The following is a 72,089-nucleotide window of genomic DNA, read 5'->3' on the forward strand; positions in this document are numbered from 1 at the left end:
CAGAAGAGCCAAAGAAAGCTAAGGTATACAGTTAATATCTTCTCCCAATTCTGGGGCTTGTAGAAGATCTGATCCCATAGCTGCAGGTCTGTGCTGACAGAGCACTCTGTCAGCAGGGCTGCCTTGGCTGCAGCATGGCCTGGGCCAGCCCCACAGGGCTCAGCTTGCCCAGGGGCCCTGCCAAGGCAGGCAGGAGGGGACTGAGGTGGTGTTCCCCAGAAACAGTGTGGTGGCTCTGGACTGGCTCTCCCACCTATGCCTCTTGCAAGCCCAGACAACCTATCAGAGCTGGAAATCTTGGTGGGATGGAGAACCCCACTCCTTGGAGGTATCCTGCAGCACTCCTTAGGTCTGGAAGTCAGAGAGTCCCGAGGTCTCTCTCCCCACAACCCTCAGGATTGTCAGGGCCAGTACCTGTCTCCTTGTGGAGTGACATTCAACAGTGTTGTGACCACCTCCTCAGGGTACTTGTCAGCCATCTTCATAAACAGGGAGTCAAAGCAGTGCTGAACTGCTTTTTCAAGTTCACCTTGTTTTAAAAAACATAAAACAATAAAACAAACAAAAACCCCATCAAAAAAAAAAAAAAAAAAAAAAAAAAAAAAACCAAAACAAAAAAAAAACACCACAAACCTTTATTATTCTATTGTTAAAAAAACCCAATGTATAGGAGTAACTTTGGGGGTTTCTTCCTAAGCTTATTCAGTCACAAAAATCCTTGAGTCTCTGAGATTTCCTTTTTTTAAACTCACAGTAGTTTAAAAAAACTTTTTGTAAACAATACACTTTTTGTAAACAATACTCAGGTCTTACTACTAATTTTCAAATAATTGCAATTTAAGTAAATGCCTAAGCCTAGTACTTCCCATTGGCACACACTCAAGCCTTGCATATTCCAGGTATCATAACTAAGATGGTAAAAAGATTTCCCTCTCTGACATGAACATATTCTTGTACTGTAAGCGATCACTTTAAGCTCCTCCTAAGGGTTGCAACTCCTCGTGCCAGAGGAGTTTTTGTAAAAGAGCAAAAGAACTAACTCCTCCCTAGGAGAAAAAAGCTTTCTGCAGAAGCTGTACAATGTAGCATTTTATTGCATGTATATATATGTATACCAAAAATACGCACCATTTTACCAAGCAAAAAATGACAAACAATATTCATTAATGAAGGTGCTAAGTCTCCTTGAAGGGTAACTGCTCTTCTCTGCAAATTATTATGTTGCCTTGGCTTCAGGTATCATCACAGGACCACTGGATCATTCTGGTTGGAGAGGTCATCTAGTCCAACTCACTCATCAAATGCAAGGTAACAGTATGAACTCAGAACTTTAAAATCCTGAAAAGTCCGCAGACACATGAGCTGAAAAAGTTTGTCTTTCTTTGATTACACGGGTCCTGATGGTCCTTGACTGTGCCAGCAGGTTGTCCCTGTGACATGGATAACAGTGGGGGCTTGGACTCTAGTCTGCCTAGCTGTGAAGCCATTCCACAGCAAAGGAGAAGAGCTGTCTGGACACAGCTCAGTTACATGATATTAAATCAATTAAATTAGTTTGACAAAAGACAAAAGTAAATAGAGTGTACCTCTATTTTTATTCTTTCCAGTTTGTTTATTGCTATTTTCAGTAGGTTTTCCAGATCTAAAATAACATTATTGAGAATTACTTTATTTTATTTTACTTGTTTACCTAGATATTTCTCCTTCCTTGAAAGTGCTACAATATATTTGAAGCCCTCTTTGATACATTTATTGCCCTTCCACTGACAGCTGTAATTCCCCATGACAGCTATCGTTAATGGAAAAAATAAATTTCAAGCGGACTTCATAATGTTGCAGTGATAACAAAGAAGAAATATTTTTTAAATTGTCCTGAAATTTGATTCTAGATTTGTTCTTCCTGAGGAATACTCCATTGTCTTTGCCTTTCAGAAGGAAAGGGAGCTCTTCTAAGATGACATGGGAGATATACAGGAAGAGTTGGGGCTGACCAGTTCATGCTACTTCTTCATGGAGAGAGCAAGGCCATTAGCATCTACAGTGCAGCTGAAGAAGGGTCTGGCAGTGAGAGATCCATCTTTGAGAACATGGGAAATGTTTTGGATGGAGTCTGGCACAAACTTGCAATGGGAAGCCTGCTCAGTGTGTGTGTACCCCATCAAGAGGGCAGATGGGGACAGTGCCCTGGCAAGGTAAGCCCAGGAAAATGTTACTCCTGGGTGATCATCAGGACCTCACTGTGGATGTAGAAATCCACTGGATCTTGGCTGCCAAGTGTTAGCCTATGCATGACTTTGGTTGTGTGCTGTAATAGCAGGAATTTATTACTTGAACACCCTTGGGATTGAAGGGATTACCTCAGTTTGGGATTACTGTGATAGTAACAAAACTCTAGTTAGTGATCTGAGAACAGTGTTTGCTTTACTTCAGGTGCAAAAGATGTGCTCACAGCAACTAGAAGTGACTGGCTCAGAAGTCTTTAAACCTTTTTTTTAACAAAAGGGACTGATTAATGTGTTCTGCCTTTTGCTTTGGTTCCTCCAAAATACAGAACAAGTCTCTGTTCCATGGTCAAAATAACTCTGGAGACTGAAACTGGCAGTCACAGCATTTGTATTCCCTGTGTGGCCCTGACTTGCTACAAAAAGCCACCACTGAAACAACACAGGGCCATCCAACCTGGCAAAAGCAACATAGGATTTTACACAAAAAAATTCTAGAAACTCACTTTCAGCTGAGATTACTTCAGATCATACCACACTCCAATCTAAATGCACAAGATATTTCCTTGATGTTTAATTTTTCCACAATTAATTCTTACAAAGAAAGCACCACTGCACCAGAAATTCTCTCTATCCCACGCAGACAAGTTCACAAACCTACTGAAGTCCTTCTCCCACAAACTGGGAATTAGTTTACTCCTACATTTGGGAGTATGGATAAGGAGACAGACTGGACCTAGAATGTTACTGTTAAGAAAGTTTAACACCTGTCTTCCTGTTCACTTATCCTGTAGGTCAATGTGCCACTGCTTGAGCTGCTTGTAGATCATAACCTGACAGCAGAGGAAACCTGCTGTGAAGTTCCTGGAGTGGTAAGCTGACTTACAGCAAGACATCTTCGTGATTGCTTTTCCATGAGGTTTTAAACTAATTAATTTGCCTAGTTTTCACTAACTAGTGTTTTATCCTTCATGTCTTCCTTACAAGAAGATGAGCAGGCAACTTTTTTATTTTATCGATTTGCAAACATGGAAATTAGACACACACACACACACACACACACATATATATATTTACAACTTTGTACACACAACAAAATCAAGTAATGCTTAAATGAACCAACTTTAGCCTATCTATTCTTTAATTGTTTGCTTTCCTTGTTGCATGTTTCTTCCCTTTACCACTAGAAAAGAACGGGAGAGAGTGTCAGTTTGGTACATATGGAAACTCCCCCAAGATTGGAGCAGCGCTTTTCAGAGTGCCAGGTCATGCCAGTTTGCCTGGTAAGAAGGGCAGACATTTACATTATAAAGCAGAGCAAGCATCTAACAATACATGAAACATTAGGGGGTTGCAAGACTGTATTACTCATTTGCTTAAAAATTTGAGTTTGTTTGAAAATATTAAAGGACTAACGTGGAAAACTGGTCCCACTGGAATCAGTAGTCTGTTCCCTGTTCCTTCTGTACAGCCAGAACTTCATCCTAGATCTCCAGGAGGCAAAGCCACTCTCTTGATAGCTGCAAATCAAAGTACTTCTAATTCCTCTTAATTTACCTAAAATTACAAAGAAGTGTGGTTACCCTGATTGGGATCTGTATTTGAATCCAAGTGTAAATTTCAGCTCTAGAGCCACTGCAAATTTAAATTTTCAGAAGATAGGCTTTTCCTAGTCTCTGAATATTTTTCCTAATTCTTCATGGGTGCATTAGTTTTAACCAAGAGTGATAATACACTGGGTTGGGAGAAGAAGTCACACAAAGACAGCAAAATGTTAGTATATTATGTACTATTCTGTATTTCTACAAATGTAGGAAGGACAACCATGTGGTCACACCTAGGAACAGCAAATAATACTTATCTGTCAGATGTTTAGAAATGAAAACTTTTTTTTCATGCTCTAAATTTATTCCAGAAACAAAAGACAGTATCTTGCATTTGAACTGCATGTAACTGAAAGTGATAGGACCCGTTAATAATGTGAAATATATGAAATACTAAGAATGGCTATAGAAAACCAGATACTACAAGAAATCAGTAATTGCAGTGAGAATGACATTTTTGACACAGCTGCCCACTTCTCCACCCCATGACCCACAGATCCTTTCAACACATTCATTGACTTTTCCTGAACAGCTTTTAATCCAAAATTCCTTCTGTGTTTAGGTAATGAGTGCTTTCTTAATCAAACTGTAATCCTTATCTTCTGTCTGCTTGCACTAAAAAGGAAAGTCTGGTGGCTTGGCTGAGCACCAAGAACATCCACAACCAATGTGTCAGGTATGTTTCTTACACAGTCTCTCTTTGAGACATTAGAAGATGATTATGGTTTAAAGACAAGGTGCTTTCTTTCTCTATTTATTTCCCTCCATAATCAACCTGCTTTTAGACCAGCCTAGCACTTGCACATACATAAAATCATAAGGCATATCTGGTGTGTATGAGTTATTGCAAAGCGTACTTCCACTGGGCAATGACTGCTATAGAACTACCTTTTACAGAAGCACTTTTTATCTTTTTCCCTTCTTTCAGGCACCGGAATATCAGCTTGAAAGTTACTTCATCTCATCAGTGATGCCCCTGCTCCAGAGTTACCAATCAATACTTGCTTTATAGTTTGCAGGTTGTCTCAGACCCAGCAGACTTTGAAAGATCCTCTGGCTACTCAGACATGTGGCAAATAATCAGAATCCTTGAACAACACACATAATTACAAAGCATATACCAGTTGTCATGTTCTTTTGTTGCCTTCATTAAATACAATCCTTTTTCTTTATCAGATACCAAGGATTAGGGAGACCAGTGAATTAGCCTTCAACAGTTTTGGGTTTGTGGGTTCCAAAAGCAATAGAGACCTTTTACCATATTCCACAGGTATGGAAATTCTTACTCATGTTAAAAAGTCAAGTTAAAAATTCAAGTTAAAAATTCTTACTCATGTTAAAAATATGACTAACTGTTTGCCGGAAGAAAAAGGTAAAGCTGGTCCTCAAGCTGGAAAAGCCAATACTTTGCATTGCTTTATATCTCAACTTTAATACTAAATATCAGCTACTTAATCAGTACATAACCATCACACCCTTGTTCAAGTGTCTTGTTCACTTGCAAATGAGTATTCTCAATAGTAACATTTCAATAAGAGCAGACATTTAATTATTATACCTTTTGAAAATGCTATCTTCAGTATACATTTCAGTCCAAACAGCAGCATAACTTCGCCTCTATGCAACTGACAGTCTCTTTTACCACCTTCCACTGATTTAATGCATTGAGATGCATTACTGTTCATCAGGTACCTGTAACAGCCACTGGGACCCACTACAGCTCCTACATATTCTCTTCAGGTGTGGATTACAATCAGCAGCAGCCAGTCCTAAATCCACACCTTTCCTGAGCAAATACACCTTTTCTATGCCTCTTTTTTTTGTGTGTGTGTTTTTGTTACAGCTGTCATTGGAGTTTTTTGAGGGGGGACAGGATTTAATTCATCGGTTCCAGTAGCATCTCTTCTTCATTCAGGGTGTATAAGGAAAGTCAGCTGAAGCTGGATGAATGCAAGATTTATCCCAGTGCTGGTGCTCTCAAGAGGTGCCAACCAGCCCAACACATTCTAGACCTCACCACTGTAGGAAAAATGTCTTTAAAAATTCCTATTCCTGCTCACTCATGGAAATATCTTTCCCAAAAATGAGTCCTCCTGGTTCCAGCAGGACTGATCATTCAAGCACTGAGAAGACCACAAAAACCAGGCTTAAGGAATGTTCAGTGATTTTCAGCAGGCTTACCTGAATGACTAGGACTACCAAAAGCTGCCTACTCCAAAGGTTTCTGGTTTTGCAGATTACTTAGGAAGGACACAGAGTGCTTGGACAATCTCACTTTATCAGCCAAAGGACAGGATTCAAATATACACCTACATGATAGGCAGAAACACTGCAGGCTTGAGGTTATTTTGCTCATTGCTCTAAAAATTAAGGAAATTATTACTATGCAGGCTGGTTAGTCCTGACTGTGGTCTTTGCAAAACATTTTTTAATGCTTGTTATTCAAAGGATCACAATCTTTCTGATGTCATATACCCTGTACCACATGACGTTTCAGGCAACTAATTTACAGCACCAACCCTCTAATTTTGCTTTAGTCAAGATTATATAGGAGGTATGGAGAGACTGAGAAGGTGAGCATATAATATTAAACAAGGTCATTTTGAGTTTGGGCCTACATGACTGATATCAATGGTGCCAGCAATTTCTGTAAAACAAATAAATTTTTTTACAGTGATTTTTAGGGATTCACAATAAAAACATTTTACCCTATTTTTTTCCTTTCTGGAAAAAGCCAACATCCTTGCTGTGAAATAGCACCTTATTCTTACTCCTGGAACTGTAATATTGGACTCCACTGCATCATGGCATGCAGAAAATGCCTTTCCCTGAAAGGGTCTTTTCTTGGGTTACCATGAACTGGAGAAGCAACAAACTGTTTGATACATTGTTCAGGTGCTCTGAAATCAAAGTTATACTCTTGTTCCTGAAGATGTCTAACAAAAAGTATGCGAGTGGAACACTTTGGGCAAACCTCCAGCTTTGAAGCAGTTCCTGATTTGTGTTGGAAATAACTATCTAGTGCTATGAAACAAGACTATTGGAGCGGATTAAATTAACTTATATATACAAATGATAACAAAAATATCTTCTGAAACACCAAGAAATATTGAGGAAGATGAGGAGCTTTATTTGGAGTGCTTTGTCATTTTCACAGTGACAAAGGATATGTGGGATCTCAGGAGTGAATGGCAGTTCAGGGAAGTGAGTTAAGGTTTGCTTCAAAATGCTAAACAAACCAGTTTTCAGGTAAAAAGGCTTATCCTGGCAAAGACTTCATTGTTTGCTCAGGGTCCCCCAAGGATCACAGCACTAAGAGGTAAGAAAGGATTTCTGGGCCCCAAAGACCAGTGTGGCTGCTGCATTAAATCAGTTTTAGTACTCAAAATAACTGGGATGAAGAACAAAAAGAAATAAAATGATAGCAGAAAGTAACATCTTCCAAAACTTTACCTTCCAACACGACACAACTGACTTTACTGCAAAAATCCTTGCCAGAAATCTGATAGAGGCTAAAGAACTCCAGATGATTTCACAGCCTAATTTTTAACTGTGATTACACCACGAAGGCTTGCCATGCAATCCAGTAATATGCTTGGCTGCTGTTTTCTAAGCTTTTCCCTTCCCGCTACTCAGGGTTGCTGTAAAAATGAACTAGAAGTAGATAGTTTATGGTTCCTCCAAAACTAAAAAATAAACAGAAGTTTCAAAATTCATGATAATTCTGGCTTTAAAATTCTCTTAAGATTCACCTTAACAGCACAGTGAGCTTGTATCAAAGTCTATTGCCGTTAACTGCCCTTTTCTAGAAGTGAATGATCCCAGATGTTTTCAGCTGCCTTGGCAGGAGGTAAGAGTGAGCAGGGCCAAGGAGGCTCCCCAGGAAGACTGGGCTTTATTGTATTACAAAGTGCACACAGCCTGCATCTTCAGTAGTGCAACTTGGGTACCAGTTTGAGGTCCCAGTGTGGTACCAATATGTGTGACAGTGCATCTGTCGTGTGCCAACATAGTAGGAAGCAGCATTTTTAATTATTTTTTACTTCTTCAAATACCATCTCCAGTTTGCTGCAAAGCCCAGCAGGAAATCCATGTCTGGAGGAAAGCTGGCAGAAGGCAGGAAGATGCCCTGGTGCTAAGGCCTAACAGCACCTTCTCAAGGAAACAATAACTACAATCTTCCTGCGAATTATGTGGATATCTGGGATGTGGCTGGGACAAACGGAAGCATCATGTCCCTGCTACAAGCAGAGTCCTACTTACCCCTGGAGTAGATGCACATGGCACTGCGCCACACTCAGAGCATAATCAGGTGTGATGACAATTGCTAACAGAAGGTGTTTCCAAGGTTTCCAGCAGAAGTGGAAAGCCGTGTTTTCAAGACCCACTTTTGTTTCCAGAAGCAGGGTGGAGGAAAGAAAGATCTTAATAAAAATTTTTGGAGACTGCTCACCGAAACTTAGAGAGAGCTCAAGATCCAAGTCTCAATTTGACTTTAAGATAAAGATATTTCAAATACTAAAATTAAAGAACTGTAAAGCAGGCAAATCTCAGAAAATCTGCTCAAAAAATGACCTTTAGAAGAAGAATACGCCAAAATGTCATGTGGAGGGGAGTAGGGGGTAGATGTGGAAGGCAAAATTACAAACCTCTCACTAAGTATATATAAAAATAACTAAAGAAAATTAATTCATTATTAATGTCAAGTAAAATCAAGCAAATGTGTAAGTGACCTTTTACGCAGCCTCTGTGCATATTAGTGGAGAACTCAAGACACTGCCTGCTATTATATATGTGAATTTACCTGTGAAACAGGTCTAATTTCTGGTTAGCAGAGAACTGAAAATAGTTCTTGCTTGACTTGTGAATATAAGTAAAATGTCCACAGATGTAAATAGAGCCCAATTCAAACAGCAGTGGGAAATCTTTGCTTGCTGGGAACTCAAGAGTACTAATTCAGCTAGCAGCCTGTAATTGCCCTCATGGCAATTCCCACATGTACCTATAAGAAATGAAAAGAGTTTTATATTATTGACATTTGCCACCTCCTGAACTTGCTCCTCCAGATGTAGAATTCTTACCCATTCATCGCTGCATCAGCAAGTGGTGATGGTTTACTCTTATATCCAGCAGTTACATCCACCAGAAAGCCTGATCTGCCTTGGCAGGTTATGTTTATATAATTAATTTTTGTGGTGTTTTAAAAGTGACTCCTGAAATATTAGCTATTCTTTAGCTTTCTCTGCCAATAGTGCACATAACTGGTTGTGCCTCTTCACCCTTTCATCTTGAACTGAAGGGCAAAGACCCACTAATATGTGAGCAAGTCTCACCCTCTGCTTGAGAACACCAACAGCTCTTGAGTGTCCTCCCTACCCCTTGCCAGAAACATGGGGTAGCTTACTTGCAACAGAGTGATGAGCTTTCTGAGAGTAATGTCCCAACGATGCTCAATCCAGTTGTCACTAATTTTATCCTTTCCAAAGCTCACAATCACACAGCCGCACATGTGTGCAACACAAGCACCTTGGTCCCTTTCAAAAATTCCTACATTTGTCAGTCTCAAGGCCTTGAAAAGCTGAGCTTTGGCAAAGATATCCCCCATGTCTCAAGATAAACTCCTCACCACCCACAAATTCCAAGATCACCGTGATTGCTCTAGGGTCCTAAATAGAAAGAATTTTCTCTTAATTGCCACCTGCCACAGGTCATAGCTGTTCAAACTCCTCCCTATACCCATCACATGACCAATCCTGTGAAGTCATCTGACAACTGAGCAATTTGGTGCAGACTATGGACCTGAACACCAGGAACCACTCCAGAAGGTGTGGCAATACCCAGATGTCTATCCCAAGGGCTGGAATACAGGATGGCATCACAGGTAGATAAGGGTAACCAACCCCTGATCCCTCGAATTGCTAAATCAAGTGTTTGTAGGTACATGGCTTTCCCATTAACTTGGCCTGCTAAGTACATCAGTCACAGGATAGTACATCACTTCAAGATGCCCACTTTGTCAAATGGCTTCAGTGGAGCCTGCTCACCCTGCTTTTATGACCTGTTCAGTTTTTCTAGTAGAGGCAGCTTAGATGTTGCAGCCTATGGGTCCATATATAGGCATACCAAGGTATTTTTCTGGAGCTATCTGGATCAGTCATATTGAGGGATGTGCCATTTATTGCTCACACCAGATAGTCACTGTTCACATCGGAAAGTTTTGCAGGTTGGACATAAAGCTGTGGCACTTCTCCCCCTGTGTTTTGAGGTCTGTCACATCACAAGAGGCCTATAAATATTGAGGGAAAAAAATCTGCATTCCATCCCAAGACTGACTTAATAGAATGAAGTTATCTGCAAAGGCCAACATTGTCAAATGCTGGGACTCATCCCCTTCCTCCTCCAACTTGCACAGCAGACGGTCCACAGACAAGCTGAATACATTTGGCAACATTAGCTTGTAATCTCTAACAGTCACCTGATAGAAATGGAAGCTCTAAAGTTTCCAGGCTATAGATAAGTGCTCCTCCTACTCCCCTCCATACACACCCCTCAAATGATTTTCCAAAAAACCTGACAATGCTAGATCAATTACAACTATTTTGATACATGCTAAAAGCTGTGAACAGATTTACAGGTGAAAAAAGTGTTAGAGGGTTTTAAAGATTTTCCTGCTATTTCCTAATTGTAAATATTTATAGCAACATTTTAAAATTGAACTGAATTTAATAATAAAATTTTAAAAATAAAACCATATGAAAAAGAAATGTTGGATTATGTTTTTTAACTCCTTAGCTCAGCCAAGAAACCAAGCACTATCCCACTAGTCTACCCTTGGCTGCTTGTAAAAAACTTTCCAGTACTTTGCTTTCATAGGAGAAAAGAAAGAACAACCACACTACTTTTGGCCCAATTAAAAAATAAAATAAAAAAAATTGCAATCTTTTAAAAAAGAGAAACCTAATCTGCCTAGACTTAATATTGAACCTGGCTCCAGAGGACCTAAGGAATTTTTTGGAGTGAAAGAAACAGCTGGGAAAGCAGGTAGGAAACCAAAAGCCCCCAGGGTCAGTTCACAAAGAAGAGTTGTGGACAGATATGCTTCTCCTCTTATTTTGTGTCCTGCAAGAGACAAATGCTGTAAGAGGTAAAAGGGCAATTTAGGTAGAGGTCTTTCTGGCTTGGACAGATGCCATAGTCTTGGAGGTAATGTTCACACTGGATGACAGCCACCTCTTACGGAATACTTTCATCCTCTATTTACCATCAATTCAACTATTAAATGAAATGTTTTAGGAGTGGAAAGCCTTGTATACAGTATGGGGCTTATTTGTAATCAAGTAACAGCACTCAGCAGCAGCAGCTTCCATGTATTTACTGTTGTAGCTGTGCTGCAATGTCAGTACTTATTTAAGCTGTGTAAGAAACTGAGTTTATCCAACAGTTCCCACCACCAGGCAGGTAATGGGATGTGTGCCTAGGCCTTGGTGAGACAAATAGCATAAAAATGCCTGTTGAAAGAAAGGGAGAGAAAGATGCTTTGTCTGCCAGCAGCCTTTTCAGTGCCAGGGAACCCAGCCACTTTCCCTTAAGCATCTGCCCTAAGGTGGTTAAGTGAATAATGACCCCAAAGTCCTAAATGTGGCACTTAGGGACATGGTTTGGTGGTGGGATTGACAGTATTAGGTTAACAGTTGGACTCAAAGATCTTAGAGGTCTTTACTGTCCTCAGTGCTGCACATACTTAGAGAATCTAAGAGAAGGCATGCCCTTACCCAGTGCTTTGCTGTTTAATTTCCACTGACCTCCTAATCCTCACTGGTATTTCTCATGTGCATTTGCTAAACCTCCTCAAATTTAACACCAGTACAGTTTCATCCTGTCTCACAGAGTCACTCCTGGTCACAGCAGCAAGAATTAGTTTTGTATTTTTGGCCATGTAAAAACAGTACTTTTGAGTGTAGCATTATTCTGAAAGCATTACACAGCATATAAATTCTGCTCATCTCAGAACATCTGAGGATCACAGAAATACCAGCAAAGTAAACAAGTCTTACAGATTTATATTATAAAAATGTATAAAAATTGGAACAAACTCCACCCAAAAACTGACCAAAACCCATCTTCTGCCTAAATACTTACAATTTGTTAGTAATTTAAACACTGTTATACTAAGTCATATTGCTGCTATTCTGTAAATCTCCCCACCCCTCTTCCATATTCATAAGGCAGGACTATTAATTAACCATGGCAGTGCACATTTCCAAACAGCCTAAGACAGACAAAACTATGTCTTGAGCACTGCTGTGCAAACCTCATGATGCATTGCACACTTTGGGCCCTAACCACAGTCATGTCCCAGCCTCAAAACGAAGGACAGCAAATTCACAACATCAAGGTCATTAAATCAGTCAGTAAAACTGAATTGCTATCCTGCTCAGAGCATAGAGCAATTCTCTTAAGAGTTAAGCCTGCTAATAAGAACCCTCCCCAGCCACCGCGGTCGAGTCAGCACACTGGGCACACATTTGCCATTGAACAGGGTGAGAATCACCTACCCTGAGGCACAAGGAGGAAGCAAGAGGCAGCAAATTCAGAGGTGTGGCTGGAAAGTATGAGGCTGCCAATAAATACACCCAGCTCAGCACTCCTCCTGAACAGGGAAGTGCTCACAGCTACAGGCTGAACCAACAGGTACACTCAGGCTTTTCAATATCAAGGAGTTACTGTCTCAGCAGCAGAGATCATCCAGAGTCGCCACTTTCTTTTTAAAATGCATGAATGGTGCTCATTCCACCTTTGGTGCAAAAGAACTAGAGATCTTATGAACATCCTGCTCCAAATACACAGCAGCAGCGCCCAACTCATGCCCGTGCTCCTGCTATACCCCACTACACCACAGCCTTCCTTCTCTACAACCCCCAGGCAAGGCTCTCCTAGCCCAGAAATGCTGAGCACTGCTACAAAGAGTCTCCACACTGCCCCACTGGGTGTGCTTACCTGTCATACTTCTCTCTGCCAGCTGACCTCCCCATAGTGTAGCAAATGGAAAAAAGGGATTCTTCCAAACTTCCTTCCTCAGCACCTTTTGATGGTGGAGGAAAACTCTCCACTTATCTCTTCAGCATCCCACATTAGCAGAGTCCTGCCCCACCTGCTGCCTACTCTGGCTCAGCTGCTATTCAGACCCCTCTACATGAAGCCACCACTAATACCACACTAGCAGCTGCTGCTGGGATGTGTGCAAGGAGAAAGCACTGTCACCATAATTTCTGTGATATCATCTCCTATTTCAGTCACTATGAGAGGACAAAAGGTTGACTGAGCAGTAAAAAATGTAGTATGCAAAGATGGAGCTTTGAACAATGTAACAGAGATGCCAAGAATGCCTTGAATAAATAATGTAAGCCCAGTCTGCTGTGGAGTGTGCAGGATTTCTCAGTCCATGCAAACTGCAAGGAGGGTGTGCACCCAAGAGTGCAATTTCCTTTAGTAATGACCAACTTTACTCTTACTGTAGACCCTAGGAACTCCACAGTCATTTAAAGCTGCAGAATCAGTCTGGGATTCAATTAAGCAGTGATTTTTAGGGGGTTTTTTTACAGGGTTGTTTCTCCCTAGCAATCAGAAAGCCTTTCAGACACTGACTCTTCCTCTGTGGTACAACTAAAAGACTCAGCTGTAGAGAGAAATCTCCAAAAGCTGTGAAGATTCCCTAGAAGACAGGATGCACTTTCTCACCTACTTTCTGTGGAGGTCTCCAACACTGACCTGTAAGAGTCCAAATAATTTCTCAGTCCAGTAACTGAAGATACTTTACATATGGCAGAGATTTTATACACAGCCCTGGAAATGCTTCTCAGACAAGAGGGTAAACTTTATCCAGAGACAGCAGGATCAGAACATGTGCTATTCCTTACTGCAGAAAAGAAACATTCTACAAAAAAATCAGTCAGCATAATTAACAGTGACTAACATTTATGTTCAACATCTTCTTTCTATCTACAGCAACTAAAATTCATAGAGCAGCAGGGTTCCTACACGGTTCATGGCTAAAAGGAGGTATGTGCTTTGAACAATTTAAAGGAAGAAATTATTTCTCCTTTAAAAGAAGAAATTAGTGGCAAACTATACTAACAGTTTTGTCCCTAAAGCACTGTATAAAATAAAATATAAATAAATTCTTGTAACTGATCAATCACTCTGCTGAGAACATTGTGCCCACCCAGAGGTATCTGCACTGCGTGCCACAGGGGAGAGGACAGAACAGCCTCCATGTATACAAGTAATTTTCTGCACTGGTGGAAGTGGTTTCAAAATACTCTTGTGTCCTCTAATACCTTGGTCATTTAGTCCTGCTCTGGTTTCTCCGCTCAGATAAAAGGAATCAGCAGGATGCCAGAGCCTACAGAAAAATGATGACAGCAAGATATCATGTAAGCACTGAAACACTACTGTGGTTTTCTCAACCTAGGCTTTCAGGAGCAAACAGAAGAGGCAGAAGGATGTTACAAGAGGCAATTGTTCAGGTTTTGAAAGATGTTCCTGTGCCACAGTTGGCCAGCTAAGCCAGCTGGTTTTTTGTTCCGCTCACTATCTGAAGTTGCATGGATGTGTAAGGGAGAATCTGACTCAGTCCCTTGTAACTGCAGAGACAATGAGCTGGATCACAAGCAGAAGAAATACGCTTTCTAGTATCATCATCAACTCTATAGAAAAATGTGCAAACAGGCATTCTGCTGCTGTGGCACAGCTTCCATTATTGGTGCTATCTTAATTTTCCTATGGAAAAATCAGAATCAGAAGTCCTTATTCATAAAAGTGATGGCTCAGCATCATGAAAGGTGATGTGCCTGCACATTTTTTACAATAAAGCTAGTGTCTGCTTCTTTTAAAAATGCTTCTTTCTCTAACTTGCACTTCCAAGAATGTCCACAGACAAAATTATTAAGTACACACCAAATACTTTAAAATTTCAGAAGTTTATTGTCCAGAATACCTCACATGGTACAGTTAGACTTTTTTTCTTTGTTACAGGGAAATCAAGCAAAACAGTAGAAATGTATATAGTAAAACAAAAGCCCAGCCTAATAATAGCCCTTTACATCCACCAAGTTATACTTCAGAAAATGGCTAGCCAAACATGAAGAAGTAGAGCATCTGAAAGACAGTTTCATGTTTATGGTATAGATTCTAAACCAGTATTAAGAGCATTTCTGTCTGTTTTGTTAATATCTTTTTTTTTTCATAATAGCAAATTGAAAAAGGTCTACGTGGATAAAAAGTTAACTACTGCAAGACTTTCAAACCTCAGTTATCACCTTATAGGTTGATAGTTACGGATAACAGAAGGCACATGACATAGTATTTAAAATATACAGAGACCTATTAAAATCCAAAGACTAAAAGGAAATGGGAACCAAAACTCAAAATTCACAAATATTATTTTTGCATTTCCTAACCTATATTCTATAAGTTTGCATTCAAGCATTTTACAGCTTTTTCAGAAGAAAAGTGTAACACACCCAGAAAAGACTTCAAGGCTTTGCTTTGAGTTACTTTGTTGCTGGTTTTTTTTTTTTTCTTTTAGTAAATGGAATATAGGATAATCTAAACGATAATAAAATGCAGATGCATTCTCTCACTTGTTACTAGCGCCCAATAGACCCACTGCTGAAGGCTGAGTATGAGTAAGAATATGAAGAGCTTGCTGAGGCATCAAAGCTTCCTCTCCTAGACCCACTGCGTGAGCCTGAACGTGAGCCAGAGCGAGAGCCAGAGCGAGAGCCAGGTGCCGAGGAGACATTGTAGGGACTGGATATGCCTTTGGAGGAAACAGAGGCTGCTTCCAACAGTTTAAGCCCAGTGATGTCTTCCACCATTGAGCGGTTCATTGCATCTTTGTAAGATATTTTCAGCTTGGTCTTGGGGCAGGTCAAAATTTTGGGATAGCTGTTGGTGTCTTGTAATTTCTGGGCAGCACGGCCGTCAATCAATCCATTCCTAATGGCTTCTTCAGTGGTTATTCTTCCACGCACTTCCGGGTCCACGAGACCTCCAGTGAGGTACTGGAATTCAAGGAACCGCTGCCCAGCCTCATAAGGCAGCCATTTTTCCTTCACTGCCTCAGCTGCTGACATCCTCTTGCGTCCGCCCTTTATGCCTTCGAACCCTAAGAAGGCCTTCTGGGCTGGTTTGAGACGTGTGGCCATATCCTGATCGATGATGCCTTGGCCAGTGGCTTCCTGGAGCGAAAGCCTCTGGCCAGTGGTAGGGCAAATAATGCCACCAGTGCAGGCCTGGGCTTCAAGTAACCGCTGCCCGGTGATGCTATCCACAATGCCCCGCTGTATAGCTTCTGAAATGGAGATCTTCTCCAAGTTTTCCGTGTCAAATATGGCTGCAATAGGGCTGCACTCATCTGGGGTCTCTGAGAAAGAACCGCTCCTGATCACGGAAGAAGAACTCCTGACACTCAGCACGGTGGGAGACCGAGTCACAGACTCATGCCGGAACACCTCGTCAGTGCCATTACGGCAGGAAATCATGTCTGCAAACTGGGTCAGGCTCAAGCTGCCAGAACGGTACTGGTCAAAAAACTTCCTCTCCACCAGGCCTTTATCAATGGCGTCTTGGATGTCGTACTGGCTACCTGTTTTTCTGTCGACAAGAACTACTCTGCTGCTGCCATCTGATCCCGTGATAGTTATTTCTTCCCACTCGCACTCCTGTTCAGCTAGTTCTGTGTAGGTGTCATAATCAATGAGGCCTTTGCTGTATGCCTCCTGAACGGACATCTCCCGGTTTGTTTCTGGATCTACAATGACCACCCTGCGCTTCCTAAGGGTGTTTTTCTGCGAGGTGTGCATCACCTTCTTCTTCTCTCTCAGGGGCAGAAGGCAGAGCCCCGTTGCATCATCCTTTATGCATCTTTCTTTCAGCTGCAAGTAGGTCAAATTTTCCTCTGTGTTGGGATCAAAGAACCCTTTGGTGTCATCACTGGGATCACTGAGGATCTGGTTGAGCTCCTCATTGAAGTAGCCACGCTTGTAGGCTGTCTCTACTGGCAAGCGGTAGCTCTCTTTGGGGTCGATGATCCCGCCAGTAGCGATCTGGGCCTCCAGCAGACGAATGCCATGGCCTCTCTCTATGAGCTCTTTGTTCATTGCTTGGAACAGAGAAATGATGTTTCCAGTTTCTGGGTCTTTGTACCCAGTGACAGCTCTTTCAGCAGAGAGAAGTTTCTCTTTAAATTCAATTCCAACAAGGCCTCTTTTGTAAGCTTCCTCAACAGGCAGCCTCACGTTGCTGACAGGATCCACTATGAACCCTGTGGCTGCCTGGGCTTCTAGGAGTTCAAGGGCTGTCCCCGGCCTAACCAAACCTATTTTCATAGCCTGGTAAATGCCAAGTTTCTCTTTAGTAGCCTCATTGTAGATACCAGCAATACAGCTAGAGCCTTGAAGGAAATCAATAATTCTCTCACTCACTTCTTCCACTGTAATTGCACCTCTTTCCAAGTCATTCCTTGTTGATTCCTTAATGATTCCAGCCTCAAGCAGTGCATCTGCTGAGACAGGCTGCCTGATCCCTTGGAAAGACATACTCCTCTTCTGCACTGGAAGGAGGAGCAGACCAGTGTGTGGTTCAATCCTGCATTTTTCCTTCAGCTGCATGTAAGTGACTGCCTTTTTGGTGGTGGGATCAATGAAGTTCTTTGTATTGCCTTGGCAGTTGTTTAGCATCCTGTATAGGTCTTTGTCAATCAACCCACGGGATAAAGCTATCTCTTTGGGTAGGAAAACACTGTTGACAGGATCAACAATCCCTCCTACAGCCAGCTGGGCTTCAAGCAGACGAATTCCGGTTTCTCTGTCAACCAAGTTTTTCTTGATGGCTTCAGATACCGGCACAGTTTTGCCTGAGAAAGGATCCTTAAATCCTGTAATAGCCTTTTCTGCTGTATAGATCTGCTCTCTATCATCGAAGTCAATCAGATCTCTGGCGATAGCACTGTCCACTGTCAGTATCTCATTCCGATGTGGGTCTATCACACCTCCTGTTGCTGCCTGGGCTTCTAGGAGCAGGACTGCGTTTTCTGCTGTTAGCAGCTGATTCCGTTTGGCCTCAACAAAAGAGTACTTCTGTCTGGGTGAAAGGGACACCCCTGCAATAGCACCTGCCCCTTTGAGGTAGGGTTCAATGTCAGCTGCGACCTCTTCCACTGACCTCTGCCCCTTCAGCAGTTTATCCAGTGTGAGTTTGTCGATGAGCTGACACTCATACAGCTGCATGGCTGTGATCTTCTTCCGCAGCCCGCTGAACACCAGCTTGGAGGCATCAATACAGAAGTCTTCCTCGGTCTGCGTAGATCTGTGAGCCCCATATGGGCGCTGCTTGAGTTTCTCAATCTCTCTTTGCAGCCTGAGACGCTCTGACTCCAGCTCTGACTGGTTTTTGACAGCGGTTTCTTCCAGTCTGCACCGGTATCTCTCCTCAATCCGTTTGATTTCCATCTGCAGCCTTTCAATCTCACTCCTCAGGCTGTTCTTCTCCCTCTCACTCTTCTCCTTCTCACACTGGATCTTCCTTATGGATTCCTCTGTTCGGGAGTGCTGGCTCTTCCACTGATTGAGGTCATTCAGAATTTGTTGCTTCTCACTTTCCAGGCGTTGCTTCAAACGTGATTCTGACTCCAGGGTAACTTTCAAACGGTTCAGCTCCTCTTCCAATCTCTGCAGTCTGGCTTTGTCTTGCTCCAAAGCACTCATTTTTATCAGCAGGGTTTCTCTTTCTTGCATAATGTGACTATACTGATTTTTGGATTCTTGAATCCTACTGGATGCCTACAATTGTGGAGGAGAAATAAACCAAGAAAGGATGGTTAGAGTTTGTGCTGGTTAGAGTTATGCCCTCTGCCCACAATGCTCTCCAGCCTGTCATTTAACCTGCAGCAAGCTCCCACTGGAAAATATTCTAGTCACAGCAGTGCCTTATCCATGATTATGGACACACATAAACCAGAGAAGGCACATTATCCCTTCACTTACACTGTCTCCAGTACTGCCAGAGACTCAAGAGACTTCATTCCATTACCCACAGCCTAGATCTCAGCTGACTCAGTTCTCTAACTTTTTGATACTTCTCACAGTACACTGACAAATACACAGAGCATTTAAGACTCATAAATAGCCTGATGCTCAGCAGATGTCCTGGCAGTCCTATTAATCCAGGGGAATTTGCATCAGCTAAGGGCTGGTCATATACGGATAAAAAGGAAACATATGACTCAATTTTTGCTTTCCTGTTAGTTTCACATGTCATTCCAAACAATTTTACCTGTGTTGCCTTCCATTTTAATTCATGCAGTGTCTTCATATATGCACATGCACAAACGCCTGCAAGCATGCATGTTTGTATGCAGTCCATATTAAACTGAATACAAATTTATCTACTTGTAACACATGCATATATATTTATTTATATATATACACACATATATATATGTATGCACAGGTGTTATATAATCCCAAATGTTAGTATTTTTTTAATATCAGTATTAGGATTTTTAGAATAAAGGATATGAGAAAAGAAATGTAAGGGACAAGTCGAGGAGAAAAAAACATTTTCACAAGTGCTCACTCATATACATTTAAAGAGTAGCTCTTTGTAGAAGAAACTAGGCAGAAGAACAAAATATTAAAAAAATGATTTCTTCAACTTGTTTATGTTGTCACCTAAAGTTTAAGAAATAAGGGCCAATAGTACAATTTGCAAATGGCCTTAGTGACTTAAGAACATAAGAACAGTCCATGAAAGATAGGCTTTTAGTACCTGAGGTACAGCTGACAACATGACTTCTAATCCTCACTTGGAGTCAACACCTTACCCAGCTAATCAGCACCTTGACAGCTTGTTGGTCTTGGGGTTTTTAGCCAGTTTTGTTTGTGACAGCACTCAGGTCAGCCTCAAATGATGGCTTTAACCCATCCTGGCTGAAACAGCCTGGGAAGCACACAGCCAGCAGGGAACTGTTAAAGCACAGTGGTACTCCACGTGCTCCCATTTTTTCCTAGGATGGTTTGCTGGACACTGGCACAGAACACAGATTTCTTCTGGGGCAAGGCCTGAGAACAAGGCTCTCCTAGGTGATGAGCACTTATGGCTCCCTAGAACAGGGAGTAAAGAAGTGGCCAAATCCTGCCATTTTTATTTAAAACTTAACCAAGAGGAAGGGTCATAAAGGGGATATTAGTCACAAGTACAGTGACTTCAAACAGCAAAGGGTGAATTAATTTGCTCAAATCAACACTGCAATTAATTATGTATTTGAGAAACAGTAAAGCTGGGATCAAAATACGTGTGAATACCTCTAGAGCTTGCTTTTGGAATTTTTCAATTTCCTGTCTCAATTTTTCCCTTTCTTTCTGTAAATCATTAAGCAAGCCCTGAAGTTCCAGGGTTTGCTTGCTGCTCATCTGAAGCTGATTCTTTAGTTCAGCAATGGTGGTATTTTTCTCATCAACTTCATTCCTGACCATTCTGAGGTCATCGTACTCCAATCTAACATTTCGCAGCTCCTCCTCCAGTAACAAGTGTTCCTTGGTAAGGTTCTCGGTGAGAGACTGAAGCCTTTCGATCTCTATTTTGCACTCATTCAAGGCTTTGCTCTTTTCCTCAGAGGTTTTCTGTAAGTGCTCATATCGTAGGTGAGCCTGCTTTAATTGCTCCTGTTCTTGGACCAACTGACGACGTAAAGCCTCAATATCAGATGTGTATTTTCTCAACTCCTCCATGTATCTTTGCTTCTCTCTCACATGACCATCTAATACTTCTCTTTGGTGTCTAAGGTCATCTTCATTCCTCTTCTTTACAATAGATACTTCCTCTATCTGCTGTGTGAGATTAGTTATTTTAACCGACTGGTCTCTCAGAGATCTCCTCATGCCTTCAATTTCCTCCTCCAGCTTTTTCCTCCTGGATGTTTCCTCCATTAAATTTTTGTTCTGTCTGCAAAGTTCCTCCTCCAGCTTATGTTTCTGGATCTGCAAGTCTTTTACAGTGCTCTGGAACTTTGCACTTTCTTGATCCCTGCCTTTTTTCTCTTGTGAAACTCTTTCATAGTCAATTTTCAGTCTGGCCAGTTCCTGCTCTTGGATCCTCAGCTTGTTAATTGTCTCAGTTGCACTTGTGTTTGCTTTCTGCAGGTCAAACTGGACTCTTTTCAACTGACTGTTCTCATCCTCCACTTCTTTCCTCTGACTTGTTTCTACATCCAACAACTTTCTCAGCCTTTCAATCTCTTTGTTTCTTTCCTTAATGGTTTTAGAAGCATCATCAAGTGACTGTTTGTATCGCATGCTTTCATCAGAATGTCTCTGAATAACTTGTTTTAGCTCAATCTCCAGCTGCTGTTTCTTCTGAGAAAGCTCTGAGCCAGCTGCCTTCTGCTGCTGAGCATTCTCTTCTATTTTCCGTAGATTATCCGTTGTCTGACTTATTGTATTCTTCAGTCTCCTAATCTCCTCACACAAATTCCTATTTTCTCTCATGGCATTATCAAGCTGCGTTCTATAATTATTTGCCTCCTCTTCCTTTTGCAAGGTGACCTGGTGAATTGTGTTCTTTGTGATATTAATCTCAGTTTCATATTTGTTCTTTAAACTAATAATTTCCTCATCATAACTGTTTCTTACCTTAGCCAATTCATTTTCAAGTTCCCATCGGCTTTTAGCCTCTTCCTGAAGCTGAAGCTTTAGCCTTTCCAGCTCCTTAGTTTTATCCTGAATAGTTGAGGCAGCCTCCTCAAGAGCCTGCTTGTATCTCGAGTTGTCTTCCCCACGAAGCTGAATGATCTGTTTCAGCTCCAGCTCTAACTGATGCTTCTGCTGCGACACCTCAGAACTGCAAGCCTTCTGCTGGAGAGCATCTTCTTCTGCCCTCCGCCGCTGGTCTGTTGTTTGCAGAATGGCATCGTTCAGCCTCACGATCTCATCCTTAAGGTCTCTGTTCTCTCTTGTCAGTCTGTCCACCTGGGCTCTGAGGCCTTTTGCATCGTCATCTTTTTGTGCAGCTATCTGCTGGATTGTTGTCTTCTTAATATTAATTTCTGTTTCATACTTGTTCTTTAAATTACTCATCTCCTCGCTAAACTGGTTTCTTACCTTAGCCAGCTCATTTTCATACTCCCTCTTCCGTGTGCCTTCGTCCTGAAGAAGAACCCTTAATCTTTCTATCTCGTACTCCTTCTCCTTGATGACCTTCTCAGACTCTAACTTTTGCCAACCAAGGCTGTCTTTCTCATTTTGCCTTGTTTTTTGCAGTTGGTCATAGTCATTCTTCTGCTGCTCATATCTATCCTCCAGCAACTTCCTTTTCCTTTTCTCATCTTCAGTCTCATAAGTCAACCTGGTTATTCTGTCATTTAGATCCTTTATTTGGGCATAGCATTTGTCTAGATTTTGCTTAGCAGAATTTCCATCCATTTCAGCTTGTCTTTTCATTTCTTCCAAACTCATCAGTTTTGCCTTGAGCTGAGAAATGTCCATCTGGTACTTCTGCAGATTTTGCTCCAGGAATTTATGTTTGTTGTTTGTCTCTGAATTTGAATCCCTAGCAAGCCTGAGTTCTTCTTCCAGGAGCTCAATTTTGGTGTTTTTCATCTGCAACATGATAGCAGAAAAACAAACAAACAGAAAAACACCCATAAATATTTGTGACAACTGTTTCAGAATCATCACATGCAATAAAATATACATTTGTAACACTGACAACTTTTTTTTTTTTTTTTTTTTTTTTTTTTTTTTTTTTTTTTGCTGCTTCAATGAGAGCTAAAGCCAAGCCTTTTTATTTAATTGTCATCAAGACAAATTCTGGAATCCTTATTAATTCAGAGTCAAACCTTATTCTGAAATCAGCATATAATGATTTTCAGAGGGGAAAAGATACTTGATGTGGGGGGGAGAGATGCATCACTGATAGTAAAATGTGGTGTAGCAGAAGTTTACCAGCAAAGTATGAAATGGTCACCTTTAGAATCTCCCCAGTTTTCAAACAGGTGAAAATCACATTCCATATATGCAATTTCTTTATTGGACCTCTCTGTTTCATTGAGCTGTATCAAATCATAGGTGCTTCTTTCCAAATACTTTGGAATGCAGTCTAAAACGAGGTGCCCTCAACCACGAGGAGCAAGTTTTCAGCACTGAGGTAGCTGTTCTGTCATTGAGGTCAAGGCTGGGATAGGCAGGGAAGGATTGCTCGTGTGCCTGGATGAGCACCTCTTTATCTACCAAGAGGACCAGTTCCCTACCTTACTTCAAACACCACCTCAGAGGTCACTTTGTAAAACACTGTACTCTTTCACAAAAGATGCACATCACTGCTAATATGCCTCCTTTGTAGGACACCTCTGAGTTCTGGATATAGTTTTGTGAGCTATTTTACACTGTACTTTCTGCCTCTGATCAGTGATAGTTTTTTAATCTGTAATAAAAATGAAAGCTACAGAAAATAAGAGTTACAATACCTTCAAATCCTCCATGCTCTTTAACATTTCACTCAGGAATCTGTAATAATCTCCTGATCTTGTAAGAAGCTCTATATAGCGGGACTGAGCCTCATTAGCCTTGAAAAGAAACAAAATTGTTAGCAGCTTGTACTAGAGTTAGACATGAACATACCTATGTTCAGACCATTTAAAGGATTCCAATCTACTTGAGCAAACACACCACTTGACAAAGTAAAAAGCAGATTCATCACCTCACAAATTCACACGACTTTCTGAGGACCTCAAAAGTGTAAATTCTTCTTGTGAAAAATCCACACCTTTTTTGGCTTTTCAGGATTGTTTGCCCCTCACTGCTGATGTGATATTAAATTCAAGCCTTCATCCCCTGGTTCATCACGCTCTTCCTGTCTGACAGTCACAAGTAACCCAAGTCAAATTTCTAATAGCAGTTAATTCCTAGGCTGAAAGTGACTAAACCACTCGGGGCACAAATCTACCTTTCTCACACTATGCATGCAGCGGACACTGCATAGGGATGAGATAAATTCCTGAGGGCTAATCTAATGTCTAAACAAGCCCAGGTCTGATTTTACAGCACAGTGACTATTCTGCACTAATTCGTTGTGCTTTCGTGCTTGGCGCACATTACCAGTGACAGTGCTGAGTGTTAGAATACAGCTGGGAATGACTCACAGGGGCTCACACAGACAAATGTATTCAGAAGATTGAAGGGGAGGAAAGAAAGGTACCTCTTGTAGAATCAGCACTGCAGGAGACTGAACCACACTCTTCTTGATAGGTATGTTGAGCAGTGTTTCTAATCCCGAACTGTAGGAAGCAACCTGTAGTTCATAATCCTGAAAAACAAGACAAAAAACAAGACCCACTTAGAAACTGACAAAGAATTCTCTGTGAATCTATTTCAGAATATGCAGGTTTTGGGGTTTTTTTTTTGGTTTTGTTTTCTTAATGAAAAGCTGTATTTTTCCCTTGTTTGTACTTCTGACCATGTGCAGATGATTCTCTATCATAAACAGAACCCCTATGGAGATTCATGGAGGAGAATAACAAGGGAAAAAGAGGAAAAATGTTTTACAAAAGCAAGAAGATAACAGTTTCTGTAAGTTGAGGGCTACACAGAGATGAAAAAGATTCAGAGGAGTAATAAGTCTAGGTACTGCTATCCACCAAAATTTCATCAGAAATAACAGTCTCTGCATCTCTTTTGTATCACATATGCCATGTCACACATAGAGCAAAATCTTTGTCACAGAGAGTAAGTAATTAAGCTGGAAGAAAGCAAAGATATAAAGGTGACATAAAAATGCAAAGACCACAAAACCATTCCCTCTGTATGTTACTGGTTTTCATGGCTATTGCACACCATTCCTCCTGCTAATCTGCATTTGTCTTGCCTCCTACATCAGATCCTAATCAGACCTTTGTTAAGTACCAATCTGCTCTTGACTTCCTTATGTTTTTTTTACATGTGAACTGGAAAGTTTGGTCTGGCTAGAAGGAGGCTTTGATTCACCTGAAGAGAAGCTCTCACTGATATCTGCTGCATGATCCCATAGTCTTCAGGTGGCAAGTACATAAATTCCTTTCATTGTGTTTTGTACTCAGAAGTACTTCACCCCAGCAATTTCTGGACACACACATCAGGGAGCTGACTTTTCACCCGTCAGCAGAGCAGAGACAATGGGATGTACCTGACCATGAGAAACCACACCCCACAAAAATGCTGAGATCCAAGTACCTTAATTGCAGCTGAGCACTGATCTGCATGCTTGAGAAGCTCCTCAACTTTGTCTCGCTTCCCACAGATTTCACTGTGCAAGTTCTGTCAAGAAAAAAGTGAGCCATGAAACACTCCTGTAAGATTTACCAGTATTTCCTCCTGTACATGCTGCCTGCATCAGAAAGCACCTGCAGCAGCAGACTACTGCAGCTCCTGAAGCTGAGACCTGAAATTACCTGTAGCCGGGCAGTTTTTATAACACCAAGCTCTTTGGGCATGAGAAGGTTTTTCTCAGAGAGAACACCCAGCAACTGAAAAACCCCCAGGTCTGGGAAGGCAGAGTTCCTTGACGTTAGCTTAGATGTATTTACTTGATTTTTATTTTTGTGCTGTAATTTGTCCCGTAAGTTGCACCATCTTACAGTTCCTTTAATTCAAGGCTGATGTGTAGAAGTGTCAGTGAATTTGTAGGAGCCAAACACAGTCCTGTTCATAATTTGTTGCAGTGCTGACAGAAAGTAATGAGGACAATAATATTTCCTCCCTCCTGCCTTCTACATATGTGCTGGTTTTTGGTAGCTTGCATACTTTATAATTCAAAACAGGCCACTGTATTGCAGACTGCGTTGATACTGATATTTTCTGTATAGCAAAACAATTCAAAATCCAGATAACTGAAGACAACTCATTTAGATGCTGCATACCTTCTGATCATGTAGGTATCTCATGATAGTGTTGGAATCACACAGCTTTGTGGACTCAATAGAATCCTGCCGGCGCTTGGCATCACAGATCCACTTGGACAGAGCCTGGTAGAGATCTCGGTAGGTTTTCAGCTGTTTGATCTGCCTTTCTAAATCCCATGATCTAGGAAAAAAAAAAAAAAAAAAAAAAAAAAACAAGGGAAAAACATGTCAAAATGGAAAGTCCATTCTCTTTCTATCTCTTTACACAGTTTTCAGAAATAAGACACAGAAATAAACTTACACAAAACTATAGGAAGCTCTGAAAAGGAGATTCTGAACAAAATTTTTAAATAAATGGGAATTGTACTGGTTGTTAGTCACCCAGTATGGGGTTTCAATACCTCCCTTTTGAGCAACTCTGTAATAGACAGAGGTTGGGCCTTCCTGTCAAAAGTGAGGGATGAATAAAACTTGTAGTAATAAAAATCAAGTTCACTGACTTCAGTACTCTTGTTCTCAATTTTCACTGAAGAGCCAGCAACTAGTTAAGACCACATTTTGTCCTCAGATAAAAACAAAATAAAACAAACTAAAACAAGCCATACCCCAACCTCCACCTGTCCCCCTCAAATGTTTAGAATATGCTTTCAGTTCACAATTCAGGTTCAAGATTCAATTTTGTTACTTAATTCTTAGCATTATTTTTATCCCTCACATATAGGGTGTTGAGGAATAAGCAGGGTTGCTTTTTTGAGGGGAAAAATGCTAACTGGAAGCACTTAATCCAAGAACATTAGCAAGAATTAAAAAAAAAAATGGAACAACTCTTTAGCACATAGGTTAGACACTTGCATGGCTAACTACATTTTTCTGCTGGGTCTTACACAATTCCTTTTGAAGCATAGTTCAACCTATTCACAATTGCTCCAGTCTCATTTCCCTGAAGTCACCATTTGTCCTTTGGAAGTAAAGATTAGTGCACATCAGTTCTTTTAGACTTCACTGCTAAGATGATCTTGGTGGCAACAGCAATAAGGAAAAGGCCATGAAAACATGAACAAACCTGTTATCAATCTGCTTATCAGCCCTCTGCCAGCGGTCTATTAGCTGGGTAACTTTGTCACAGTACTTTCCAATGTCCAAGTCATACAGAGTGTATGACTGGCAAGACTGTGAGTGAATTTGAAGTGTCCTCTGCAGCTCATTTTCCAAGGTATTCAGTAATGACTTCTTCATATTTAGGTCTGCTTTCATTTTCTGGAGAAAAAACCAAAATGTTGTCATTTAATTTGTTTTTGAGAAGATACTGATATTTAACCAATTTAACAGCATGCACAGCATGTTGGGAACTAAAGATGTTTTTAACTCAGTAAGGTATGTCAGCTGGACTTAACCTATTTAAAGTGATACACCTATTTTGGTAAACAGTTTGGCTTAAAAATGTGTTTAAAGCTAGACTAAATAATTTGCTAAACCAAAGCCCTCTGCTATTATATTCTGACGCCAACCTTTCAGTTTCTCAGAACTCTGCAGAGCAGTTACCATTGCAGAATAAGTGCCTTGCTTGTTCCTAGAAACAACTGACTAGAAAATTTCACTGAAGTATAAAAGATTCCTGCACTTGCAACAGCTGTGGAATCAAGCCTCAGGAGTGCCATATCCAGTTTTTAAACATGTAAAAATCTGCACAGATTTTTTTTTCCTATTTACATTTTTATAAACACCTTCCATAGAGATGTTTCTTCACATACACACACTTGTTTAGGGTACACATACTTGCATACTGTGGGTATCACCAAATGGAATATACAGCACAGGCAGTGGTCTGCCATCCAGTCACAGGGATGGCTACAGCCTTCAGTGATATGCTCAAGCTTTTTTTTTTTTTTTTTTTTGTGTAGTTCAAATTTACAGCAGCTAAGAACAACTCCCAGCAACTGAACTGCAGCTGTCATTTGACATGACAAAAAGGTAACTGGGTTGTGCTCCATTTGCACCACCTACACACTTTCTCCCTACTAAAGGTAAGAACAGAAAATAATGAAAGAGTTCTTGCTCTCCCACATGCATTCAGTGCACAAAGGGATCAGCAGATAAAGGTGGATGAAAGACTGGATCTGCAAAACAACTTTGTGCTCGGCAAAGCAGATATTTCCCTTTTCCTCTTGTACAGGCTAGATAGTTTTCACTCTTAAGATTTGACCTAGACTCTGTAGCAGAATCAGAACACTCAATAACACTCAGATTTACTTGTTACACCTAGAGGACAACAAGGGCAATTAACAAGGCTGTATGCAAAAAAGGAGATACTGCCCTCAAAACTACATTCACTAGTAATATAAATAAACACAGATAGTAGTGTACAGAAATGGGTTACAGAAACTGTCCATGCAGCTGCCCTTGCTGTGGGGGCAGCAACAACGAGGGGGTGGAAGAAGTAATAACCTGTATATTACTTTCAGGTTAATTAAAATAAAAAATATTCTATTATTTCATAGAATCACAGTTTCCTGAGCTGGAAATGATCCAATGGATCATTGAGTCCAACTCCTGGCCTTGCACAGGACACCCCAAAAGTCACACTACATGCCTGAGAGCACTGTCCAAATGCTTCTTGAACTCTATCAGGCTTGGTGAAGTGACCACTTCCCCGGGGAGCCTGTTCCAGTGCCCAGCCCACTTCTGGATGAAGAATCTTTTCCTGTTATCTAACCTAAACTTCCCATGCCACAGCTCCTTCCTGTTCACTTGGGTCCTGTCACTGGTCACCACAGAGAAGAGATCAGTGTCTGTCCCTCCTCCTCCCCTTGTGAAGGAGCTGTAGACTGCAGTGAGGTCTCCCCTCAGTCTTCTCTTTTCCAGGCTGAACAGACCAAGTGACTGTAGCCACTCCTCATACAGCTTTGCCTCAAAGCCCTTCACCATGCTCACAGCCCTCCTTTGGACACTATCTAATAACTTTATTTTTTTTTAATCTTGTGGCACCCAAAACTGCACACAGGACTCAAGGGGAGGCTGCACCAGAACAGAGCAGGACAATTCTCTCCCTTGACCAACCTGCAGCACTATACCTGACTTACAAAACATTGTATGCCTATACAAAAAATACAAGATCAGCATTTCTATCTCCTATGTTTTTGGAAGGGTTTCCCCCACCTCAATAGATCAGTGCTGGCAGCTACCAATTTTGTTTTGCTATGTCCTTGGGTTTTGGCCCCTCACCTTCAGACAAGCCCGATAAGCCTCCACTTTATCAAGATCCAAAGGAACAGTCTCTTCTTCAGACAGTCTGATTTCAAAAACTCTGATCACATCTTCTGTTTGCAGAATAACCTGGAGCAGACACCTCAGAGCATTCAAGCTAAAATAAATGATAAAAGGCAAATCCATTATGGACTAACGAAGGAACAGTGATATTTTTAATTAATTGCAGATGATTGTCTAGAGAGAATAGGTAACAAGGACTTTCTGTGATACCCACACTTCTTACTTTCTTTTTTTAAAGTGTTACAGAAACAAGAAGAAATTCACCCAAGTGTCTATTTCTATCAACATGCACACAATTTGCAAAGAAGAAGGTGTAATTTTACACTACTGGTAACAAAAGGCAGCTTTCTGGACTAAGAAAGTGAATATTTATTGCTATAGCCTCAATTTACTTACCTGTCTAAGTAGCCAGCAGAAACACCATTAATGTTTTCCAGCTTTTGGAAGAGGGCATTTATCTCTGATTGCAAGTACACATACTTCTCACAGCCTCTGAAGTTAGGCAGCAAGTCCTTATGCTTATTGAGGGTTTCAGCCATTATTTGAGAGTCGTTCTGCACACCCTAAGGAAAAAGAGAATGCCCGGTTTACACATTTTTGGTTGACTGAATGATCATTCTATTCTATATTCATATGGAATTGGTCTCCTTATCCAAGTCTACTCTAAATATAACCAGCTTGAGTGAGGACTGAAGAGGTGGCTGAGCGTGCTTTCCTCAAGGAAAGCAGTTTCTTTTTTGTCTACAATAGGTCATATGTCTTTTTGAGCATCTGCACTCCAAAACTCAGCTCTGACATGCCAAGGTCCTTCTGCTCGACCTCATTACCCCATGGGAATTTCTCATATGCTCAACAACTTGTACCAATCTTCTCTCCATGGTCTACCACAAATCTAAATAGCTAGGAGAGGGATAGTAAGTCTTGTGTATCCAGCCTGTATCTCACAGACAGGTGGTTAAGTGAAGTCCTTGGAAAAGGAATGTAATGGCACTTAACGCTGGATGAGTCTTAACATGAACTCACAGCCACCTCACAACAGTCTTTCTGTATTCCTTGCCTGGCAGAATTTGATTTTTAAAATTTAAGAGTCAACTTTTTCTACTTAGAAGGTAAATTCTAAACCAAATCATTATGGTTAGCTTTCAACTGAGAATTTTCTGCAAAGGATGTGTGTCTTTCCCAGCTGATCATAAACAGAACTGCAGAGCACAAAATCATACTGAGCTTGAGATCCTCAAAGACAAACATCCACAGTTACCTCTAAGTCCTTTATTCTGGCTGAAAAGTCGTGCATAGCCCCTTGATCCACTCCAAGAGGAGCTCTTTGAACCATCTGAATCTCGGAAGCCTCAATTTGACGCCGAAGTTTCTGAAGCTCCATCAGCAGCCAGGCCTCCTGCTTCTCATACTCTCGGTTTCTCTCATTAACAATAACGGTGTTTGAGGAACCCAAGGGACAGGTCTCAGTTGGGACCACTGCAAAATCAATTAGGTAAGCATCAACTGCCAGAGAACGGAGCAGTAATATGTAGGAGGCCAAGGCAGTGCCCGAGTGATCCAAGCACTGAGTCAATCTTAGAACTAAGGACAGGTGGGAGATCTGGGCCCTTAGGCAACTGTTTCAGGCAATGAAATCTCTCCTCCACAAAAATATAAACTTGGTTCCTAAAATGCAGCAGTAAGATTATGCTTCCTAATAACAGAAAATGTATCACATGGACTAAATTCGTAACATTCTCCCAACAAGTTCCATGAATTTTGGAGCATTATTCCCAGATTCCCACCAAAGGAAGAACAAAACCTTCCCCCGTGCATGGCCAGTTTTGTTATGTTGGGAGACTGCAGAACAGTTCTTCAACATATTCCCATTCATATGCTGAAGAGAACATTTTCACATAAAAAGAATGCACCACCCACCACCTCTGGTACAAAGAAACCCCAGCAATCCAAACTCCACAAAAGCCAGGACAACAACAAACCTGTTTGTGGCTGTCGTGGTTGATTAGGCAGTTGAATGATCAGGGTTTGGTAGTGCTTCTGAGCATCAGTGAACTGAGTCTGCATCTTTCGTTTGTCTTCATCACCAAACATCTCTGAGCCTTGGCTGTTCCTGAGGAATTCTTGATAATGGATCTCCAGGTCAGTTATTATTTTTTGGTAATCTTCCTTACGCATTGTTTTCAGCTGAAATAAGGAAAAAGGGAATTTTGAAATAAAAGAAAAAAGAAAAGCAATTGGGGAAGCTTTATGACTAGTTAATCATTAAGGAACGAACTAATAAACCTATAAAAAACACAAAATAATCACACTTTAATAAATCCTAACTAGGCTGCCTCTAAAACTATGGTGCTAAGAGTGTCATCTGAGTTAATTTATCCTTGTTACCATCATTTCATACCTTAAGAGCAGTTTGAAATTCTACCTCTTACTCTGTTTATCCATGTGGGAACAAGTACAGCAAGTATGTAATCAATTCCCTTAGCAAATCTTCCTGCTTATCTGTATTGTGTTTGAGTAGGAAAGCATTCTGTTTCTCCTTTAATAAAATTTCACCTTCCATATGTGCAAGTGTTTGTGCAACCTAGCAAAAGTGAGGCCCATGGTTTTGTAGAACATACATCTGCACAGAGTCTGCTTGGGACAGCAGACATCAGGCCATGGATGGCTCTGAACTGCAGGCAAGGCCAGCTGGTGTCTTACCTTGGCAATAGTCATGGCTCTGATTTTCTCAATGTCAATCATGCAGTAATGCCAGGACACCAGGCTCTTCATGTTGATATACAGCTGGTTCCACAAAGCTAAAATAGCTTCATAGTATTGCTCAATTCTGGCATGAGAAAAAAAAAAAAAAAGAGCACGATCAAAATCCATTTGTCCTCGTAGCACAGCTACAAAACATCCCAAGCAACATCCACCAGATGTGGAATGTGTTAAGGCTCATTCTCTACTTGAAAAAATCTTGGAAATTAATTTACACATGACTTTCATTAGTACAGATGAGAAAAAACCTTGTAGACATTAATGTTTAAACATTTCTAGGCCCCAACCTAGACCCAAGCAAGTTTCACTGAAGTGAGTTTCCTCAAGTCAAGGGTCTAGTCCTTAATCCCCCACCTTTAGGGGCAGGGGGAGTGCACTCTGATCAAGGCACAGAACATGTTTTGTGACTGGTTGCTGTTTTGAGTGAACTCTAATCCCAGTGGCAAGTGTCCAAACTCAGGCAGCAACTCACTTGGTAGCAAGATCCACCGCCAGTGGGTTGGGGGGTGGGATGATAAGACTGACAGATGGCACCAGCATATCCACTCCTCCGGGGCCGGTCACCAGCCACTTGCTGCGCTCGTTGTTGTCCTTCAGGATACACTCATCCCCTTTGCGCACCGTTTTCTGGAAGGGATGATGCAGAACAATGTTTTTCCTTAGTTAAGCAAGGCCGGGCTTCCAGGAGAGACAGACAAGGAAGATGCACCTAGATGACAGAAGCAGGAGTACTCCCCACCTGCCAGGTCTGGGTGTGCATCTCAGCTTCCTACTGGGGCAATAGAGCAGTACAGATCAACCCTGTCTCTCTGAATGAATTCTTTCCACATGAAGAAAACCCAAAAAAGCCCAAGAGTGAGGCAAGGAACACTCTGAGCAGTTGCCAGTCTGGTAGATCATCAGACCTGGGGCTTGCCCCTATAAGGACTGAATGTGGACACATGGTCTGGTAAGCTGTGCAATCATGCATGGCTTTAAGCCAGTGAGCTGAAGGCATGAGGATATTTAGTGCTGCATCCATATTTGCAAAGGGACTGAGACTGAGTGTGGCAGAGCCAGATTCACCAGCTCCAACTGCCAGAAATCCTGATACCAGGCAGCCATAGGTGTGGCCATGGTGCAGGAAAAAGGACATAAGCAGAAAGCACATCTAAGTTTACTGCTAAGGAAAAAATACAGAAATAAACCCTAGCAGCCTCAGTACTGAGGAGGAAGAAAAAACATCATCATTCATTTCACAGCCCATCCAGAAAATAATACCAATGAATAACTGTATACTCCTCACTTTTGTTAGATGAGTTGTTCACCTAAAGATCCAGAGAGGCACTGGAAAGGTAAGAAATCACCAAAAAAAAAGCTGTGGACCTTGAGAGGCATCTGTACAACAATTCTAGTCTTATTACCAACAAGACTCTTAAGTTCTAATTTGAAATATGAGTATTACTAATAGTACTTTTGACTTAATTTATTAACCAATAAGAACCTATTTGTTTATTCATAATGGCAAGAAAGGCAGAGCTTCTTCTGTCAAAGAAATTCAAGCTGACCAAAAGCAGATAAAGGGGTTACACCTATCAGCTCAATGGTTTGCTGACTAAGTAATCTGCAATTTTCTAGTCTACACAATGTTCATTCAGAGCCAAAAAGGGATACAATACCAGATCCTGCTTGTAGTCACACAGAGCCTTGAGGATAATGGGCTTGTTACTTCGATAGTCTGGGTTACGTGGCTTCAGCTGCACAATCTTCCTGGATTTATTCACCAAACTCTGCACTTGCCTCTTGTATTCAAGAATTCTCTCTCGTTCATTCTGCAAAGATTATTTGTATGTTATAAATTTATTGTAAAAAGAAAAGGCATCTAGTTCCTACTGTTTTATGAAGAGAGGGATACATTTGGAGCTTATAGTAGGCAAAGCTTACTTTAGCTCCAATGGGATGAATCTTTGGCCTACAATGTAAAACTGCAGTTTTAAAAAGAGCAGAGAAACATCTAACAAAGCATCTTTGCAGCTCTGGAAAAATGCAAAGTTTGCAAAATTTACATGGCAGGTTTTTCATACAGATCTTCAACGTGGTTAAAGTGGTGCTTAAGAAACACAGGCACAAATTGAAAGAATCTAACAAAATGAATGCTAACAAAAAAAGGGAGCAATTACACTTTCAAACCTGACTTCATCAATTGGCCTTTTACACCATTGACCATTTTTTCTCCAATTTGGGACTGTAGTGCTCAATTAATGATAAGAAAACAGCTAAGAAAGCTGACTTCTATCCTTTCAAAGAGACTATGGTGATAGTGATATGATGAATCATTTAACACATGCATTTATCCTTTGAAGAAAAATCTATTCTATCACCTAAGAATAAAAGTATTCCTTTTTTTTCATTTGTTAGCTTGTCAGGAACTTGGGAATTTGTTGGACTTGTTCCAGACTTAAAAATATAATAGTCTGAAGTTCATACAGTAATGTATTTAAGCACTGCAGTGCACTTGGGTTTACATTTGGTATCTAAAGAGGGCAGCTGATTTCCCAGAAAAGCAGAACATAACCTGTCAGGCAAGTGTGACAGTACCTCCAGCTCTTTGATCTGCTCCAGCAAAGTCTGCAGTGACATGCTCTTATCACAGATGAACTTCTTTCTGATAGAGTCTTGTAAGTTTTTCAGGTAGCACTCTGTAGCTTGAGCCTCTTCAAAGAACTATGGGAGAAAAGTTGTGAATTTGGCTGTGTATAGCTCTTCAAAATATCTGCTAAAAATTGATGGACTCCTTTAATGAGAAATCCCACCTCTGGCACAACTTATAACATAGCAACAGTGTGCTATGCACAATAAATCTATCTTTGATGGGATTCATGTTTTTTTTAAAGTAGTGTGAATTTTCCATGTCACTACTCACCTGAAAGTAAGCTGCGTTCTCCTTCAGATGAACATCAATACATTTGGTGATTTGAAGAATCCAGCTCCACTGAGTTTGCAATGTATCCATGTAGGCCTAAGAAAAACATTCACATATGTAATATACACAATTCAGGCCACCACACTGATCCCTCTCCCACATCTAGACTCAACCAAATTACCTACACTACACACAAATGCAAATAAAATATCTGCTAAAACAAATTCACACACATCAGAACAATGTAATTCATGCAAACAGCTTCACAACTTCTAAGCATCCACCTAACTGAAATGAATTAAATACCTGCTTGTGAGACACAAAGAGAAACCTGTTCATGACCTGAATTTGTTTGATCAAAATAAAGCCCCAGGAGCATTAACAAAAAGGGGTGAAGCATGCAAATGGTAGTGGAAATAAAGTATTTCAGCTGCAAATGGCCATGTTCTCCTTCTTTCAGGGAACACCTCCAAACATGGCATTTTATTCTGCTTGTTTTGAGATTCAAAATACTCACAAAACCATAATGTATATTCTTTAAAAAACTTCACACAACTTTCATTTCACTGCTGGAGCTTAAAAGAATCTTTCCTTTAAGAGAGAAACTGACTACAGGAGAAATAGGATTTTACACAATATGATAACAGTTAATCAAGTAAACACACTGAAAGGCAGAAAGGATTTTTTTTTCCTTTTAGCTTCTTCAGTTGCAAAGTTCTTACACACTCTTGAAACTGCAACAACTACAGCATTTCCTAATAAAATGAAGTCTTACAAATTGTTGCAGCCTTTTTAATTAAAAAGTAAGTGTACACCAAGCTGTGAAAGCAAGAGTCTTGGCTAAGCTGTAGAAAGGCACTATGAATTTCAGCTGCCAAAAGTATTTGCACCTGGATGAAACATAAACCCTCAACAAAGGGTGTGGCTTTTTTTCAAAACATGCCTACTAAGACAGCAGAACAGCAATGACATGCCTTCCTACTGTAACTTCTGCACTGTAGTCAGCTTAAACAAGATTCAGCAATTTCAACGCACTCAGATAACTCCCTAAAATTAGAACTAATTTTTGCTTGCATCTGTCACCATGCAGTTGTTAACAGCAAGGTTTGTAGAGAAAGGTAGTAACATTTATTAGAGCAGCTCATACAGCTGGGTAAAATGGACATGATTTTGGTCAGGCAAACCCTTCTTGAGCCCAAATGCAGCACGCTGTATGTGAACTTTCACTGAGAACTTTTCCCATATGGCAACTAAAGGAGCAAGTGAAATCACACAAAGTCTAACTCACCTCGATTTTGTCTGAAGCAGGATGCTGATTGAGCACTAGCTGGTCACTTTCTTGCTTTAGCTTGTTGAGTTCTTTTTCCTTAACCTCCAGTTCACTCATACGTTTCTAAATAACCAAAACACAGCATTAAACAAACTCCAAAGGTACACTGCACAAGATGATTTGCCTAAAATTTCCCAGATAGTTGTGATAATGTAAAATTATCCCCTCTAACACTATAAAATGTTTCCATTAGGTGTACTGAAGTTAATTATGAAGTCAGTAGAATCAAAGAAGGTGCAATCATCTCAATTCTAGTCTCTAGGCTTGCAGTTTCAGAGAACAAAGCACACAAAGTTCTGCCTTTCTGAAGAATGATGGAAGCAAAAATGACTGCATCTTGCAATATCCAGAACAACTGAACAAAAAAAGGCACCTCCATAATAGCGTGAACTTTAATTCCTTTTTCAATCTGGTGATAAGCACCAATACTGGTTAAACAAACACATATGCTCAATTTCCCTACACACCCACAGATGACAAGGAGCAGGGCAAACTACAGCTGACTGTGCACGCAGTGTGCTGCTGGCAGAACTATCTGAGGAAGAGATGCTCTGCTTCCTGGTTACAGATAATCAGGGCCAAATACAGAGACCTCTGATCCCTGTGTAGTCCCAACAGGGAGAATTAAAACTGCTTGATTCAAGTGTCTTAGTTTGGCATGCCAGCACAATGACTGTGAGCTCAATCTGAAGGTGATCACTGGTCTGTACCAAGAAGGCCACATTCCAAGGTCAAAATAAACTATGACAACTCACAGAATGGGAGCAAAATCCTCCAAAAAATGTCCTGTCCTGACTCAAAAGGTTATTGCATAGTATTATAATGAAAACTGTTGATAAAAACCCCCAGGAACTTCAAGAGAGTGAAGAGATGCCCTGTGATGAGTCTCTCCCAAGAGAGGCTTTTCCTCCCTGACTATTTCAAGAGAGAGGTGATGGAAAGCACGGGGAGGTTGAGCTCTCTTACAGAGAAGGACTCCTGCTTCCTGGCAATATCAGTGTTCCTGTCACTCCAGTCATAGAGGAGCTCCTCTTCCTCACAGTCATTGATCCACATGATCTCTCTGCTGGTGGCCTGGATGAGGTTCTGGAATTGCCGAAGCTGATCCATTCTCTCAAAGGAATATTTCTGCAAGGAAGTACAGCAATGAGAAGCCATAAACACATAAATTCCTGAGCTGGGTGGAGAAAGAGAAGCCAAGAGCACAGCACGGCTTTTTTTTTTTTTTTCTTTTGCCTTTTTCTTTTTTTTTTTTTTTTTAATAACAGTAAAACACACACATCTGTAAAGCCTGTTGGCAATGAGCAGCAGATGTGCCTGGGTTTATTGAACCATGAAACCTGTTGGCAATGGACACTGGACAACATGTCAGGATTTATAGAACAATGGAACTTGATGTCAGGAGCTTCTCAAAGTTATGTCAAACACACGTGCAGCAGACATGTAGGCAGGCAAGCAAAAAGGCATGGAGGGAAGTACAAGAAACGTCTGAACATTTAACATCCTTTTTACTTGCATTTGCAGCTCATAGCTCACCCTTGATGTTATAGCAGCATCTTTTGCACCATTGACACTTCAAGAAAAAATTCTTTATCTTCACATCATAATACACATCCTGTTACTTGAAATTAGGTTGTCAGGAATCAGATTCTGATTCCAAGTGTTAAATAAATCATTTGCACAAGATTCTCACTGCATTTTACCTGAAGATCCACAGCAAGGAAGATGCACAGCCCTACACAGAATTTGGTTCTAGCCCCACCTCTGAGAAACTTTTTAAGCTCCACATACAGCCTGATTTCATCACTACATTTACCCCCAATAAGGAGGTAGAGTTGTACTCTTCACCTGCTTAGTGACCAACTCCCTTCACCAGGTGCAAACTAAAAACTTCCTTGCGAGAATAAGTCAATTATAGAGCAGACAATGAATTAATCTCAAGTCCATGACTCAAAATGAATCTTTCAGAAACTACAAAGCACTTTCAGTTTACTGCTGAATAGAATTATTTAAATATGCATCTGTCACTCTGTCAAAATCTGAAAAGCCCCTTGGCAATCACATAGGTGTTAATAAAGCAAACAAGGTGTCAGAAATGACCACATCCCATGCTTACCAGCAGACCTTCATATTCTTCCTCCAGCTGATGAACCGCAGCCTTCTCCCGCTGTAACAGAGACAGCAAATACTTAGTGAGCCTTTTACAAGTTGTCTATTTGCTGGTATTTCCTTTACAGTGTCAATATCATAATAACTGCAGGTGGTAATCTGCAAATGCCTGCAAGAGACATCTGTCAATAGCAGATTTACTCCACTGGATGACTCAGGAAATACAAAACCAAGGCTTGGACAAATTTACTACTCTCAGGGATGCTTGGAATATAACCAAGTCTGCACATAATCTGTAATACCAAAACAACACTCAGAACTGGATTTCTTCCTGCACCAAACTCCTACACCAGCTAGTCCTAGAGCAAGCTTTGAAGATTGGACCTGTCTGCTCATATTGTATTTTATACTCGTCCACAGTCTTTATCCCCATTTCTATGGCTGGGAACCTGCCCAGCCTTGGAACTGGTATTCCACAGGGCAGACTATCACCTTTCCTATGTGAAGCAGAAGGGAAAAGGGAGCAAAATCCTTTTCACTCTTCAGCTTGGTTGAGAGATCAGGGCTCCGGAACAGACTACCTTTTCTTTAGATTGAACTCTCTCCTGCCAAATAAGAGAAAAGATGAATGGAAATTAAATAAGCCTCCTCTCTCCTATGCCTAACTGCTGGGCTAATAGCAGAGTGCTGAGGACCGCATTTTCAGTCACTTCTTTATTTCAATCACAAAATTCAGAGGGCAACAGAAGTCTCAGAGGAGAAAAAAAAAAAAAAAAAAAAAATAATACCAACACTTAAGAAAAGCTTTAATCTTAGCCCAGAATTTGGGCATTTTTCACAGAAAAAAACCTGATGACTCAAGGCTGCATCTGAGCACCCATCTTATTCTTTCACTTTCTTGTTTAATATACTGAGACAGCAAGTGAGAAAAATCATTCTTTGTCATTTGTCTCACAAATAATATGGCAATATTTATTTGCCAGCCTTGGCACACAACAACAAAAAGCTAAATAGCTACTATTTTTTTTTTTTAATTCTGAGGAAAGAAGTGAAACACAAAATCATTGAGGAATTAAGAGTTGAAAGCGGTTGCTATCATGACACCAGTGCTCCCTGAAAAGAGGATGAACTTTTCAACATTCCTTTTAGACCAAGCAATGTGTAAGGGAGGACAGTAATTACCAGATCTGTTTTGACTTTGTCCAGGTGCCAACGATAGTCTCCGATGGCATTGTGAGTTCTCCTGTGCTCACCAATTTGTTGCTCAATGGATGCTGCATCAAACCCCCATTTCACTTGCTCCATTTCAACCTGGGAACAAGAAACGGGATTGGTCTTTCATTTCCAATATTACTGCCTAAGTTGGAGCATAAGGGAATTCAACTGAAGGAAACAGACTGTAGGGTAGAGAGTAAAACTGGAAGAAAGGGAAGTCCAGGATAGGGAGTTACAGTTTCTTTAAATTGCCATCAATTAAACTGTGTGACAGTCTCCCAAAGCAGAAGAAACAAAATAGGAAAAATACTTCAATTATTTATAGTTACACTGGATGAAGCACATTCAGTAGTATATTTTCATCTGGTTTTCTTTGGACCAAACTGTTTTTATGTTCAACAGTAAAATTACTTTCTTATCACTCTGAAAACAAACCATGACTTTATCAAACAATGCTATTCATGCAATTCATGTGAAAATGCCCAGTTAAGTTCTATAGCCCAGTACACCACATCTCCATTTTAATTTTGCTCATGTAAACTTCGACAACCTCAGTTAAATGCAGTCATACTAAAAAATCTCCACGGAAGATAAACTGAAATGATTAGAAAATGTGTTGTTTGTCTTGCATTTTGGCAATATTTATTGTAGGATGCCAAGTGAAAATGCCTAGAAACAGCCATGAAAAACAGTAATACACCTGCTAATTACTAACCCAAAAACTGACTGCAGTTTCTTGTTTCATTTTTTCCAAATATGAAAAGCCACCTAACTTTAAATTCAGCTCCTCAAACTCCAAATCTCCTTTTACGCTGCAAAGACACACTACAACTCTGTCTGAATGCCTGTCTGTGCACATGCCCAGTAAAGAAAGAGGAATCCTAATCTTGGGTTGGGACTGAATTTGATAATTACCAGCCTGGAGTCAAACCTCTATGAGTCAACAGATGACAAAGCCAGAACTCAAGTAGGGGTTCAAAGGCAGTGCTGAAAACGATCCAAGAAATGAAACCATTTTTCATTCACCCATTTACAAGTTAGAGGACTTTGACCCTTCTCATTATATTTAAACAGTCTAAAGAGACTGTAGCAACAGTGGCAGTCATGGCTGGCTGCCATATGTGAACAAAGGCTGTCTGGATTTCACTGTACATTCTCCAGTTCTGCACTGGAAATTTGACCAACCCTCCCTACCACCTGATTCTCCTACCAGCAAACCAACAGGACAAAAACCAGAAAAACAGCAAAAGACTGCAACTGCTCAGAATTTTTTCCCACATCTCACCACATTACTAGGGGAAACATTATCCCAGTCTCAATGTGAGCAAGTAATGGGACACAGCAACAGAAAGAAGCAGCATCACCAATGTGAGCAAGTAATGGGACACAGCAACGGAAAGAAGCAGCATCAGAGCAAGTCCAAAATAAATCTTCCCAGAGAGGTAAGTGCTTACTGGCCCCACCTCAGCTCTGCTGTAGAGATGAAGGAGAAAAGAGAGAGAGTGCCTTTTACTTTCACAGGAGGTTTAGTGTGGGAACACAGCTAAAAAGCACTTGCTTATGCTCCCTGTGTTTAGCGAGGGGTGTCTGAGCAGGGCGTCACATGGTGTCTTTGGGAGGTGCAGCCTGTTCACCATCTTTCATCGCTGGAAGCGTGCCCAGAGTCTGCCCAACATCACTCCTCAAGCCACGGCAGGTCTGACAATCAGCCTCCTCTCCCACAGAATGTTTAGAGCAATAATGTCAGCTGTTGCTGTCCAGGCACAATGCTTATACACATTACCACTCAAGGAGTACATCTCCACTTCCCCTTCCTCCTCTGAAACATGCCACACTGAAAGACTAGACTATAACTAGCACCCACTTAAAAATACTGCTGTTCTACAGAGCTCTACCCTCCTCATTTGGTTTGTGTAAGAGCCACCTGGCAAATGCCATATGCAGATAATAATGACAGAATCACAAAGCAACAACCTAATAAAGAGAGATAAAAATAATGCAATTTCAATTTACAAGGAGTCTGCAAAGTGTGACTTCAGCCACCTTGTTCCATCCTCCCTACCTGTCTCTCAGAAAGGGCTGTCCAACCACAAACTTACAACTTTCACTTCAACACACAACTTTCACCTCAGCAGCACAAAAACTGTGTTTTCCACTCTACGTTACAACAGTAACAGCTGTGAATTGGCAAATTTGTTCTCAGATTGCAACAAACAGTAGCTTCAGCACTTCTGTGTGCATTTCAGCACTGACTTCTGAAAACCTAGTCCCATGGCAATCAGCTCTACCTCCCCGTGACAAAGACAGACTAGAGGGGGAGAACAACTCTAAAATACTGGACAATGTTTAAATCTGTGAAAATGGTCCTCTCTGTGTAAAAGGATTAAAATAAATATGAATCAAAGGAAATCTGTGCAAGGAAGGAAGGAGGAAAATATTGAGCACAATAATCTCTTACACAAATATGCCAATGCCTTTTGTTATGTTAACACCTGTGTTTCATTTAGCTTTCAAATTTAACTTCCACACCTCCTCCTCTGCAAAAGAACCCCAATCCATGTCTGGATTTCAATGAGAATTCACTATATGTACAATACTGGGAGGGAAAAAAGAGAACTTGAAATAACATGTGAGCATTCATGTGTATCCTTCACTTTTCTGCTGGCACCCAAAACAATACTACATATGAAGTGACATTCATAAACAACACCAAGTTTTAGCATTGTCCCTGGGTTTTGCACAGATTTACCTTCTGCTGCCTCATCCAGTTTAAACATTCACTTGTAACACGTTTCGTGTACTCATCCCAGCCCGAGCCACTCTGGGAGGAGAAGCAGCCACCTTTGGAGCTGGCCCTCCTGGCACGGGGAACGCTGATGGCTTTGTACAGGGCACGCATCTGCTCCTGGAGCTGGAGCAGCCTGAAAAGGAAGGAATCACTTAAGTGTCTGCAAGCAAAACACACAGAAAACACACAAACAATGCTGTTTATCTCTCCTACTGGACCACCAACTATTCAAAACAAAGTGTTGAAAGCAAAGACCATGGAAAAAATATACCGACTAAGACTTCATGGAGACAACTAAGGCGTGAATTTCTTTCACAAATATATTACTGCAAGACCCTTCTCCATGTTAGGTGACCAAACAGATTTAGTTCCACCTTATTGATTTATATTACATCCTGCAACACAGGGGAAGGTGAGCATTTGAGGTGCCACAAACTTTTATCAGTCACACTCCCGACCCCAACCCTTCCCGGACAATACCTTTTCTGATACATGTCACAGGGCTGGCCCATCTGCCTCATCTCTCTGATCAGCCCATCCAGGATGTCCATTTGGTCATTTGCCTGGGCAAAACAGTCTTCCAGATCCCTGTTCCCACGAAGTGGGACACCATCCCCATATTTCAATTCCTAATGAGAAAAAAACATGGAAGATTAAATTAAATATTCATCATCCAAGCTTCCTTTGATTGTCTTAAAAGAGATGTTGTGAGGACAGGTTTTTTTAGGAAGCACGGTAAGTTTCAACTGCCAAGTTTAACTGGCAGAAGGCTGACTAGCAAAGGATCCACAGCCACTGGAAAGTCCTTTATAAAATAAAATATGGAAGAAAATGATTAAAATGTAATATCAAACAAAACCTTCCATGAAGAGCAGCACATCTTGATGTTTATTTCAGCAGAGCCAAGGCTTCACAAGGTGTGCTTCTTAAGTCATTGTGCTTTTGTGTTCAGAAGATGAGAAGGAAACACTGTCCTAGTAGGAGATGGTAGATATTGCTCCTGACTTTCCACAAGGTTCCCTGAGGTTCTAAGACTTCCCTCTCCAACAAACACACAAGCAGTATCGTCTGCCTGGGTCCAGCTCCATGCCCCATCACATTTGCATCCCACCTTATCACCTAAAGTCTAGGAAAATTTCTCCCTGCACCTTCTCAGTGCAGTTGGACCAGGATGGTCATGGTGTTTCAGCCAGGAAGACATGGCTCTTTGACCTTATCCCACATTGACACAGCCATGCTGAACAAAACATAATGCAGCTGTAACCTGATTTTGCAAATAAAATATTATGGACCTCATTGCTCTGACCCTTAGAAAGAAAAGAAAGAAACAAAGCAAGTAATGCATGTTGTGGCACCAAGCTGGAACTAAACATCTCTTTCTTTCAACTTCACTGGAATAATATTAATCCTGAACAAAAGGCAGTATTTACTCTGGCATTGATTTTTATATAAACATGCTCACACGTCCTGTATCTCTAAAAAGGAAATGAACTCCTAACCACAGAGTTCAGTTCTGAAAGAATTTTCTGTCCAGAGAGGGTCCAAAAGTGCACATTAAATCACATTTACTGCCAGAACTGTGAAAGCATTTCACATCTCAGTGGCCTCAACAGCAGGATGCACTCACCACCCTGCACCTCCTCTAACTTCAGCAGGAACAGAGGACACCCCATGTTTGCCAGGAGTGAACTTAGTTTAGCATCAGTGAGTTACCCACCCCCAGGCACTCTGGGTTTGTACCAGATACTGCAGAGATTATCTGTATGTATTTGAGCTGAAACAGCCAGGAAGACTTTAATCTAGTTTCATTTACTTCTTTAGGAATCATCTGGAAAAATAAAATAAAGGTAATGAAGGTATTTCCTAAGGTGGCTCAGGTTCATTATGACCCTGAAAATGATGACAATATCCTACAGAACACACTAAGAGACTGCAAGTAGTTATTAGTAACAGGTGTTAATACTGACAGTGGTCCTGATCTAAAACTGAAAAATAAAATGCAGTAGAATCTGCTTGAGGGTGGGTTTGTTTAAAAAAAAAAAAAATCAACTCTATTTATTAACTAGATGCATTTCAATCAGTTTTACTGAACAGAGTACAGAGGGAAGAAGACCTAAGAAGGAGGTATGTCATTCCACTCCAAGTTACCTCAACTAAACAGCTGAAAAGAGAAAGGAGATGAACAAGCAGAGCCAGTGAGCCCAGATAACAACACCGAGTATGTATGTAATATTCATAATCACTTTGGGTAAGAAGAACAAGAAGCACTCACAGGCTGTACTATGAGCTCAGCTCGCGTCAGGCAATCCGAACAGTTTTGCAAAAGCTCCTGGATGGTGTTCTGGCGTCTGGACATGGTACAGGTCCCATTCTGGCTGTTGTAGGGGAGAAGAAGATGAAGTAAATACAGAGCAATTGCATGCTTTGAAGAAATACAAGAAACACAAATACAGAACAGTTAAGAGAAGCTACATGGAATAAGCCAGCTCACATATGTTCACAGAGGCACACACACATTAACTGCACTGTGAAATTTTAATGACAATTCCACAATGGCAGAGCCACTTTATAGTCCTACAGGATAGAGTAGAACATGGAAACTGGCATGCCATAAAGGAGAATTTTTTTCTTCCAGCACAGGTATTTGTAGCTTTGATACGACAAAACTTTGGCAGCATTACAGCGAGAATGAATTATTCACAGTCTTTGTTAAAGTCAATACATCAGAGCATAGCCTTTGTGTGATGTAATTGTTCATGTTATCACACCAGCCATCAAATGTCAGGGCACACAAGGAAAGCAAGATCCTCAGCTAGGCAAACACAGGAGCACACAAGTCCCCACAAGTGTAAAAAGGGCCCTTTTATCAGCAGAAACGCACAAAGCACTGTCTTAGGAATGAACTGCAAGATACACAAGCTACTACAAAAATAGATGCAGGGCCTGGAGTCAGAGGACATGCATACATCTTACAAATACATAAAGTGTAAGTTTGGAGTCTCCAAGTAAAACTCCAGAACTAAAAACACTAGTGGGGGAAAAAACCAAGGTGGGTAATGGGGTCGTTATTGTTGTCTTGCACATAATCTATTTCATCCATAATGCCAGAATGTTGCTTTTCCAGCATTTAGGATTCAGCCATCAAAGTGAGTCACTGTAGCTGAATGGGGGCGAGGTGCTTCAAGTGAGGAACCATTGTTTGGTGATGGGATCAGACCTCTCAAGCAAGTCCAGGCGGCTCCTAAACCCAAGCACTTGCCAGTGAAACTAAAATAAAATACTATCAGACAGTAAGAGCTAAGGTGCTTCCAAGCCTTGCCTAGTTTTCTAACTCCTGTGCTCACAGTAGGTAACCTTTTCCATTACAAATCACTGAAGAGACAAACATTCCTTACAACACTAATGCCAACAAGAGTACCAGTGTGAACCTGTCCAACTCAGAGCCAGCAGGCAATCTGGATTCAATGGAAATCTTTCCACTGACTTGAACAGACTCTGACCATCCTTCACAAAAGGAATTGTGACAATGAAAAAGCAGAACTGTCCTTGGCAAAATCACTGGAGTGATGAGAAACATTCAATATTTTTAAGAGCTCTTCTGCAGCATGTGCTTCTGATGCACCAGCAGCCTGCTGTTCTCCTATCAGCTCATCTAGAACAACTACAAAAGGTTTGAGCAACTTTTCATTCCAGGGGACAGACCCTCAGAGGTGTAGAGACAAGACTGCAGAGTCACTGGGTGACATAAAACAATCTGCACACATGCAGCCCCCAGCTTGTACTGTGACCCTCTGGCTGCACAAACACTGCGCCCCACTGCCAACGCACCCCTGTGTATCTTGGAAACGGCCTAAAGAAAACAATTATGAAAAATAACATATGGGTCTGATTTTGTGCCAGCTTCCTTTTCTAAATCATTCCTTCTCCTTAGGCATCACTGCTGTGTTTAGATATAGAAATATCTGACTGCATCTGAAATTTACATTTAATTACACCCACAATTATACTCATGAATGAAACATAATAAAGAAGAGAGAGGAACCTTCCAAGCAATTTTCTCTTTTTAGATCACTGGAAGAGTATTTTTTCTTGAATCACTTTTTTCCATCATGTTCTGCCAGCTACAAATGCTGGATATCCATTAAAGCTAAATGAAGTATAGATGGTGACCAGATTTATACTGTAACCAGTCAGCCCATCTCCTCTGGCTTCTGGGTAACTTCACTGAGCTCAAAGACATTACTCCACCATGACAAGAGGTCTAAATGGTATCTATTATAGTTAACATGGTAATAAATTGTGAAAAAAAGCTATTTTCAAATAAATCAAACTATTAAATTATAATATAAAGGTAGAAATAGATGCATTTTGTGTCCATTCTAATGATGTTTGAATGCGACATCCATAATTATTGTCCAAATAATTAAAAAAATTGAAAACCTGAAGATGGCTGAACATAGATGCACAAACTGTTTCAAAAGCAGGAGCAGAGGCCTTGAAATGAGAGGCTTAAGTACACCCTATCTAGGTCTTCAAATAGAGTAACAACAAATTACTTGTTTACAGTTCACAGGGACCTTCATAAGAAGAAAGCAGAACATTCTTAAGGCTCTCCAATCCAGCAGATAGAGATATAACCAAAATAATGGCAGAAGCTGGAGCTATATAAATTGAAAACAGAAAAGAGCACACTATTTTATTAATGCTTTCTTTGTTGTTAAAAATGTAACCAGTTTTGCCAGTAAAAATACAGAGACCAATCCTATGATAATGATGAAAAGGTCATGTTAGAGGCACTGGCTTTCAAATCTGTCAGAAGACCAAACAGAGCTGCACAGGGTTATTGGGGCACAATCAGAAACAGCAGATGCCAGCATAGGAGCTGATGTTTGATGGTATAGCTCCACCAAGCCAATCGGAATCAAGAACTTCAAATCTGAAGGGGATTTAGCTGTACAAATATGCCCAAGGGCATAAATCAATCTCTGAACTTAAAAAAATAAAAATACTTAATAAGACAATACCTCAACAGACACCTACTGATGTTGATACATCGGATGGCACTAGCACAATCTCACAGGGACACATCTTCAATACTTTTCACCCATGTGATAGGAAGGTACTTCATCAGCAGTTTCAAAGTCCCTCAGTACTATCTACCTCTTAATGAAGCAAACAGGCCTTTAATGGAGATGAGCAGATCAAAGCAGAAACTTCAGAGTAATAAAACAGCCAACCATGAGGCAGTAGGAGACAGACAGCCCAAGTAAAATCATACCCGACACAGAAAATACTGGACCAAAGAAACTGAGACAAACCCTGAACATACTGGAGAGCATCATAGCATGGAGGCAAGAACAAAGCTGGATTTTTAAAGCAAAAATATGTAACCTACATGCTACATAAAAATATATTTATGTCACTTGGACAAATGTAGGATACCCACAGTCCTCAGAGAACACAGATTAAGTGTGTTACTTTACATGGTATTTTGTCAGCGTCTCTCTTGTTTTGTCTGACTTTGTTTACATGAAACTGATCAAGTTTAGAGTAATGCTTGGTCATTGTAACACCTACTGCTGCTATGACAATTTGATTTAACTCTGGCAGGATCTAAACCTCAAACCTATGAATAGGATCCTGTTGCATCCAACACTGGAGGCACACCATGCAGTGAAAATATGGGCAGATTTTTCACTTGTTTTACTGCACCCCTGCAAATGCCAGATATGTTATCAACCATTCCAGCAGATATGGAAAGAACTGGAGCCTGGTCTTTTAGCAGGACTCATAACAAAAGAGGGCAGCGTCTACTACTAATAAATATACATATATTTGCAATAACCTGACTATTTGCCGTGCTGCTTTGGTTTTGTAAAGCCTGCAGAACAGTGCTGAGTGAACAGACTGGACTGCTTCTGACCTTAACTATGTATTTGTCCCTACGACTCATTTTAGACGATGGCACTTATTTGGAAGGCAACTCATTAATTTCAAAAAGGTCCTATTACACCAGAGTTCTTTATTAAAATAACTTCATTTTAACAGTCATTAGCTATTAAAGGAACAAAGGAAAACAAAAGGGGGTAGCGTCTTTGTTTTAAAATTACAAAAACACTTCAAAACACAGATGAATTGCTTTTACTTGGGATGTTGAAATGTAGGCCTGTTGCTCTCCACTGTCAGGAGAGCCCTAGGAAAGGCATAGCATCTCCCTGTCGTCATTCTGTACAGGAGCCACCCTTTTCAGTGCATGTCAAGGCAGAACACATTGCTCCCTTGTTATAATACCCTCCTGCTCTCCCTGAGAAATGAGAGGACAGCCCAACCCCTGCTGCTACTGAGATTTGGCCAGGATAGCAGCTGAGGCAACAACTCCCTGCTGGAATACACTCCAACTGAGCTAAATCCAGCCATTACTTTACTGTTGAATCCTCAGTGTCCGAACTGGGATTTGTGTTTAACTGATGAACAGTACCCATGATCCTTACAAGACCCCCAGCTCTACTGAAACAAGACAGAACTAATCCTGTTTTTTTCCTAAAAGGGGCTGAGAAACATGCTATATGATGAGTTATGAGAGTAGAGACAGACATGTCAGCAGTGCCCATGTCCCCAGAACACAGCAGGGCTGAGTAGTGCTGACACTCACTTGTTCAAGCAGTCAAAAAATTATCTCAAGTGATATGTTTGGATTAAACCAAATACCTTCTCTAAAAACACAGCTTGCACCCTCACAGGCCCACTGGGTGAGCTGATGTCATCACTGTAGAACCCAAGGGGCAAGGAAGCCAGCTACCTTCTGCTTTCCCATTTGCCTCCTGCTGCTACAAGAGCTGCACACCCTCAGCACAAACACCTGGACCGTGGGGGCTGCACTGGTGTCTGCCTTTGCCACTGCACATCTACAGGCTGCTGGGTTAAGGGTTATCCAGGGTGTGATCAGTGCCCACAGAAGCAGGGCAAAGGAGACACAGAAACACATCCAGCAATTCTGAGGAGCCTTCCAACAGCTTCACAGTTCCCTAAAGCTTTGGGAGCAGAAGGAGGTTGCTCTTGTCCCAAAGATACTGTTTATAACAAATTAGAATTATCCTTGTTAAATTTTCCAAGCCCTCCACAAAACTTCTAGCCTGTTAACAATTCAAAGCTTTTTGATTTTTTTTATTCATTCAAAAAATGGAGGAAGCTTTAAAAGAAAGTCTCTTAGCAGATCCAGAATATTGAATGATTCCTGTAACTCAGCAAGAGCGAAAAAACAGCGCTTCTTTTTCTTCACACTTCCCACCCCCCTCCACAAAAACTTGTTTGAACAAGCAAAAGATTCATAAAGGGATTACCTGGTATGCCCAGGGTAGGTAAGTCAGAAGAAAAACCTGACCTGGAATCTGCATTCCCAGCACAGAGGCTGCACATACCACCGCCCATCCGCCACCACCTGCCAGCTGGGTGTGCGTATGCTGGAAAATGCAACGGCATGAAGGTGGTGAATCATGAGATCCCCAAGACTATAACCAGGAGTTTAAATGCTGTAGTCCAGCTTTCCCCCTCCTGCCTCAAAGGAGGAGAATACAAATTGTCAAATCATCAGAAGTTCTCTCTATATGTCTCTGCTCTAACTAGGACCAGTTTGGGCACACCACAGGCTCACCAAACTAGTCCCATCTGCCAAGTATGCACATAGACTAGGGCTTCCATGACGGGGGGAAACCTCAAAAGACCTCTGCATCTGGCACAACCAGGCTCTAAATACCATTAAAAATGTGCAAAAATCCAGTAGTCACTACTGAATTACTGAATTATTAGGACCCCCGAGGCTTAGTGCCTTTGCAGCGTGCAGGGTTTCACAAGGGATAGTACCACACCTGTTCACAGGAATCCTCATGCTTTTTCCCCACTGGTATGAATCACCAGGAGCAACAGGACCGTTCCCAAAGGCTGTACCTGTTCCCAAAGGCCGTACCTGCCCCATGCAGCAGGCTGCTCACACGCTGCCTCTCCCACCTCCGCCTCTGGGAGATGGAGGTGCCAAACACTGTCCCCAGCCTGGACCATGGAAACACACCTCTGCTGGAGCACGGCCGCACGAAACACAGCAACCCCCCTGCTCCTGACAGAGGCTTTCACACCTGCACGTCTCTACAGAACAGAGAGCTGGGAAAGGCACAGCCTGAGTCCCTTCTCACGGCGTGGCAGCGTCCCCATTTCCCTGCCAGGCAGGACAGGTATTCCGCAGCCATTCACATTCCTCCCTCGCTGTCTGAGCAGCTCAAAGTTACAGGCCAGCTCTACCACCACTCAGCTTAGCCAGGACTCTACAGATCCTTGCGAGACTGATGGGAAAGGCAAAAGTGTGGCTTTGAGTTGGTTTTCTCCACGTTTATTTTGTTTCTTGGTTCCTCAAAGAACTATCAGGGCAGGGGAGGTAGTTTTCTAATTCCTTTTCTAACTTGAAGCACAGAAGTTGTATAAATCTTTAAGCAGAACTGTGTAAATTAATTAATGTTCATGTCACTCAGTGACCATGAATTCTAGGCTATTTTTTCCCCTAATCTCGGCAATGACAAATAAAACTGCACAACTTTTTTTTTTTCTTTTCTCTCATGGTTTATCAGATTTTCTATCTCCATAGCAAAGACATTGATAAATATTTGACTGATGAATTGGCAGTTTAGCAGCGTGTGAGTCACTGTCAAGCTGAGTATCTGTACTCCGGGCCAAGCTCATCCTGAGTTCCCAAGCTAGAAGAAACCGGGAATGTTGTAAAAGCACCTTGCTGAGCCCTAAGGGTAGGGAGCGTCTCATATTGCTCTGTGAGTAATGTAATACTCAGCACAGACTTGTTTGGCAGAATACGCCCCAAACCTTACAAGACTAGACCCTAACTTGAATCCTGCTGCATTTAAAAATTAGGGTAGAGCGACCTTCCCCATGGAAAAAAGAAGCCTCCATTTCCGGAGTTCAGTAGATGCCACTAAACTTTGGCACTGAATATGTCAGGCTAAATGCAATTAATAAAACCAGTTCCATAGATGATGGCCCTGGTTCCAACAGCACAAAATGCAGAGCATTTAGTGGATTTTCTGCACACAAACACACGTGCAAAACCAGGTAAAACTGCTTGTTCCATTACCTGACAATAAACCAACCACTTGCTTTGAGACACATTTTAACTCGTATCAGCACTGCTTAAAAATAAACCTATGCAACTCAGTAAGCTGGCAAATACACATACTCTGTAGCAAAAAAAAAAAGTATTTAAAGTATTTGGTATGGTCAGATTTTTTCACATAAAACAATATGTAAATGTTTATATATTTTTTTTTATTTATTTTAATCTCGATAATAATAGTCTTTAGTTCCACTCGGAAGTCTCACAATAAAGTGAACAGGAACTTTCATTGCAACCTCCTTGCCAGACATTTTCCTTCCCAGAAAGGAGATATGTATATTACCTTATAAAAAGAAAATGAAAGAATGTTGATATAAGGTTGTTAACCTCTTGATCAAGTCTGTCCTTTCCACTCTTGCTACACCACTACTGAATGCTACAGAAAGAAGAGCCTAACAAACCACAGACTGGCTTAAAATACGTAACTACAGCCAAAGAATGCTAAATTAAAGGAAAGCATTTCTCCTCTAGTGAAAGTCAGGAGTGATATGGAAATCACTCTAGTGGATCCAGATAGAGTTGCACCAGTGTAAATAGAGGAAAAAGAGAAAGGCCAGGAAGTAACACGCTCTGCCATTCATTTTTCACGGCTGTCTCTTGTAAACAGTAAAGGTATTTGCAATGAAGCGCCACTAGCAAGACAAATCCTCACACAGGCAGTGCAGCAACAGCATTTTGGAGTCCTAATGTGTGCGCTCCCCAATGCTACAGTACTGAATTGTTGTTATTATATAACAATAAATAGATTTTCTCATACTATTATATTGGTAACTGGATGTGTTCTAGCTGCAATTCGTTGTAACTAACTTACCTATGCACACAACAAACCAAAAGTCAAACAAAGAACTAAGAACTGGGAAAAGTAACAAAAAATCCATAGAAAGCAAGTTTTGTCATTCATTCAGTGGTCCTCTAGCAACTGGTCTGACATACCTAAGCAGAGCACACTGAGCCTTCTAGGATAACCCTAATTCTCTGTGGGCACTCATAGATCTGCTTGATATAAAAAAGCCTGCCTTTTCTCATCTGCTGTTTATTTACTATGTATGTTTAATTCTCACCCTTTTGCAATCCAATTATCTACTATCCATAAAAAATTAGGGCTTAAATTCTAACACAAAATACATGACAGGGCTTCTGCATCAATTCCTGAGTCAGTGGCATCCTTAATTAGACCAATAGATTTAATACAGCCATTCCACACACACAAACCAGTCAGCTGTGCTTTGTGATGGTGTAGCACACACACCACACACCAGCACTGCTTCCTTCAATGACTATAACTGCTTTTCAGTCCTGTGAACTCCCAGGCAAGGAGATAAATGGAGAAGTCTTCATGATTACTGCACTCTGCGGAAGGTCCTTGTCAGACACGATGTGCACAGATTGCTGGTACAGCTGCATCCATGAGGACAGGCACTCCCCAAGCCAGGATTCATACTCTGTCTACAAGATCTTGACTGTGCTCACAGCACCGGGGCAAGCAGAAAGGTAAAAAGAGAAGAGGCGAGGAGAGCAGACTGATGTTGCTTGTCATGTATCTCTGCCCCTGCCACCAAATGTCAGGGATCGCTCTATAAAAGATCATGACTTAAACTCCCAGGCCTCACACAAGCTAGAAACAAACTCAAAAGTTAACAAGAGAACACTTCCCACTAGTTAAAGTGGTTTTACAGCCCTAGGTATGCAACTAGTCGGGGTGTATGGGGTATAAAGCAATTCACTTGAGCTCAGCTTGTTTTGCGTCACTGAGCAAAGCCGGGGGTTATCAGCACAGAGCTGTTGGGTCAACACAGCCGGCACAGACCCATTTACAGCCCCCAGCGCAAACGGGAGACACAATGTTTTCATTCCTGCTACTCTCTTCAAGGAGAGTCACCACCAAAAGCGGCTGTTTGGAAATAAGTTCTTCTCTTGCATTTAGAAGCCTTTTAGAAGTTAAGACGCCTCAGGGAAGAGCAGGATAAAGAAAGTTGCCAGCTCGCACCTGGGGAATCTCCCCGCCAGGGAGCGGGGCCGGCTGGACCCGCACCTACCCGTATCCGTCGGAGGCGTAATCCCCACCGTAGGTCTTCTGGTAGTAGTAGGTCTTGTGGGTGTGTGTGGTGCCGCCGCCGCCGCCGCCGCCGCCGCCCACGACGTGGGAGCTCATCTCGTAGCGGAGGTCGGTGCCGGACTCGGCCCGCGCCATGCGGCCCAGGGTGTTGATGCGCGGGTGGGACCCGCCGTTGATGCTCATGGCAGCGGGGGGCGCCGGGGCCGCGCGGGGCCAGGGGCAAAGCGACCGGGACACGCAGCCGGGCCCGACAGGGGCAGGAAAGGCATTCACGGCCGGCAGCGCCCGCCGCGGTGCCGCCGCTCCCTCGAGGGAAAGGCCGGGAGCCGGGGAAAGGCCGGGGAAAGGTGAGCGCAGGGCAGAGCGCGGAGCGGAGCCGGGCGGGCGGCGAGCGCTGCTGGCGGCGGCGGCAAGAGCGGAGGTCCCGTCCCGTCCCCTCCCCGCCGGCAGAGGAAAGGCGAGGCCACACCTTTCCGCGGTGGTTTTAAGCGGCGCTCCTGGGCGTGGAGCCGCGCCTCGCCTGCGTCCTCCGCGCCTCCCCGGCCCCGGGTCCCTCCTGCCCCAGCCCAGCCCCGCCCGCCGGCCGCGGTGTCGCTCCCCGGTGGCCGCCCGGGCACCGCACAGCCTCTGCCACACCGGTGTTCGCACCACCTTTCCCGGTGTGTGTGCTGCCCTGAGGAGCCGCCGTCGGGGGTTGGAGTCCATCTGAAACTTCCTGGGAGCTGGCGCTTGCCCGGAGTTGCGGCCGAAGCCCGAGGGCTGGAAGGATGGACGGGGCCAGGGTGCCCTCGAGGCCAAACGCCTTCGCGCCTTTTTGGAAAGAACCCGGCACCCGGACAAGGCAGCGCTGGGTAAATCGACACCGCTCCGTCGAGGATGGGTCCGGTCCGCTGGCAGCTGCCCTGAGCGTCACAGGGTGTTGAGACACGTCGGGAAAACGACCTGCGTGTTTCATCAATTCCAAAATACACAGGGTCCCGCATTCAGGAGAGCTTTGGGCACTCCAAGCCCAGCGCATTACTGAAACAGGGCTGAAACTTGTGCCCCAGTGCACAAAATGTTGGAGTAGTGCCGTGCACTGACTGCCTTTGTGCCTGGGAAAGAAGATGGTCAGAAACAGGCATTAAAACTCGTCTTTTCTCCTCAGATTTTCTTGATTCCCGCCTTCTGGTGCTCCGAAAGTTGTGTTTAACTTTGAAATAGGCCGTATCTTAGGAGACAAAGTCATTTTAACACAGTCATGCGTGTACAGGGTGTCGGCAAAGGCAGTTCGGTGCAGGATGCCCAGAGGGGCCTTTGCTGCCAGTCAGTGACCATCGGATTAGTCTCAGGTGTCAACTGAGCACCATTTCTTAGCTGGTCTCAGTGGCACTGCCTCGGCTGGTCGGCCACTTGTCCATGGTGTTGGAAAACAAAGATGGCCAGATATTAAGAAGCAGGAGTCACTCATGAATAACTGTGCCAGGATTTTCTGAAATAATCCTGAGGCTTTGATCCCAATGGGTAGTACATGAGCTACATGAGCCAGCTCTATCAGCCACCTGATGCTCTGTGACAACACACCTGCTGGAAGGTTTTTAAACATATGCAAGATTAGCAGCAGCCCACACCATGCATAAATTCTTGGGCCTGTTTCTGTCTTTTCTGCACTCCTCATTTTTCTGGTATTTTAAATCCAAGTGATAGGTCATGAGACAGTAACTAACAACTAGATAAACATATCAAAACTTCCTAAACTATTCAAGAGAAAACAGAAGGAGTGCAGTTCTCCCCATTGTCACTGAAACTGCTGGGACTCCATGGGAGCACCATGGCACAGGCTACATGAGAACCTGCCCTGCTGCTGGAGGTGATGGAGCAAAGTGTGGCATAAGAGCTCCTCCAAGCAAACATGGGTCTACTTGGTCCTGAAGGGCATCCTGGTGGCACTGCCCGGAGCTGTAAAGAGCGCTACGAAGAGGCAGAATGCAAGGTGGCTTATTATATGTGAAGTCATGCAGTGACTTTTATACTGTAAAATAGATGCTGTATTATGTGTGATATGAATCATTATATATGAGTGCATATATATATATATGTATACAGGCATACATATATATTTGTGTATATATGTGGATTTGGGATGCTGCTTTGAATACAGATTACATCTGCACGATTGGATGGTTTGACATTACATTTCAAAGCCATAAGGGAGCAGAATACAAAACAAGGATGAGTAAGAAAAGCAAATATAGAGGCTTAATGCTGTAAAGAAGGAAGGAAAAAAGTAGAAAACAGATGTAGAATAGGCAGGAAATGCAGAATGAGGGAAAGTTGAACTTTGTGCTTTGATACTCGAGTCCAAACTTTTTGAAAGATAAACACAGATCTCTGAATTAGTACCACCAATATACATAAAAGTCAAGTTTTCGCATGGTGGTGTATCAAGCCAGGCATTTGTATTTAGACATACAAACATAAAGCTTCTTTTTTTTCCCAACAAGTCCCTTTGAAAGCTGTCCATTTATATTTATGCATATTTAGAGATGCAAAAGTATTGCACTGTCTTGAGGTTCTTGCTGAGTTTTAGCACCACCTCCAATCAGCCCCACCTTTCAGCTTGGACTGGTGTGCCAGCTCAGTGAGACACACCATTATCTGTGGAGACAGTGCGTGTGTGATACACCCAGAGGCCTGGATGAGTCACTGCTACCTGGACACCTAGAAAAATCCTTAAGTACTTAAATAATGACTGGATTCTGGTGGTCCTGCTTGCACAATTAGCCCCACTTAAATGAGGATGAGAGGATAAGACTGAGATGATACTGTGAGCAGCACAGTTCTCCTATCTTAGATATCTTAATAGATAGAGAAATGAAAGAAATAAATACAAATAATTAAATTTGCTGAAATACTCAGTGTTTCATGGGTACTTACCCTAGCTGGACTTAGTTATCTTGAAGCAGGATCAAGTCACATAGATACTGCTTGAAACTCATATAAATGCATGAAGATATCAGTGTCATAGCTGGATGATCTCACTTAAACCTTGCTCCACTATTCCTGGAAAGGCCCAGTCCTGACATACCTAAGGCCACATCCTAAGTTCCTTGACTTTCTTTGGCATCAAAGAGTTCTTGAGTGCAAATGTCCAGTAAACTGCAAACTGCAGATCTCATAATGTCCCTCCCTCAGGGTGTCCCTCTCCATGGCAGTGGGGTTGGAAGTAGCTAATCTTTAGGGTTCCTTCCCACTCAAACCGAACCATGATTGTATGATTTTCCTCCCAAGGAAAACTATGTGCAGGAGAGAATAAAACGCGGTAATTTGGAGTTCATAGTTCATCTTCTTTAGCAGAGTTCTGTCTCCTAAAGTAAGGATCTATTAAAATTGCATAGATCTTAGGAACCCCTCTTTAAGCAAGTTAGTCTAAGGGAGGTATAATATTCCCTACAGGGACCTGAACCCAAGCTGGAGCTAGGGTCCATGCTGCAGCCCTGTTTCCTAATGTGCCTCCTTTAGAATTGCACACACCATGAGGATATTAGGAAACTGCAGTTCCAGAGAGGCAAAATGTCAGAAGCCGATAACTGCTACAGTAAGCAGAGGAAATCTCCTTTATACATAATATTAGTGCTAGGCATATCTCTTTAGTTTTAATAAAAGGCTCCTTTCCAACCCCAAATGGTGGACCCAAAAGCCCTATTTTAGGCTTAGACTGCTGGATAGTGGGTCTTTACTGAGGACACTACCTGAACTGAACTTAACATGCTGTGTTGGTCCCTGTCTAGACCAGGAAAATCTCTGTATTTTATCTTAAGAACTGAATCCCCAGGGGCACACTGAAATTCCCCTCAATGCCTTGTTAATTCATTGCTTTTGGCAGTAGTTGCCAGCCCCTCCTATTTCACGTGGCCTCTTCTGAGCTTATTTAATGGCATTCTCTCTTTAATGCCCTCCTTGCCTGGATAGGAACCAAATAAATTTCAAGTAGCTGAAACACATTGATAATCAGTGACATCTGACATTCAAAGTACAAATCTGAATATGACTTGGTAATTGATTTCCATTATTGTAACTTGCAAAAAACCAACTCTGGCCTTCCAAACAGATCAAATCATCCAGGTAAACCAGTATGTGTTCCTAACTCCTACAGTTTTGGGCAGTAAGGACAAGTTTGCACGTGCAAGGCACTAATCTGTCTATGTGTCTTTGTAAGGAGCTTGATATGCCTGGGAAGAGGCAGCTTGGGCTGAGTGGCAGCATTTACAAAGTCCATGGTTTTTGATAATGTGAAAGTCAGTCCTGGGAATTTGCACTTTCTCCCTTTGCTCAAGCAGAGTTCTTCCCAGAAAACTGACAGTTCACACTCCAGAGTCTGAGCTGCTCTATGCATGTGAAGAGAGGCTGGTGCCAGCAGGAAGACCTCTGAGCAACAGCAGACATGGTCCAAAATATCATTAATAACAAACTGAGAGAGCTCAGACAACTTATTCAGCTGTATCCCTGTCATGGGGAAGATATATCTTAAATACACTCAATACTTATGGTGTCTAATTATGGGCAGATTTACAGGGCTCTGCAGCAAAGTGCACTTTCAAATGTAGATATGCCCCAGTGAATGCTTGGAGAGTTTTTGAAGGGCAGGGTACGATTGATACAAGGTGCTCACTGTGAGCCTGTGTCCAGTCAAGTCCAGGACTGCCTGCCAAGAGCTGTCATTTCCAGGTTCCTGAATAGCTGCTGTGCTCCTTTCAGACAATCCCTGGAATATTACCATCTCAGACTCTGGCAGGGTTAAAAAAAAACAACAAACCCTTTGAATTCATCAAGAGGAATGAAGCTTAGGACTGCACAATTCCTTCTATACCATGCAAAAGTAGAGGGTGTGGTAAGGGATGTGTCAGCCTTGTCAAACCTGACTGACTACTCAGACAAAAAGTTTCAGGATGCCTCACTCTTCAGCTTCAGGTGGAGGAGACCAGCACGGGACACTGTTTTCCCAGCACGGTCCTACCATGACCCACAGAGCATGCACACAGTATTTTTACACAGCTCTTGATTTCATGTTGCTGCGAGTAGAGAATTTGAACGGTGGCTGTACAAGGTCAAATATTTAATGTTACTCTAATTAATTATTATGGTTCCTTTATAGTTTCACTTAACCATTCTGTTTCTTTCACCAACACCTGGTGATGTTTGCTAGAGCTTGAGAAGTAACATATCTCAAGATACTTAATAGTGCTGGAAGCAATACAAGGCTATTTCTGACTAACTATTCTTTAGTAGTTGAACAAAAATCTTTTTAGTCACATGCCATGCATGCAAAATGCATTCATTTATGAAGATGAATTATTTTAGTAAAATATGAACTTTTGGCAAGGTGTATCTGCCCGTCATTATTCAGACAGTTTGATAATTGGTGTTAAATACCACAGAGATGTTCAACCACACACAGCACAAGGTGAGAAGTAGGATAGTATAAGCTCTCAAGGGATCTTTACACTTGCTTCACACTGAAGCTGCTCTAATTTACACCCAGATGTCTTCAAGCCCAAGGGGATAAGGAGCGCCATGGTTTTATTGACACCCATCCCTTTCTTCTGCTTCTGCCCTCATTCTTTGAAATGAAAGTGAAGGATCAAATGGGAGACTGCAGTTGCCCTGTAGACACACAGGGTTCCCCCTCATTAGAGTAAATCTTCCATCAGCAAGGCTGCACATCGTAACAGATGTTTGTCATCCCAACATCTCAAATAACTGGGTTATGGCACTGGCCTCAGGCACTGATAGCCTTATTAAAATGTTACCACCATAATTTAAAATACCTTGTAAAAGGGAATACCAGATCAGAGCAGTTATAAAGGTTCCAAGCATCTTTACCAACTTAATGGAGGAGGGAAGGGTAGAACTTTATAAAAAGATTTTCATGCACATCTCCCCTATGCTGGGCTTTTATGGTATATACAAGAGTGTGGAGGATAATGGAGAACCAGATCTAATAGATATAAAGGAATGCCAATTTACTCACTTTGTGCTAGTTTTTGCAAGCAGACCTGTCATTTCATGTTCAATTTGTGGGTCATACCACAACTATTTTGATAACAACCAGGGAAAGTAAAGATTCAGTTCTTTGCTGTGCCAGAAGCTCTGCTTCTCACAGCTGAGGATTGGAGGTGTCATCCTTAAAGGAATATTTTGTTCTCCAAAACCCTGAGGCTACGGAGGGCAATTTATCTTTTGGTAGGATTGGAAACCTCCTTAACAGGATACCTTCTGTACAAATTCCAGATGTTATCACAGTGTTGTGTGCTCCAGCTGTGCATGCCTGTACACCCAGCCAGCAAGAGCTCACCACACCAAAGGGACTTAGCGCTACTTGGCAAAGGCAGCTTTAAGAATTGATGGGTGCGGAAAAGGCTTTTCCAAATAAATAAAACTTGACTTCAGAAAGTTTCCTAAGAGTCTTTTTTATTCTCATCATTCAACAGGGGATTTTGTTACAGTCAAGTTTTCAGTACAAGCGAGAAAGGAAAGGAAAAAGAGACAGTCTTGTCTCTCACACACTCCCCTTAACTCTCCAATGACAAATTCAGAAGTGAGAAGTTGGAGTCAGCCTCTGTCCTCCCTCCAGCTGGGTCATGTTGATAAGGAATAGGACCTCTTTTATTCCAGCAGTATTTCCTCCATTACAAAAGCACAACCACTGCTAGAACTCATTTAAACCTCAAGCGGGTGTCATCAGAGGGACTAGAAGACTACAAGGCAGCCACTGAAGATCATGAAACATCTGTGACTTCTGCAGCTCTCAAGATGTGGCAATGTAAATGTGGAAGTGTTTTCCAGTCTAGACCAAATTCCAGGGCTGCCTAAGTTTCTCTCAGACTTGCAATATCCTCCTCCTTCTCTTCCTCCTCTTCACTTATCACTGTAGTTCTGCTGCTCAGAATTCAAGAGCTGCTGTGCTTTGCTTCCTTCCCCCAAACACCTACACGAACCTTGTAGTTCAAAAAACAGAATCAATTGCATTTAGTTTTCTGCCTTCTCATTCTCTGCTCCATGTAATTATAAAAGTCTGATAAAGAGACCAGAGAATTAAAGTCCTAATATGATGAGATGCTAAAGAAGCTACTTTGCATCAGTGTTTTCTTCCCAGCTCTCCATCTGATTTGGATGTGTGGGTATCTACGATATCTTCTTTATGTAAGTAGGTCTGAGTAAGATACATAGGAAATAAAGTTATTGTTTTATTTCCTCTTTTTCTGTTTAGATCCACTTTTCTGTTAGGGTGATTTAGCTCCCTTTAGGAAACATCAGCTGTTTCCATAAAAATGCTCATTTTTTTCATGATTAGCAGCGTAAGAACCAGCAAGGCTGATGTCTACATTGAGTTTACATGGCCTGGTTTTAGTAGCAGAGGGGCTGCAGACATGGCTTCTGTAAGAAAGTGCCAGAAGTTTCCCCAGAACCAGTGCCAGACAGCTCCATGACAGACCCATCACTGACCAAGGCTGAGTTAGACAGGAGTGAAAGTAACATTCCTGTGATAACATATTTAAGAAGGGAAAAAAGTTATTGCAGAAGTAATTTGCAGTCAGAGAAGAGCAGAGTTAGAACATGTGGAAGGAACAGCCCTGTAGACACCAAGGTCAGTTGGAGAAGGAGCAGGAGGAGGTGTTCCAGGAGCTGAAATTCCCCTGCAGTGAGGCAGCTGTAACCCTGCAGCCCATGGAGGACCATGGGGATGCAGAGATCCACCTGCAGCCCATGGAGAAGACCCATGTCAAAGCAGGTAGACCCTGTGAACCTGTGGGGAAGCCCCCTGGAGCAGACTCCTCTTTCCATCTGTAGACCTGTAGAAAGAGGAGTCCCCACCTGGAGCAGGTCTCCTGGTAGGACTTGTGACCCCCTAGGGGATCCATGCTGGAGCAGGCTGTGTCTGAAGGACTGCACCCTTTGGAAAGGTGACCCATGTTGGAACACTTTGTGGAGAACTATTACTATGGGTTGGACTCACACTGGAAAGTTCATGGAGAACTCTTTCCTCTAGGAGGGACCCCAAGCTGGAGCAGGGGAAGCTGCTCTTCGAGCAGCAGCAGGAACATCCTGTGATGGCCTCACCATAACGCCCATTCTCTGTCTCCCTGTGCCACCACGGCAGAGGAGGTAGAAATGGGAAGGAGGAAGGGATGGAGGAAAGGTGTTTTAAAGATTTATTTTACTTCTCATTATCCTACTTTTATTTTGTTAGTAATAAATTCAGTTAATATCCTCAGGTTGAGTCTGGTTTGCCCATAATAGTATTCGGTGAGTCATCTCTTTCATGGTCCTTGTCTCAATTAATGAACCCTTCATTCTGTCCCCTTGTGGAGAGGAGTGATAGAATGGCTTTGGTGGGTGCCAGGCATCCAGCCAGAGTCAACCCTCTACATACAAATTTACTCTGATGGAAACAAGGAAGAAAAAATTATTACTTTGTGTTAAACTTTCTTGGCAATGCTCTGAGCTCCTATGCTGGCACAGAGAGGTCAACTGTTTTATTTTTTGTTCTCTATGGATTCCTAGAAAATTACCTCCAAATGGCATTGTAGGAATCCAGATCAGCTCACTGTATAAATTACCTATGCACAAGGCATAGGCCTCAGTGACGTAAGTGTGCTCAAGTGGGGTTTAAAACACCTGTGAACAGATACAGATAAAACCATTCAACATAAAAGACCATGTAACACACTGTATAGATGATTTCCTTCAATATAAGCAGAAATTTCACTTGCCCATGCCACTCTGTTGAATGTAGTGTGAGTTTAAATTAAGGACAAGTCCAGTCCTGCCAGTTGCATGACTGGTATGGCCTCACTTCCAGGGCAGACTCTAGCCACATCCTTGAAAAAAGTTTTGTCCGCAAGAAAGCAATAAAATAATAATTATGAACTAGACTCCTGTGTAGAGCACTGTGCTTTCTTGTGCTTTTGTAGCTAGTGCACCCTGTTGATGCAGACAGGGACAAGAGGAAGCACAACCTGGCTCTTCTGGGAGAGGCGGGAGCACTCAGGGCTTGCTCCACCTTTCTGTGAGCTGGGCAAAGGGCACACGGAAAGTGGTGTGAGAGACACTGTGCCCAAGGAGAGCTCCTATGCAGTGGTACTGGGCAGGAGGAGGAAGGGATTCTCATGTGTACTGGACATATTTTGCTGTGGAGTTTTGCTGTGGAGTTGCAGAGCTCAGCAGCAGCCAGTACTGCTGCAAGGAGCTGCTTCACCCCAGTTCCAGGACCTCACATTCATCCTTGTCAAGTGTCATGAGGTTGGTCCCTTCCTCCAGCTGCTCAGAGTGGCAGTTCTGCCCTGGGACATGTCACTCTCCTTTGGTGAATTTGGTGTCAGCTGGAGGCTTGATGAGGGTGCACACTGTCTCCACTTTGACATCACTGACAAAGATATTAAATTGCCTGAATAGATCCCTGAGGAATTCTGCTTATAAAAGCCTCCAGGTAGAATATGAACCCTTTAAGCTCAAAAAACAAGGCAGTTTTTCACCCATCTACTAATCCACCTGTTCAGACCAGAATGTTCCAGCCTTGATACAAAGGTGCTCTAGGAAATCATGCCTAACATTAAGCTAAACTCAGAGCAGATAACAACCACTCTTCTTCCCTTATCACACAGAGCAATCAGTTTTGTCAAGCAAGGGAATTTCCCAGTCAATATTAGGGAAAATAAGTTTACCATGAGGGTAAACACTGGAGCAGGTGCCTGGGGAGGCTGTGGATTCTCCACCCTGGAGATAACTCAAAATCCAGCTGGGCAAGACCCTGAGAAACCTGCCCTACCTGGACCTACTTTGTGGAGGGGTGGGATGAGAGACCTCTAGAGGTTCTGCAAAGCTTGTGTGATCTGATGATCCAGCCTTGGTAAATCCATGTTGACTATTCCAAATCAACACCTTCTCATTCATGTAAGAAAGCTTTTGAATTCACCACTGTCCCTCAAAAAGGTTTGCTAGCAGCCTGATCACAGCATATCTGCCCTGAAATGTCCTCACTCCAAAGGACATAAATCACATTCTTTTATTATTTAGTAGCATATAAACAAATTCTGACAGACTCAGTAGAGACCCCGATACTTCTGCCTTTTGGGTGGATGAAGACAAGGCTTTTCCTAGGGCATGTTTCTTTTTAATTTATTTCTTGTTGCTGCATGATAGAAATCAGGAGAAGATGGAGGTGTCAGCATTGTTTTTATAATGGAAGAATAAGGGACAGAGATGTGTCCAAGTGTTAGTGATACTCACATTCAAGCATGCTAAAACATTAGAGCTGGTCATAATTTTGCCAGTAACAATAGTGACAAAATACTTTCCAAAAATCTCCCCCTGTATTTTGGCATCTCTGAGAGGTGCCAAATGAGCCAAAAAACTAATTACATGAGACAACATAACAGCTATGCTAACATTAGAAATGTAACAAGCAGAAAACAATGCAAAATTCTTATGAGTAAACAGCAAACAAGCTGATTTACAGTTGAAGATGAATGTTCATTGCTTACAACAATATGTTGTAAAACCATTAGACATCCTCCTTAGGACACATCTACACTATCATTGCGGTTTGCTCCCTCTTTCACTCCTGGGCCCCTGATTGTCCATACCACTTATATGCTGGTTTGCCCCCAGGCTTCTACACTGAGAAAATCAACTCTCTCCCTCCCAGAGGGCACAAAATTCCCAGGTCCCAGCTCCAAGGGCACAAGATGCTCCACTGCCTAGGTCAGACTTTTCTTCCTGGGGCGGTCAGGGTTTGCTTCCCGAGCAGACCACGAGTTGTGTAGGCTCGCTCATAGTCTCTCGTCATACTGAGATATTCATTTTGCTGTGTTGCTTCATCTGGAGAAGATGAGCAGCTTTCTGCAGGGCTACTGCAAGGCTGCTCCAGGGGATCTATCTGTGGATAGAGTCCTTCAGTGAAATAGTCCACTGTGGGTTTAGCAACAGTCCATCCCCAGGAACATCAGTTCAGACTTTGTGTACGCTGGCTGGCTCTGTTCAGTTAAGTTTGCTCTGAGACAATTTTGTGGTAAAAAACCACTCCATTTCCTCTAGAATTCTCATGCTGCTAGTCACCCCTGTAGTAGCAGCAGGAGTTTTCCTTAAAACTGTTTCAGATTTAAAAAAAAAACATTTCAGATTTCTGTCACAAAACCTGATTTCTTGTATGTTTGCAGAAAGCTGGATCTTCCATGCATAGAGATGTTGTCCTCCTTGGCATCATGTCTGTAAGAGGTCTGTGTGATGCCCTGGCTTAAGATAATGCCTATGATATATACAGTACTGCATGCGGAGCTGCTTTTAAATAAGCACACAAAAAGTCAGACCTAGAGGTCCTCAGGATTTTCATGTTCTACATTGCTATAAGCTCCCTTCTAGTTTCACATGTCCTCAAGAAAATCAGGTTTTACCTATCAAATTGACTGATGGGTGTGTTCTATATACACTACCACATATTTCATGCATAACAAGAATAAAAACATCCTGCACCAGAAAAGCAACTGCATTCATTCACTCATTCATTGGTCTGCATTTCCTTCCCCTCAATTCCTATTTTTTCTGCAGACTTTGACAAGTTTCCACAGCTGAAAGCCCTGTGCAAAGTTTACACCAACACACTAAAAAATCCACAGCTGCGTGGCCTCGTTTTTGATGGGAATAGCCGATCAGGGCGCCTGTTCTAACACGCGCGATACAATTTTTGCACCAGCAAACAAGTTTTTATCTATCACGCAGGAGTTATTCAGAAGGTATTACTTCTGCTGGGACTAGAGGCAGGAATGAGTCATGTCTCTTTAATACGCATGAAGTGCCCTGCCCCAAGGAGTGCCTCTGTTTTCCTCCCTTCCCTGTCTTGCGCGCTCTCTCTCAAGCCTTAATTGTCTTGAGTTATAACGCTTTTGAGAAATCGCTCTTAAAATTATGACTCCTGTTAAAGTTAATTAGACATGAACCCCAGCCAGGAGAGCAGGGATAGTTTCATAATTGTTATTCTACCTGAAACCAGGAGGACTCCCTGACCACAGGAAGTTCAAAGGACCAGCAGCAAAAGGAGGCGATAACCTCTGTTTCCAGAGAACGCTGGCTTCACTTGGGATGCCAGCGGATTTATGACAGGAGCTTTGCTCTAATTACTGTTTGGGGTGGAGCCTCTTACAGTGATAAACAATAGGGTTTCTACAGGGCTGAAGTTTGTAACAGCACCACATATTTATGCACAGGAGTGTTATAGCAACACGCATTCGGTGTATTTTGGAGTCTTCTCTCCCTGGAGCTGGATATCGCCCTAAAAAGGGAGGTGTTGCCCCATGTGACCCATTTGGGGGGAAAAATATGCTTAATTGAGGTCACATTATTTTAACAAGCAAAATGTAGCCAACTTTACAAATTTACAAAGCCAGAAGACATTTGAATCTGTGACATTTAAGAAAGAAAGGGAGCTTAATATAGACAATCTTTATATATATAAAGTCAAAGCAAACTAATAACCTAAACCTGCAACAGGACAACAATAATTTTAAGACTGTACTCAAAAACACCCTATGGCAGAATTCCCACTGACTTTATTGACTAAATTCTCACCCCACAGATTTTTCTTAAGCTGCTTCCACACATAAAATTAATTTCAAAGTCCTTTCAAAGATGAATAATGATCTTATTTTTTGAGCATCAACAGCATATTTAATGATTTATAAACATGCATAGCAGAGCCTTTGCCTGGAGGTCATCCCAGTCTAAGTAAAATACAGCTAGAACAGACTCAGAAGAGCATAAGAGCTACCTAATATAAACATTGATCATATATGCAGACTTACAAATATGGAGATGGACGGAGAAACATTTCGGATGCCGCCGTTTAAAGGGTTCATGCATATACAGAAGGTTTTGGGAAAAGGAGACGAAGGTCATATGACTCAGTGTCAGGATGAAAGTCAGTTTTGTTAGAAGACACCAAGCTGCGCTCTGTAAACACGTGTGGTCTAGTATGGTCTATGGTCTGGAGGGAATCTGGAGCAGCCCAAGAGCAAGATAAGGGAGGAATGTGTGAGCAGATACAGAGACAGGGGTCAGGAAGGGCATTCTTTGTGAAAGCAAGAGGCTCCAAACTCAATGCAGAGAGACTGGGAAACCTGGAGAGAAAGGATGTGAGGGGGCAGCGTGGCAGGAAAGAAGGTTAGCTTCAGCAATAGGTGCACTTAGGATAATCCATTATGTGAAGCAAGGACTTGCAAAAATGCCATTTTGGTTTCTTTCCTGCAAGTTTTAAATACTGATGATTTCTGTTGAAAAAATATATTTTGTCATTTTTTAAGGGATTCAAGAAAAAATTTCTGTGTATGACTTACAGATCTTACCTGTCCAGATCTATTGACATTATCTTTCTCTTTGCAAGAAGAGAAAGATAACATCAACACGTGCAAGAAGAGGGCTGGTCACTTCTTGCAGAGAAGAGCAACACAACATATTTCTGTGTAAGATATAGATGTTTTCTATGAATGTTATAATTTTTTTAGCAAGAGGGTAGCTTGGCCCTGTATTAAGGATTCACTTCAGTAAAACTCTGGTGCAGTGTGAGTCTTGGCAGCAAAACCTTGTAAGGTAATGTGGAGATTCAGGAGCAATGCAGGCATGGGTAGGCACAGTGCTCAAAGGGGACTTTATTGCTGCTTGAACCCAGAAGGTTTACAGAGACCCAGGATCCCATGGCTCCCACAGTCTGCAAAAATGCAGCTTGTGCCTCCAGCACAAGAGAGCAGGGAAATTAATCTAGCTGTGGACTGCCAGTCCTGTACCTGCAGGAATCTCAGTTTGCTTCAGGTAAAGGATCTTTTTTCCACACCTTCTTCTCATCTGCAAATGCCCTCAGACACTGTCAGAAGGTCAGCAAACCACTACCTTGCAGGAAAACAGCAAACACAATGAACAGATGGATATGGCAGCACAAGATGGCTGAAAGAGATGCAACAGAGACATTTTCCAAGTATGCTCTATCCTGCATACAGCCATAGCTTGAGATAGTGGGTGACTTTTCACAGAGATGAAATTTTAAAGCCAGAAGGAACTGGTTTGATAATATAATTGGTCTCTGGCACAGGGCAAACTATGCAATCTCACCCTGTAAATCTAATCTTTTATCAAACCTACATTTTGTGGCTGAGTTAAAGCATAACTTTTGGAAAGATAGGCAATTACACTTTTACTTCAGATGTCGGGTGGTTAAGCGCTTCAAGAGGGAAAGATCATCTTCAAATGATCATTTTGGATCACAGGTCTATGGAGCTGACAATTTGACTTCTTCTTATCCCTGGATTAGCAAATAGTGTGAGAGCACTTGAGTCCTGCCCTGTCATGGGAGAATTGGCACCTTGTATGGGACTAGCTAGGAAAGCTTAGGTGGGAAAAAAAAGAGACATGACAAAAAGATACTGAAGTGGAAAGCTTGCTTTTCTTTCCAGCTACATTACTTGATCTGACAAAAGGTTTTTAGTGAAAAAAAACCAAACAAACCTTTTTTCTCTTTTACCCTGAAATCATCCCAGCTACCATAGTTCTACTTCTGTATCTTGCATTCAACCTCAGAAAATAGGAGGCTCCAAAAATGCCTTTCAACAAAAGAGAAAACCACAGTTAAATAACAAAGTCCCTTTATGTGGCTCACAGCCAGGTAGGATGGTCTCAAGATCTGTTATTAAGCAGAAATAATAAGCATTTGATCCTATGTATGCAAAATGCATGATGGACTCAAACAAACAGGGTGAGCACTTGTGCATGCTGTCCATCTCCTGACTCACACGTGCAACACTGGAATGTGTTACTTTTGTAAAATATGCCTTTTATCTTGCTGCAGCTAACAACAGGTCTGTGGTTAGGAATTTTTCAGGCATGCTTCATTCAAGTGGTGATGCCTCAACAGAGAGCTGCTGTGCCTTTCCCCTCCCCTCACAACTCTGCCAGGCAGCATATCCTGAGGCAGTTCTGGCACACTGGAAAACTGGCTCTTGCCAAACTTACCTCCTGAAAAGAGAAGGGGTAACGTGGGGGCATGGCCAAAACCAAGAAATCCCCACAGTGGTCCTCTTGCAGCATAATCCCTTTGCTTCCAGGAGCTCTGACTGAAACAAGCAGGATTGGTAAAGGAAAAGGAAATTAATTTCATCCTGTGAAATAGCACTCCATGCTTATGCTACCTTGGAGGACTTAGCAGAAGATTAGGTGTTGTCTGACACCAGAAAGGTATTCTTATATCTAAATCTCTTTATTTAGACTAAGGAATTTCAGTGTCCATCCACATTACAGGCAGAATTTTTAGTTCTTCCACTTATGCATGGTAGAACCAAGGTCTCCTGAATGCAAAAGAACTGCCGAGTAATTTTAGTGACTGGCAAATAAGCTCAGTTTGTACAAACATGCTGCCTGGAGAAATGTTTGATTTATGATGAAATAGGTTTATTTCTAACATAGAAGGATTTGGCATAGAAACTCCTTTTTGGATTATAGAGTTGCTGTATTTATAAACTGCAATCTCATCAAGACAATTACCTTCTTTTTATAGCATGTTCCATTCATGGTCCCTTCTGTTGTATCTGTTGTCTTCACACATGTCCTAAAGAACTGGGTAATACAGGCAGGCCTCCACCCCCCAGTATATGAAATGAAATTATCCCAGCCCTCCATAAGCTTGTTTGAGTTCTAGGTAGTTAAAAGGCATGAGAAGAGGGCAAGAATCTGGTCCTCTGCCCCCTCTTGCATCACCTGGCAGAGTTGAGGCCCCTGTCCTGCTCCTCAGGCTCCTGCCACTTGCTTGGGAGGTCCAAGGAGGATAGTGTTCTCTCTCTGCAACTTGTGATCTTGGATGCTAATCTGAAAATCACCAGATTAGGGAAATGTTCAATTCCATCCCCTGAGCCAAACACATCTTGCATTTGAATCTGTTGATATCAGTAGCTGTGCACAAGAGATAGATTTCCTGCCCTGCAGCTAACCACTGAATTGCAGAAAATGCTGTTTTCAAATATTATGTGAGTTTATCTCCTTTATGTCTGTATTGTCTTGGCCCACCTCCCTTCTTCATGTGACTGCTGGAGCGACGCTATGGAGCATCATGCCCATGTGGAATAGCAAGGCTAGGAAAGTCCATCAGTATGGAAAGCAGAAAGCTTGAGTGAGCACATTCAATGGGGAAAGGAGCATAGAAGTTTCAAATTTTGCCCAGACTTTCTGTTCATCTAGCTCCAGCACTCTCCCTCCAGCAGTGATCTTCAGAAAGAAAGATTGCTCATGAAAAATAAGTTTGGATAATGCTCTGATGAATATGATTGTAACAGTGCTGATAATCATTTGTTTTGATGAGAATAAAAGGACTAATTTTCCTTTTCTCCTCTATATTAATGAGAAGTGATCTGAAACAGTCCATGTTCTAGAAATACATTTTTTGAAACAAATCTTGCAGATCCTTTGGTACGTAATATTTGAGAACCTACAGAGTAAGCTTGCAAAGAATAGAAAAGAAGGTTGCACATAAAAGTTTTTGTGTATTCTAAGCCTTTACCTTAAAGCACAGGTATTTCCATCACACATTTAGTTGTGAATGACTTTCAACTGACCAGCCAAGAGTTTTGTCTCAGAGTAGCCACCTTTACAAGAAACCACATCAACATGCCAGCAGACTACTCCTGAATTATTTCCCACTATTTCCCACTGACTCTTTCCAAAATCACACTGCATCTGACCTTTTCAAAGGCCAGGCCCTTTTCCCGGGCCAGGAGGGGAGAATTTGCCTCTCACATGCATCCCTGACACAGCTGCCATGGAGCTGCCCTCACACAGAGCAATGGGTGTGGGAGGCAGGGAGCTTCTACCCTCCCACCCCTCACTATCAATAAACCATCCTTCACACTGAGTTGCAGGTGGGAACATGTTCCCTCGATGAGTTGCAGGTAGGAACATGTCCTCTAGATGAGCTGCCTGCCTTGGTTCTGCCACTGGTGGCTGCAAGGAATTATCAGTCACATAACTGACAATAATCTTGTAAGATAAGAATTAATAAACAACATGAGAAACCAAGAAAACCAAGACCTTGAGACTCCACATAATTTTCGCACCGAGCACAGACTCAGATTCAAAGCCTTCAGAGGTCACAGAGAGAGCCCAGAGAGAGCAGAGACAGAAAAACACCCACTCAAACACCACCAGCCTGAAATCTCAGGTCAGAAAGAAACATAAAACCCAAGACCTCCCACTGGGATAAACTGTTCACCAAAGAAATCTTATGTCTCCCTTCTTTTCTTTATATAGGAAAACAGGGAGCAATTTACATTATCATGACACAAGTGTGTTTAAACACAGTCAAAAACTTTTGCAAGTTCAGCCCATGATTTCACCCAGTCCAAACCAAACTGATTGCTTCTCACTAAGCCCCTTGTCAGTACATGCAGTGTGATAAAGTATTAGCATTATCATAGAATGACAGACTCATTTAGGTTGTAAAAGACCTCTTAGATCATGAAATCCAGCCACGAACCTAGCACTGCCAAATCCAGACCTTATTTCCTTATAGAAATAGTCACTCCTAGCTAGTTACCCAGGGATGCTCTTATTACATCACTGCTATATAAAATAATTTTACTTAATCTGAAATGATATAAAGAGATTGTTCCTACTGTGAGGTTGGGCTGTATTTAATACAATATAATTAAAAATCTTTCCACATGTCCTGCATGCCTATTAAAGCACTCTAATTGTACCTGCTAGGAGAGCGCTTTTCCAGACAACTCATTTGGTATCAGCAAAGTTGTGAGAAATCGAAGCCCTTCTCTGGCCATCAGTGGGAGTAGCTGCAGTTCCAGTGATTAATGCAGCTATTAAGTTACAAAGAAAACTCTTCATCTGACTGTCCTCTGACTCAGCCAAAAACAAACTTACTTTATCTCTCCTTCTCCAGTCCAGGCCCCCTCCCTTGATCCTTTTCCACATCAACAAAGGAAAATGTGGGACAAGATGAAAGAGCGGGACCAGGGCTTTCATTAGCATACCAGGCCAAGGAAAAAAAGGTAAGAAGCTCAGGGAAGGACTCAGTGCCCAATTCATGCCTTGCAACCAATGCCAAGGAGTTCTGTGTGAAGCAACATGGTTGGTGTGTAGCATTTAACAACGTTTAATGTTGCTGCCTCCTGCCAATACCCATCCTTCAACATGGTTCTCAGACAAGCTCTGGTTTTAATCCTGTCTTCCTTCTGACACAAAAAGCACATGCAATAATCAGCACAGAAAGAGAGCTCATGAACCCATCCTGCTGAATACCTCTGTCAAAAGCTTTTTATTTGAAGCCACTTTATCGAACTGCCTGTCACATGGTTTTAGCTTTATTAATGTATCTTCCTAAACCTGCTTAAACATATATTTTACTAAGCCATGTAGAAAGGCAGCACTTTTTCAGGAGATTTCAATGCATACTCTAATTAACAGCATATGAAGAGTGGGCCAAAATACATTCATAGTTTCACTATTTGTTACTTTTTATTACTGTGTGCTTTTTAATGTACTGTGTATTTAACCTGAAAAGACAATATAATCCAAGCAAACAATACTGATAATGAGCACTGAATAGTATCTTTTATATCACAGAAGGATCTCAACCAAGCTAGACATTGTCCCTTGCCTGCAAAGATTACAAGTGATCCAACAGATAAAAGAGGGAAGGAGAAAAAAT

At 41.9% G+C, this 72,089-nt stretch overlaps 1 protein-coding gene across 3 annotated transcripts; it reads right to left on the reverse strand.

Annotated features, from left to right (window-relative positions):
- Positions 1-15,046: 15,046 nt before the first annotated feature.
- Positions 15,047-53,542, reverse strand: DSP (desmoplakin; the record flags this gene model as incomplete). Of its 3 annotated transcripts, none has more annotated exons than XM_083855310.1 (24): positions 15,047-18,669; positions 21,988-22,485; positions 23,352-23,450; positions 24,083-24,190; positions 25,093-25,176; positions 25,779-25,941; positions 26,824-27,017; positions 28,983-29,121; positions 29,424-29,590; positions 30,286-30,503; positions 31,007-31,211; positions 31,728-31,854; positions 32,260-32,414; positions 33,446-33,598; positions 34,365-34,490; positions 34,690-34,785; positions 35,978-36,082; positions 36,986-37,147; positions 38,136-38,186; positions 39,311-39,439; positions 42,093-42,264; positions 42,612-42,760; positions 44,404-44,506; positions 53,340-53,542. In XM_083855310.1, the coding sequence occupies 24 exons, from the start codon at positions 53,540-53,542 to the stop codon at positions 15,475-15,477; spliced, it is 6,801 nt and encodes a 2,266-aa protein (XP_083711436.1). In that variant the 3' UTR covers positions 15,047-15,474. The 3 variants fall into 3 exon arrangements, with proteins under 3 accessions (XP_083711436.1, XP_083711435.1, XP_083711434.1); XM_083855309.1 differs by having other exon boundaries at positions 21,520-22,485; XM_083855308.1 differs by having other exon boundaries at positions 20,194-22,485.
- Positions 53,543-72,089: the final 18,547 nt, after the last annotated feature.

Source organism: Zosterops lateralis (assembly GCF_965231275.1).
Source record: "Zosterops lateralis genome assembly, chromosome: 1".
Taxonomy (NCBI): Eukaryota; Metazoa; Chordata; class Aves; order Passeriformes; family Zosteropidae; genus Zosterops; species Zosterops lateralis.